Genomic DNA, 62,418 nt, shown 5'->3' with positions numbered 1-62,418 from the left:
ATTTTGAGACCATTCATTCTGGGTGGGGCTCTTCATTGTTTGCATTCCAAAGTCAGTTTTGTCAGTATCTGCCCTCCCAGGAGTCTGGGAGAGACCCATATTCTTCTTTTGGTTTTTCTGCATTTGTGTAGATTTTTCTTTCTTGCCCCTTAGTGGATCAAGTTCCTGAGATCTAATCTCCAGTCTCTCTCCTCTGTTTCTGTTGCAGGCAGTTAGCTTGTTGCCTAAGAGTTCTGTGACACTAGTCTCTATTCAGCGTAGGGGAGGGGCTTTGTCTCCTGTTAATGACGTCACCATGGGATCTGAGGTAGGGGCTCGGATAGGTGGGCGGGGTGATGCAAAGTAAATATGCCTTGAAAATAGTGGAGGTGGTGGTTTTACTTTCACTTTTGGGGGCGCTCCTGTGGGTCTCTAGGCGGGACCAGTTGCACAGCTGGGCACTGGATCTGGGGTGCCTCCAGCCGGCTAGGGTGGAGGAGAGGGTCAGGGGTTCCCTCCTCTGGAGCTGGAAGCCTGCGATCGGCATCTTACGCCAGCTTGGGGTTCTGCCCCCTTACACAGGGTTGTGGTCGCGCACGCTGAGTGCCTCAGCCAGGGTGGGCCTGGGGTTTCTGATCTCCAAAGCTCCAGTGGGTAGGTGGTGGCTCTGGGTCCCTCCCAGAGCACTTTAGCCAGAAATGGGACTGGTATCTCTAAGGGGCGGGCACTCAGAGCCTTCCTGCATGAACAGCAGCTTTGTGCTGGTCGCGACGATGTGGCCGGGGATGGAGCTGGGATCTGGGATTTGGAATTCCCCATCCAGCCAGAATCACATATAGTGGGGCAGCCACAGTCCGGCCACAATGTCTGGCCCTGCTTGGGACCAAAAGTCCCTGAGCCTCATATCAGTGTGGCTGGAGGTGGGCGGGGGGGGTGCAGGAAGAAAAGTAATAGTCTTTTTGGGAAACTCATGTTCAGAGAATCTCAGGGATCCACCTATGTGGTCGCCATCTTCAGGTCGCCTCCTCTTTTCAGAAATAACTTTTAACGCACCATATCAATACACTGTTCTCTATCATTTCAATGCTGTGTATTTTAATTATTAAATAATTGTTAATTAAGATATTCTTCATACATTTGCTCTATACCAAGCAGACATTTTTCCTCTCATTTCCCAATCATGTAACATCTGTGAGGGCAGAGCCCATGTCTGGCATCTAGCAAAGTGCTTAGCACAGAAGGCCCTTAATAAATATTTACTGACTGAATGAAGAGTGTTTACTAGCATTCTCAATATCTCTATTTCAATGAGTTTTGAACAGAGATCAAGATTAGGAAAATAAAAAAGTTTGACTAACCACATCAAATATCAGCAAAGATTTATCAGAGTTCTAATAACATTTTATTTTGTTCTTATGAGTGTATATCTTAAATTTGGATCTTAAAAAAAATTCTAAATGGTTTAAAGAACTTATTGAAACTTGACTAACCTAGAAGTTTTTAAAATGGAAAAAATCAAATGATATATTATAAAAATAAGTGTTTTTTATAGTTTTGCATAGTAATATAGAGCAAATCAACACTATTTACAAGGTGCAAAGGAAAGGGAAGCTGGTATTGATTTGCATCTGAAGTCATATCCAACTTTTCTGAACATAATAATCTCAGATCAGAATAAAATAAATTTCAGAACTCAGTTTGAGAGAAAAGGAAAAACTTTAGTTAAAATCTTTACAATAAAATAATTATGATTATAAATCTCTTTAGTTAAATATGTACACATTACATGGCATTTTTAAAAAGAATGGAAATAAGGTTTTCAGGCAAATCAAATGCAAGAGCTTAATGTCAGTTTAACATTCTTTAACAGCTGTGTCAGACAATGGCTCTGCTTTGCGCAAAACATGATAAACAAAATAAGGAAAAATTCTGCAAAATTATTTAATTTCCCAAGGAAGTTACTAAAAAAAGGAAATGGCAAAAGAAACAAAGGTTGTCCATTTCAGCTTGATTGTATGCATAGGCTAGAATGACCTAGAATGACCAGCACTGGTGTAGCCCCGCATCTGTTGAATCAGTCCTTGGGTGGCTTTAGTCAGAAGTAAAAGTGAAGTCCTAGCTACTGTGCTTCTATGCAGCCACATGGCCAATAAGGTAGATGTTGTCATAAAGGTGCCCTACGAAATCCTCACTAATGTTTTGAGCAGCGCGACGGGTATTTCGAATGAACTCTCTTTTTGACATTTTATTCTTCACATGAGGGCTAGTGAGGTCAATGGAAAGTAGAATCAAAGAGTAGCACAGTACATAGACAGCATCTGGAAGGAAAAGGAAACATGTCAAGTTATTGGCTGGCTTAAAAAATACAATTCTGAAGACACTATATAAGGCAAACATGTCTGCCCATAATCTCAAGAGACCAAGATTAGTTCATAATTGAACATGGTGGTCAACTCACCCAGCTTATCTGAGCCTTTCCCAGTTCAGCATTGAAAGTCCTGCTTTGTGGGAAATGCCCAAGACCTGGGCAAACCAGGATGCTTTCATTCTAACTGAATACCAATTCTTCAATTCAAAAGAACTTCAGAATAGTTAGGGAGTGTATGGTAAATATTCATTCTAGGTTTTAAAATTTCATAATTGGCTTTATCTTCATCTTTGTTTTCAAATGCATTATTTCTATCCAACTATCCATGTAATACATTTGTACTGCTAGCATTTATTTTCCCATTCTAAAAGAAAAGCAACCTATTTATTTATATTGAATGCTTTTACAAAAACCTAATTTAATTTGAAAGCACCCTTAATAACAAGAAAACACATTAACTTGGTATTAGAAAATAAAATGTAAACAATCCCAAAGATTATTAAATTAATATTCCCATTTGAGATCTGTATTTTAAAGGTTTATGGAATTTACATATTAATTTCAAAAGTGGATCTTTAGGGAAAAGATTTCTGTACCTAAGTACTATACAACAAGATTTTATATATGCCCAGGGTAATAGTTGATGTTTAGTATTAAAATAGTAACAAATATCATGATACTTATACTACTATAGTTCTTATATTTCAGAATCCTGAAATCTTAAGAAAGCTAAGTTAAATATGTCTTGTAAAGCATGTTCAACAAGTTTCACGAGATTGGTAAATGTCATGTAATGGCTACTTAATAAGATAAGCATGATTAAAATGAAGAGATGAAAAAGCATGAAGAGATGAGTACTATATTAATTGAAAAATATGTAAGCAATTTGGGTTATATCACACACATATTCATACACCTATACATACATATACACACATAAACAATGAAAACCAGTTGTATTAAAGACAATTTTTAGAAAAAAAAAAAAAAGATGTTACCTATTTAATACATGTATTAGCAAAAGCCTTAAAAACAATTTCTTAGCCGGGCTCAGTGGCTCAGCCTGTAATCCCAGCACTTTGGGAGGCTGAGGTGAGTGGATTGCCTGAGCTGGTGCGTTCGAGACCCGCCTGGGCAACTTGGCGAGATCTCATCTCTACAATAAATCAAAAAATCAGCCGGGCATGGTAGCGTGTGCCTGTAGTTTCGGCTACTTGGAAGGCTGAGGCAGAAGGATCGCTGGAGCCCAGCAGGTCAAGGTTGCGGTGGCCGGGCAATGCAGTGAGATTCCAACTCAAAGAAAAATAAATAAACAAATAAATAAAAATAATTTCTCAAGTTTTCACTTAGACTAGTAAAAATATGCAACACTCCAACAATAATAATTTTAAAGAATTTATGTAGCCAAGCCTAACTTTCTTCCTAAAATAGAACACACACACACACACACACACACACACACACACACACACACACACACACACAATAGCTGTGAAAAACTGAAGCATTCCTTCTAAGCTCACATAAATGATGAAATAGTCACTGCTACAAGCAGTACAAGTATTTGTAATATTGGGAACATTCTTCCACACAATGAGAAAAATATCTCATCTATTACTGTTTTTACCTAAAGGTGTAGGGAGAAGAGGAAGTGAAGTACCATATATATTCTTACCAGGGCTAAGGCCAAGTTCTCGCATTAAATCAGGATTACAAACACAGAACCTATGTGAAAACTTTGTTATAAGAGTTTCAAGATACTCCCCACGCTCCTCGGGGGCATGAATATGACGAAAAAATTCTCTCAGTGCATTTGGCAAGAATTGATTTCTAAAGTTATGCAATGTTACAAGGTCATCCAAGACATCTCTCCTACAGAAAGAAAAAAGGTACAGCTTTAGTCAACTTTTTGCTATTAAAAAAAGTGACAAGAAAAATAATAAATTCCCACTTTTTGGATTAAAATACTTTGTTATTGATTATCAGATCAACCAATCCTATATATGTATATATAATTCTTAAAATTAAAAAAAAGTGAGTATGATTCTTTAAGAAGTTAAACAATTTTGAAATCTTTCATGTATAGGTTAGGACTAAACAAAACAAGGTAAAGCCTAATAATTTGACATATAAAATGAAAAAAAGGGAATTTTGTAGTATTAAAATGGGCAGCTTCTTTTTTTGGCAGCTTCTTTTAAAGTGTCTTCTTGGCTAAATCCAAATAGCAATAGAATTGTTTTTTTAATTATGAAAGTAATGAGAATTTCCACCTATCATACCATTTTATCTCTCTATAGAAAGCAACTATTTATGTAGACTTTTAAAAAAAAATGCCTGTGTATACTGTGTATATATATTGTTTTAAAAGTTGCTTTTGCTTCCTTCTTCATTTTTAAAATGGCTACACAGTATCCTACCATATAGATGAAATAATTCTATTGATACACATTTAGATCATTTACTATTGAATAAATATTTGTGTATGTATGTGTGTATATATAAGTTTTTAAATCACTAGCATTCTAATATATAGGCACACTTTGTTACAATATCTTTCAGCTCTTACTGAACTCAGTCATAACTACATGATCATAATTTTCAATTTCTACCAATAACTTATGGCAGGAAGAGGTAACTACAGCAAGTGGGCCAAGTCTGGTCTGTTGACTGTTTTTGTAAATATGGTTTTATCAGAACATAGCCACACTAATTTGTTTACATATAGTCTATGTCTGCTTTCACAAAACAATGGCAGAGTTATAAGTAGCTGCGACAGAGATCATATGACCTACGAAGACTAAAGTATTTATAAAAATCCCTGGGGCCGGGCTCAGTGGCTCAGCCTGTAACCCCGCGCCTTTGGGAGGCTGAGGTGAGTGGATTGCCTGAGTCCGCGGGTTCGAGACTCGCCTGGGCAGCGAGACCTCATCTCTACAATAAATAAAAAAATCAGCCGGGCATGGTAGCGCATGCCTGTAAGTCCAGCTACTCGGAAGGCTGAGGCGGAAGGATCACTGGAGCCCAGCAGGTCGAGGCTGCGGTGGCCGGGAGCGGCCACTGCACTCCAGTCTGGGCGACAGAGTGAGACTCCAACTCAAAAAAAAAAAAAAAAATCCCTGGGTACTTGACACATAAAGACAAAAAGGGTCAATGATGTTATCTTTATATAAGAGATTTCTTTCAGTGACCATTATGCTGGACCGTAAACTCCTCAAAGACAGATAGTATATCTTAATCACTCATGGATTACTACTCTAGCAGTGTTTTTGGAATATAATGAATATCTGCAGATTGTTGTTGGAAAATCCTGGAGAAATATAAAAATTTGAGAATTACAGTGAAGATAAATATGTTTTGGAGTTATACATTAGATTAGTATAAGTTTATAATTTTGGAAATGGTAGCTCAGTGATGTCACATCAAAATATCCAATTATGTTTATGTCCACTAATAATCAAAATTAAAGAGTCCAAGTGAATGACTCTTCACTTGGAAGAGCATACTAGCCATCTCTTCTGTCTACGCAGAACATACTATTAAAAATCATGTATTCAGAATTTTCAAACTTGCACATGATATTTCTGCATAGTATCTATATGTAAATACATATTTTATATCACTAGTATTTGTGGGTTTATGACTACAATCTGTCTTTGTTTTCTATTTTTATATGGATAACTTCAGAATTCAGAACTTTTAGTTATCTAAACACTTAGATTGTGGGTAGATACTAAGAAAAATCAGGGCTGCAGTTTCTTAAAAAATATTTGGTTCTGGTTTGCTATTACAAAGATGTTTGGCTTCCATTTTGTGTGCATATGTGGACTTTTTTTACTTTTACAATGAAAACATCCTCATCAACAAGTTAAAGTTTACACACACACAAAAGATGTGTGAGATACAGGATAGTTTCCCTGTATTGTCTCTCAATTTTGCAACTAGATGATTACTATATAGTATTAGTTTTTAAAGTAAATTTAACGCATCAAAAGCATCACTTAACTCATTTTTGATGAAACAATTTATTTTTTTACCTTTCATCAAGATAGATTCTCAGTTTTTTCCAATTTAGTGTTCTTGTACAGAATATAAACTTTGCTATTTCCTTTGGAGAATCATCCAGGATACCCTTGGACATAAAGTAGTTCACTCCCTAAGACAGAAAAAGACAAGTCTACATAAATAAAATCACGCTTTATAAATTTTAACAATTAGGTAATAGCAGAACAATAGCTATACATTCTTTCCAGCATTAATAGACTTTTGTAGCTTTATCATGCAAAATACAAGCTAGGACTTGAACTGAAACTATAATTTGTGGTTGATAGTTTACATGCAATGAAAAGTAGGAAATTCAAAGTAAGACTCCTAAAGAAATCTTAATTTAATTTTCTGGCTCATGTCAGGTAAAACTAACTATACAGAAATATGGCCTAATTTGGGGGAGTGGGCTGTGGAAGAAACCACAGTACAGACTTTAAAATAAAGCCTTATAGCAAACACTTCCCCTGCCTAATAGAAAACATGATCTTTTAAAAGCTTAGATATATATGCAGTATACTTTTCAAGGAAATAGGTTCTTGAGAAAAAATAAAATCTTCCAAATGAAAGACTAACAATTTTATTCTGGAATAAAATAATTACAGTATTTAATTTGGAGTAAAGGAGGCTCTGCTCCTGGGGCTCCTGGCTAGTTTATAGATTGTACCACATTACTTTGGCTTTCAACATTGTTACATTCTACAAGAACTTAGCTATAACACACACAAAAGAAAAACATCGTTAAAACAATTTCATGTTTTTCAAAGGATTTATCTTTGAATTTCCTTTTCTCTGCATGCAAAGTTTTCCAGAGAAGCATTACTCATATGTTTGTACCTACTTTAGATTTAAATCACCAACGACTAAACATCAACAAAAAAAATCAAATGCTGAAACCAGTATTCGCTCAACGTATATGGAAGTCACATTCAAATAAATGTCTTAGTTGGATTTGAATGTGCAGTTATTGAAATCAAAGGCAGGTGTGTTTATTTCAACTTTGCAGTTATCCAGATACATGCATTCCCATGAATGCTTATGTCTGGATACTAGCACATTGTGTGCAGTTAATTGGTAGAGAAAATGACGTATTATAGACACACAACATACTGTTTTCACACATAAATTCCTTTGGCATTTCTTCACTTTACAAACACTTACATAGTACTCAGAAATATTGCACACATTAAGAATTTTAAAAGTTGGAAGAATTTCTATAAAAAACTCTTCAAGATAAAAATTTTCTCATAAAATTTTTCTATTAAAAATTTTTTAAAAGTAATCTGGTACCATGAGGTAATGCTTTTTAAAGGTTATAATTATCTGTAAATTGCAATTCAAAGATAAGACTTTTATGTAAAACTAACTTTACGAGCCATCAGGATAAGATCCTGATAGCAGTGTTATCAAGTGGATTTGAATAGTACAAAAACAATGCTACAGCACTGATTTTAAAAATGTACTTAAAGAAAAGCAGAGTGTGATAGCGTGAAAAGTTCTCGTCAACTCAGTTGTAACCCATATTTCAGACTGAATCCTGGCTACAGGGGCTAGACAATATACTATGATAAGATAGAAAGTCCAAAAATTTCTTTGGAATGAAGCTCTCAGCAAGTACCTGAGGGGGCAGGAACTAGAGAAATACCAATGCTTGTTCTATCCTTTCCTCCATTAGTTTGAATAATCGAGAGTTGACTGTATATTTAATTGACTTGCTCAGCAAAAGTTAAGTCAGGTCTAATTGTTTCCAAAATTCCTCAGTTTAAAAAAACAACATTTCAGAATTAGTGCTAGCATTCAATTTTAATCAAAGTGATTTAAAGACAAAGAAATATCAATTAATTATTATTTAATAGATTTTTAAATTCATACCTTAAATCAATATTTAAGAGATGTAAAACTAATACTAGTTTACTTTTTTAAGATTATGCAAATAAACCCAGTAATATACCCATTAAGTGATACATAATTCTCTATATGATATATGCCATTAAGTATCATTTGGTGCTAATTAGTTATAAATTAACACTGGTATTTGCCTCATGTAAGCATCATAAAAATACTATGTTGGTCATTTTCTCTTTTATGAAACACAATCTCATAGTAGTATGTGTGTACACAATTTTGTGTGTGTCCAATCCTGTAAATTGGGAAGATGGCTTGGAATAACCCAACTATGTTGGTTTTATGAGGAAAAGAGACCAGTTTCAAGCCTGGGAATCATCTGGAGAGGATATTACTTTAGAAGGGCTATCAAAGTGAATAGTAAGGGATGGCAAATAGAAAAAGAATAACTGTCTCTAATAAGCAAGTTGGGAATCATCTGAATCCTTATCTTTTTTATGTAACAAAGGAATACAAAGAAAAGAAAAACATAGCATGAGATCTGTTGAATAGCTACACATTTGTTCAATAAGTGGTATAGGCACTTTAAAAAATAAAGCTTTGGAAGAATGGTACGGAGAAATTCCTAGACCACATATTAGTGGTTAATCAGGACTTGTGTTCTCAGCAGTGTGGCTGTGCATGTGAGCACACGTCTGTGTGCCATCTCACAAGCAGAGAGTCATTAATAGATATAAATATAAACACGGTACTCTGAAAAGGAAGGCTGTTGTTCATAGACTCTACATAATTCACTATAAAAGTTTCCAATTTTGGATGTCATATTTTATGAGGCATATTGACAAATTAGAACTTATCTGGATAAATGAAATCAGGACCTAGGGAGATTGTAGAAAGGGGCAGAATTCATGTTATATAAGAAAGAGCTGAGCTAGGGGTATCAAGACAAAGAAGAAAACATTTAGAAAAGAAGAAAAGATGAAGAGTTTAAGACTTCTGAAAGGCTATATCACAAGGAAAAAAGAAAAATTCTCATGTATAGTTCTAGTGATGATCTTAAACTATTTTTTGGGTCACGGAACTCTTAAGTACAAGTAAAGCTACCAAACTTCTTCCAGATTAATGCACATGTACATTTTTAAAAACAGAAATTAAATGCCTAAAGCCTATGTACGGACTATAGGTTAGGAAGCCCTATTCTAGATGAGTGTAGGAGCTAGTCTATGGGTGTCAGTTACAGGAAGACAGCTCAGTGTCATATATGGAAGAGCCTACTTGCAGCTACAGCTGAGATGCCAGTAGTTTGTCATTCGCTTGTGCTTGATTCCATTTTTTAAAAAACATTTTCAAAATAAGCTTAGGCTTCAAACTTACTACTATTTTCTTTGACTGTTTATATAAATTTTAACTCCTTTATGCAAACTCTACTCTGTTCAACTTTCAGAATGATCTAAACAGTTGCAGTGACAATGCAGCTCCTATTTGAGTGTGGGGAGAAATCTAAGATGAATCACAGTGGCGTCCATCCTGTGATGGGCTGCCCCATGCACAAAGAGAAGCTCTTGTCAGGTGAAAGAAATGCTGGCTAAAGTATCTTTTTTTTTTTTGTTGGGACGAAGTCCCGCCAAGTTGCCTGGGCTGGTCTCAGACCCGCAGGTTCAGGCAATCCATTTGCCTTGGCCTCCCAAAGTGCTGGGATTACAGGCTGAGCCACCGAGCCCGGCCAATTAGGTTCAGTCCACTTTGTTTTCTATTATTTTATTCTGACTTTTTGTAGAGACGAGGTATCACCATGTTGTCCAGGTTGGTTTCAAACCCGTGGGCTCAGGCAATCCTCTTACCTCCGTCTCCCAAAATGCTGAGATTACAGGCATAAGCCACTGTGTCTGGCAAAATATCTTATTTAAAAAATAGTTTCGAAAGAAAGCTCCATTGGGGTAGATAAAATTCCTATCATGAAAATAAGCATTATACCTCATATTTCTTTGGAAAATGACAAATTGGTAAAGAATGCTCATGCTACAAATTATAAATTTCTTAGCAATATCTTTTAAAAAGTATTCATTTAACTTTATGTTTAGATATAAAGATGAATACCCGAAGACTGATTTATAAAATAGGTATATCTGTGCATGTTTATATATGTGTATATCTGCTTTAAAAGCTTTTTATAAACTTTAAATTAAAAATACATGGAAATTGTCTACACCTTCATTTAAAAATATATTAAACACAAGGTACTATATGCGAGGTATTCAGTAATAGACGCTGAGTAGTTTAAGACAAAGTTTTGCCCTAAGAAAATTTAAAGTTTATCTGTGGCAACAAGACACGTATATAAGTGACAAATCATGACAAATCAATGATATAAGGTAGTAGAAGAAGGCCTAAATGAATGGGTATGAAAAATAAGTATTTTGGTAGTTCAGTGAAATAAAAAGTCGTTATGGGACAGGATATTTAGATAAGGTTTCCTAGAAGAGATTAGAGTTTGAAGCAATGGAAGGGATTTAGATGCTCTGAATGAAGGGAACACGGGAGAAGAATGTTCTAGTTAGTATTGTATTGTATGAGCAAAAGTAAGATAAAACTTTTTTAAAAAGACTACTTTCAGGAAAGAGGGGCAACCATCTTGGGTTTGACAGTAAGTCTGAAAAACAGTGCTGAATTTTAGGGCAAGAAGTTTACTTTCCATCCTAGATGTGACTTGAGCCTCTGGAAGCTTCTTGACCTGATGAAGTAAAGGCCTGTAATGGGGGTTTAATAGTGACATGGAGAGAAATGATGGAAGAAAAGTGAGACAGTGGGCAACTGTAACTTTCCAGGGCTGAACACATGGAGAGGTTCTAGAAATGAAAAAGAATTCATATATTCTAAAAGCATTTAAAACATTCCACATGCTACATATGTGAAAATAACTTGATAATTATGCTGACCGTCAAGCCGAGGAACAATTAAAAGGAAAAGATAACTAAAGTTTCTGCCTTACATCAAGAAGGAAATGACTGACAAGAAATGATGGGAAAAAAAGGCTATAGATGGTGCTGACTTGAAAGGGACAGTTAGGAATTTGGTGTTAGAAATGGTGGATTTCAGCCGGGCTCGGTGGCTCAGCCTGTCATCCCGCGCCTTTGGGAGGCTGAGGTGAGTGGATGGCCCGAGCCTGTGGGTTCGAGACCCGCCTGGGCAGCGAGACCTCATCTCTACAATAAATCAAAAAAAAAAAAAAATCAGCCGGGCGTGGTAGCGCATACCTGTAATTCCAGCTACTTGGAAGGCTGAGGCAGAAGGATCACCAGAGCCCAGCAGATGGAGGCTGCGGTGGCTGGGAGCGGCCACTGCACTCCAGTCTGGGCAACAGAGTGAGACTCCAACTCAAAAAAAAAAAAAAAAAAAAAAAAAGAAAGAAAGAAATGTTGGATTTCAGGTGATAAGAAGTATAACAGAAAGGTGTAATGGGCAGTTGGCAATGTAACAGAATATATTTTAAAAGGATTGAAGACACAGATTAAGGATTAGTAAGGGAGCAGGTAATGAAAAGGTCAGAGTAATATCCCAGAGGCCATCGGTTTTTGAAATTTAAAGAAGGGAAGGGCGGAGAACGCAATTACACAGAAGAGTTGAAAGAGCATCATTTTCAGAAGAGGGAGAAAACCATTGCTCTGCTACTTAATGAATAAGTGAACATAAAACACTTAATCTCTCTGAATTTCCTAATCAATACAAATCTTAGACGGCTATTGTGAAGTTTTGCATTCTTTTGTCTAGCAAAAGGAACATGGCTAGTTTTCCTTTCTTTCAGATGGCTCAGGGAGGCTAAAGTGGGAAAGAAGGGCACTGGATTTTGTGACTGGGAGAAAAGAAAGAAAGGACTTTCAAGAGGGCTCTTTCCACAGACTAGTGGAGGCCTGAATCCAAGCAGAAAACTAAAGAATGAGCTCAAGTAAGGGAACTGAGTATAGCTCACTCACCTACAAGAGTTACTAGTACAAAGGAAGGGGAAAATGGTAAAATTAAAGGTGAGGAAAAAAGTTTTTAAAAAGGTGAAAAAGAGAAGATGAAGTTTTTCAAGATAATAATTTTGCGCAACACGTCAGAAGACAAAAAAAGAGAGTCAATGGTGTGAGGAAAAGACCAATGTGCAGGAACAACAAAGCAGATTACAAGGAGCTGGGAACAGGGCTGGAAGTCCAGCTGGAGTTCATCATGCCTTCTCAGCCTGGAGGACAAGGAGGGTAGTCCTGGATCAGACAGGCACACTGAGAAAGTGACAAACAGAAAACAGCACACACTGTTGTCTTCCTGGAAGATGAACCATCTGGGAGAGCTGGGAAAAAGAGGCTGATTTGGATCTTTGAGCAAAGTGGAGAAAATTCTATCAGCAATGGTGGGAGGTATGACTGGAATCCACTCAAAATAAACCCAAGGAGTGCCAAGCAGCAGTGAGAACCCAGGTGAAGTGGCTGCGAATTCATCTCATCTCATGTCAAGGTGAAGCAAAATCTACCATATAAATGTTCAGAACTAGTAAATATATATTCGAGAACAGGGAATTCTAGAAAACTAGGCATGCAAGGCCAAATGGAAAAGTACTGATGACTGGTACCGAAAGTACCAGCTCCTGGCACAGATACCTGGCAGACACATTGTGTGGCAGTTGGTATCAATAAAGGAAGTCACTAGTAAAACTTTCACATACTAGGGAGTAGCCTTAACTTGTTTTCCTAAACAACAGCTTAGTAAGAAATTTAGAAATTTGACTTAGCTAGTTTGGTTCAAATTTGTCCTTGTATACAACATATGACCCAGTATCATCGCTACTACTTCTCGGGTAATAAACATATCCTGAGACCTTGACATAATAGAAGGCAAAGTGAATATTGCATTTAATTTTCTTTTTAAAAGGAAACTTTGAAGACTTAAAAAAAATAATAAGCCTTAAACAATATCTGTCAATCTAGATTTGCCACTTTTCTTTCAATATGAGAGACTGAAAGAAAAGTGGTATTATAATTTTAAAGTACACATTTTAACCACAGTGAAATGAACAAGTGAAATTTAAATTGAAATGTAACATATTCACACTAAATGCAATATAAAAATTAAAAGATACAATATGTGTAACAAAAACTTTACTTTCTGAATAGCCAAAAAGATGAGCACACCCAAAGGTAGTCTTCTGTACTGGACAGGCACATCACCACTGTTCTGTCTGAAAACAGTAGCAGTAATGATGAAGACCACTGTTCTGAAACTATTTCTTCTTTCCTACAGTGCTTTTAGAATTGCTAAGGTAAATGTAAACTCTATTAATTTAGTGTAGTCCAGCAGTTCCCACTCTCCCTATTTAATCAGAGATTATGTTCTCTATAGTTAAGGGAAAAAAAAAAAAACTACAACATGAATTGTTGAGAAAAAAGTATCTGGGGACATTTATTCTGCAAATAAAAAAATCAACACATTGCTTTTTACTTGTAGTAAAATAAATGCAGACTTCTTTTTTTTGTTTGTTTGTTTTGTTTTTTGAGTTGGAGTCTCACTCTGTCGCCCAGACTGGAGTGCAGTGGCCGCTCCTGGCCACCGCAGCCTCGACCTGCTGGACTCCGGCGATCCTTCCGCCTCAGCCTTCCGAGTAGCCGGAATTACAGGCATGCGCTACCACGCCCGGCTGATTTTTTGATTTATTGTAGAGATGAGGTCTCGCTGCCCAGGCGGGTCTCGAACCCGCGGGCTCAGGCAATCCACTCACCTCAGCCTCCCAAAGGCGCGGGATTACAGGCTGAGCCACCGAGCCCAGCTAAATGCAGACTTCTTAATGAGCGGGTTTCAGACTAGGTGTCTATGTTTTTATGCTGCCATTTCATGTCATTGTACCCACTAAGTTTTGTGATGTATCCTCCCTTCTGTAATTTGCTGTGGCTCTCTCCTATGTTTAATGCTGACCCAGCACAGACTTCAAAAATGTCATGCACTGCTTTTATAGATGCTTATACATATTACAATAGTTATTCTTTATATAGTCATTAGATTCAAAGACTAAAGTAAAAACTATGCCCAGGTGTCTAAAGTTGTCATATGTAGAAAGACTCTTTTATGGGAGTAATACATTTTCCTCTCACTGAGTACCCATAATGAGGCTATTCACTGGAAGGCCCCATGTTACATAGAACTTAGGTGAAAGGGGGTCATGAAACTGGGGAAATAAACATGAAGACAGCTTTGAAGTCAGTTTGAAATGTGAGCTGCAGATTCAGCCTCCTCTCTTCTCTAGGAAGGACAGAGGGTACATACTGTCCACATGCATGTGGGAGAAGCAACAGTTGTACAGAGAACAGAGTTCCAGTGTCCTGTGTCCAGTGCCCTCTGAGAGTCATTGAAATGAATCGTAACTTCGCAGTATCACATTTATTTGGACAATAGTAAAGAGTCTCATTGTCCAATTTTGAGAATGGGTAAGAGATAAAAACAGTTTATGTATGGACGTTTTCTGAATTGGCAAGGATTTCAGCTTCCTAGAACAATTTATGGAGAACTTTTCAGTACATTAAAGAGCAGGATGCTGAGGAATAGACACTGTAAATTATTTGTAGCTAAAAGAATGTCAAAAGAAAATCTCACATAAAGAAAGGAGAGTTTAAGGAAAACTTAAATAAAAATAAAAAATCCCCTCCACTAGAATCCAGAAAAAAATGGAGGGATGGTATAGGACAGATCTTTCTGCTTATTTTTCAAGAGCGAGAAAGCAGTGACGTCAGACAGAATAACATAAATCTCACCATGGAAAGTTTTAATAATTAAAGGCCCTAGCTAATTAGTTCCAATAGCCTCAAACAGAAAAAAGTCACATTTGTGAATTTTAATAACCTAAAAAGCCACGCTTGTGACTGGGATGGATCAATAAGATGACAGATAAGAAGGTACTTCCTAAATGATAAACTATTAACAATTAAACATAATAATCATTATTGTAATTATTGTTGAAAAAGTTGCTGGTAGGTAAGTCAAACTTCTTAAAAAGTCCCTTCTATTTATAATCTAATTCTATAGTGGAAAAAGAAAGCATTCAGATCAAAACATGGAAATAAAACTCTATTAGATTATGGGTAGTAATTTAAACTGATGAGAAAGTGACACATTTAGACACTGATGTTAGCTTATTTAGAATTCTTGCTTTGTAAAAGTCACACACAAACACTGCTTTTGCCATGTGTATCTATACAACCATTTAAATGACTAACTCTGATAACTAAATAATTAGTTTTATTGTATTACTTAGATTCTAATATGTACATCTGTAAATATATTTTAACAGCACAGACACAATTTAGAAATAGACAACGTTCTTTTTGTAAAAAAGCCCTCAGAGTAGACAAGCATAGAAGTAAGCTGTGATTTAAGGACAGTTTCACGGCCAGCACACGTGTGTACTCGCTCAAGTAATCAAAGTACTTGCTCACCGTACTGCCATTTCAGCCAAGACATATGTTTTAATTTGAACATAATGTTGGATCCTAATTATTGTTTAAACTGTCATCAAAAAGATTAAACTAAGCAGCACCACTGAAACAAAATGTTCCTGGAAATGCAAAAGATTGTTCATCATCTGTCAAAAGGTGCAACTAAAGCAAAGGGTGTCACTAAAGCTGGGAGACAGGAGATGCTGGTGTGACCAACACATGCTTTGTGAAGGATCGTTACTCAGAAGTCATATAGCTATCAACTGGAATCCAAAGTTCCAGGAGAGGGAGAAATCCAAGGCCTAGAGCAGTGCCTGGCTCTTGGTATTTTCAGCTGCTGTAGTAGTACCTTTAGTATAAATATAGCAACATTTTGGTGAGTACTTATTAGTGCTAAGCATTTAATGGCTTATTTAACCTTCACAACACCATGTCTTAAGTCCTACCACTGTCCTCATTTTATATCAAGTATCACTATGCTGAAGCACAGAGGTTAAATAACTTGCTCAAAGTCACAGAACTAATAAGTAGTAGGGATATTTGTAAATTTTTGTTGAATGACTATCTGAATTCATGTATACAAAGCTTCAAGTTGACTTGCAAGAGAAGCTGCAATTTTTTTCTTTCGAGTCAGAATCTCACTGCCACCCAGACTAGAGTGCAGTGGCAGGCTCACGGCTATGTTAGAGGCGTTCCTTCTGTCTCAGCCTTCCAAGTAGCTGGGTCTACAGGCATGTACAACCACGCTTGGCTGAGAGAAGCCATCAACCTTTGAGGTTTATATAATTCTACTAGGGGAAAAAACACAAAACAACTCACCACTTACAAATCTATGGGACCAAATATGAGGGGAAGATAAAACCCCGGTATGTTTTGAAATGCCTCAAGTTATAAATTCTCAAAGGTCAGAGTCACCAGTCCAAATAGTCAAAAGGAGCATGTCACTATGACACTATCTTCTAATGGCCAAAAGGAGGTTATAGCAATCTTAAGACTTTTCATTATAAAGAAAGCAGCTCTAAGAACTTTATAACATAAAAGAAGAAAATACTACATAATTTTATGGATAAATGTACACTAGAGTTAGTTGTTAAAAAGCACATTTAATGTAGTGTTTTCTTCATACGCCTATATTTCAAAAGCTTCAGTTAAGTTAATGGATGCCTTACAGTTGATGACGTCCAAGAATTGAGGAAATATTGCCCTTTGAATTTCTGAGAATGTGTTCATATTTTGGAGTGGCATCTATTGTGGCACTGTTAACAGCAATTGCTAAATTCATGAATGACATGTAGGAGAGATAACTACTTTGGACATTAAAGTTGAGAACTTAAATCTAGAAAGTGATATAAAGTTTCACTAAAACTGTGGGCATATCAGACAAGAAAAAAACATTTTTGGAGTATTAGGGTGGCCAGGTAGAGAATAACAAGGAAACAAATGGCAAATAGATTTTTCTTTGAAATGTACTTAAAATACTTAGTGAACCATTGCAAAATCTCTTATCACATTTATCTAAATTGGTAGCAAAAGTAAAATTCAAACAAAAAAATCTTACTCAATTTTGCATGGTACATTTTCTAAATTCCCAATTTAAAAATATGCCCTAGTACCAATACACTGTTCACTATTTCAGCAAACTTTTACCCCAACTCACACTCAATGAGATAGCAAATTAGTATTTATCATAGTAAATTGAGGGTGATAGCAAAATATATCAGGTGATTTGATTGGTGAATAAACTACAGAATACTCTAGTGTCTGGATCTCTTTTTCAGTTAAATGAAGATTAGAACAGGGCTGGAAAATCTGTTTTTTTCTTTGAAGCTCTGAAAAAGTTTATTCTGAGTCCACAAACCTTGTTCGTGAGCTAATTCTAAACTACAGGTTAGAATGACTCGAAGACAGGATGGTTAGGGCAAGGTATAAACTCAAGCTGTTGGAAAAGATACAGTATAAAGTTGCTTTCTTAATCTTAAAATCATCTGATGGACCAGATTAAAAAGAGATAGATAGATACATACATACACTTGTACCACACTACTCTCAAAAAACCAAATGATCTCCAGTTTAGCATGACTTGACTAGCTATAATAACTTGTTTGAAGGTATTAACTTGTTGAGACAGAGGATGGGATTTAATGTGTGCGAGGCATAATTTTTCACTTTGACTCTAACGTTGATCAAGGAGAAGGAGCTTTGCTAATAAACATGAGCATTTTTAGCTCTTATGGGTAAACAATTCTTATAGAAGGGAAGCTAGTTAAGCTATAATTGATGATGGACTCCTCACATTGTCAATTAGCTCCTTTTGCTCCAATTAAATTCTCTTCAGTATATTTGATGATAAATTGATGACTTTGTTAATGAGAATGAGCAATGTTTACTTAAACAATTTGTACTTAGGATCATATATCATATATAGTATATTATAGTCTGGGGGTAATAATAATAGTAATAATAATATATCAGGATGTTTTTGGTTACAAACAATGGGAGATCCAGCTGAAAATAAAAGGATAAATGTACTTTAAAAACAAAATTACCTGTACGATGACCACTTATCTACCTAATCCTGAACTATACCCCACATCTTTTCACTCCTTCAAGCATCTTAGCCACAGTAGCTGAATTATAAGTCTGAGCCAATCATGTGATCTTTTCTATTCTGTCCTCTACTGATATAGGGGTACTCATGACTCAGTCATGTTCGGGAGGGAATGAGTAGGAGTACAAGGGCGGGACCCAAAATAATGGAACTTATAAAAAATTACACATTTTTAAACTTCAGTCACCTTTAAAGCACTTAGGTTTGATATGATATACCTATCAAGACACTTTTTCCACTGCTCAAAACAGTTTTTGAACTTGTCCATTTTGATGCCTTTTAGTGCTTCTGTAGGTTTTGTTTGTTTCACCTATTCCACATCGGCAGAACATTTGAGGACTTTTTTTGTTTAATCCAGGGAAACAAAAAGAAGTGGCCTGGAATGAGACGGGGCAAATAGGGAGGGTGGGGCATTGGGGTCAGGTTGTTTTTGGCCAAAAACTGCTGAACACTCAGCATGGTGCAGGCAGGTGCCCTGGTAAATCACCCATCATGAAATGGGCAAATGCGTTGAAAGAATCTCCCCGCCCCCCCCCAAAAAAAATCACTGAAGCCGAACGTAGCCTTTCACAATACTAGCTGGTACACTGATGCCAGTGGGTCTCCAGAACACTCACCTACGAGGGGAAATCTGTATAACAAGGGGCTCGCCCTCCAAAAGACAATTCTAATCTTTTGGGGGGGGGCATTGCATACTGAAGTTTTCTGAAAAATATTTTTTCTCTAAGTGTTAAGAAATGTGAGGAAAAGCTTCTCTTTCTGACCCCCTTTCTTTGTGCTGGGAGCACTATCATGTGAGAAGTGGTATTTTGAATGTAGGAGCCATGTTGTTATCATGAGAGGCCAAAAGTTAACACACTGGGTGCCCATGATGAAATCACCATGTCACTGAAATAACAGATAACCTCTTCGGGGCACATTTGAAGCAAACAAATGTAAAGGACTTAAGTCACTATTAGTTTAGGTTCTCTGTTCCTTGCAGCCAAAAACATTCTAGCTGATGTGTACAAAGAGACGTGGCCACCACAGGAAGCAGATCATAAGATGCAGAGCGTGCTGAGAGGCAGCACAGTGAAGGGCACTGAGGACTCGGTCATCCCTGAGGGGAGCTTAGTGCTTAGTGCATCACAACCCACAAATGGAAATACAAGTTTACCTTTCTTGCATGCTATCAGGTGCTGTCTGAAGTCATATGTCTTACTGTCAACGTCTCGTCTCCTATTCTACTATCCATATGTTTATTCCTGAGAGACTGATCCACTTTCAGTAGAAGAGTCACATTTCTATAGAGCTAAGGCTAAACTATAGAGCTAAGGCTAAAACCTCAAAAACTATAGAGCTAAGGCTAAACTATAGAGCTAAGGCTAAAACCTCAAAAGGCAGTACATTTCCCAAACTAAAAAGACTCTCTGTGGATTGTCAGCCTTTACTGGAAATACCTCTGAGTCACAGGAGGTGCTACAATTTAATCGTTAGTATAGAGAATAAGACACCAAGGACATCATGAAGAATGGTCTATTAGTTGCAAATTATTTGACATAAATGCTTATAACTGTGTTTTCAGGTGGTTAAATTCAATATTGCTTTCAGGTTTATTGTACTATCCAAACTAACTTTCCAAACTAACACTTCCCTTAACCAATTAGATGATAATGAAAATATAGCAAATGGAAAAATCTCTCAACACTCAATTATCAGAGGTTTTTTCATAGTCAGTACTATCAGACCAAAGGAAAAAAGAAAGGAATGTATATCACAGACTTTCATCAGAGAGAAGATTGCATCAGGTAGCTGTAGGTGAACAAGTGGGTATTTCGATCATTCTAAAATATTCATTTGCACACAGTAAGATTAATCTCTACTAGGTTATCTCAAAGAGTGCTCCCTGGAATGTTTTTACTCCCTACTCTCCAAAAAATAAAAAAAAGAACACTGTGTCAAACAAAATTGGATAATCTGCATAGATCCCTCTCTTAGATATCCACAATGTGCATCAGTGTATTAAAGACACTGAAAAGTTATACTGTAAATAGGCCAGCTAATCATAACCTATCACGTTCAAGTGGATTAGACTTGGGAACTCCTTTTTAACTATGTAGTCTCAAAGAATATGTTTGAGAAATGCCTATCTGTACATTCTAATAATACCTACCAGGATATTTTTTATACCTATGAATAAAAACTAAAGTTGTATTTCACTACTGTTACTGTGCTATGACGCAATCATAATGATCATTTTGTTGCTGTATATGGAAAAAAAGTCTGTAAGATATATCCTGAGATCCTTTCTACAATGGAGAACTCTTACAAGTTTCCTATTTACACTTTTGCTGTTCCAACAACAAAAATAATGTCACCTTAAAAATAACTTGCATATTCATTTTCATTTAAAACATGTATATAGGTTAAATTTTAAAATATTTTTTATAATAGATTCTATACAAAATCAATCTAGTAAAAATGCATAAAATTGTATGCATGTGAATCTTTCTTTATGAATACAGAAAAACAGCTTACATAGTTTTAAAAAAAGTCTTTTGTTAACTAATTCCAATAAGATTTAAAAAAACTGACACATTTACGCAAAATAAGCCTGTCATGTATTAAAATTAAATCATGTTCACTACCAATTTTTCAGGCTCTAAATTTAAAAAGTAACTATTTCAAGCAGATGTTTTAATAGAATATGAAGCACAAGTAATATAAAGTACTGGTTGGTAAGTAAAATCACTTTATTTTGATACTGCTAGTGGAATAAAATTGACACACACACTGCACATGCAGGGGAAACAACTTAATGTGAATAGATGGGTTTCAGCACATCCCTTTACTAGAATGTGCTCACCTGCCACAAAGTCCACAAGCTCATGCACAAGATCACAACGTGACACACAGCTGAGATCACAGTGTCATGCATATAACAACAGCGTGCTCAATACTCGTACCACAGACTGTGCAGGTGTTGGCCCCCACCCCATGAGCCACTGCCAGTAGTTGCTGTGGAGTTTGGTTACCCATATCCGTGACATGAACGGTGTCCTTTGGAGAATCTTGTTCCCTGTGGCTGTAAGTATTCTTATTTTTATAATATTTTAATGATGCTTGCTATCAAAATGTTAAGTACAAAACTAGAAATTACGGAAAATGAGACTTTTACAATACTGAGCAATTATATACATCTTATCTCAGGCACCTGCAATAAAAACCACTTACATTTAAGCATATCATCAAAACTAATTCATTGCTCAGAGTTAAATGAACCCAAACTATTATGTCTGATGACAGTGGTCTAGTGAGTAGGAAAATAAAAAATCTCCAGAAAATACTCCCTGATTTCTAGCACTCAAAAAATTTGGCAAGAGTCATTCTAAAATCTGGCTACAGAATGACTCATACGATTGAGTTCTATATAAGAACATCTTAGGATAACTCACTTGCATGATTTCAATTTTAAAGACTTGACTGGCAAACAACCAAATGAACATTAATTATTTAATGAAAGAAAGTATAGAGTATAGTTATTAAAGTACTTCCCCTCATTTCTCTGAAACTATTAAATGTACGTCAATATTTTTGCCTACACATATATTTTGCCTATGTATTTCTTAAGTGCACTCTGGTAAAGATAGAATCCTATTCTTCTATTAGGCAATACCTGCTAAATTACGATATTCATAAAAGCATAGAATCAGAACTCTGGAACCACAAGACATTTTGAGTGGTTCAGCTCTCTGCATCTTGGCAGGACAACATGGCCCTTTCAGAAAGGTAAATTCACTACTTCTGGAATGCTCCAGGGTATCTTTAAATCAGGCCAAGGAGTGAAGAAAAATAAAATACAGCCAACTCTCAACAACAATGGAAGGTAGGATGGATAAGCAAAATTTGGAGCCCTAAAAATCATATTTTAATAAATAAATTGATTCTCTCTTAGTATATATTTGACTTAAAATTAAAAAAAATTTTCAGATGTAAAAAGGACTTGAATGTTACCTTTTTTCTCTGCCCCCTCTCCAAACACTCTAGAGGAGGTACTACTAATAAGAACTGGTCTGATATATGAAGCTTCAAAGATGGAAACATATTTTTACATCTAGCTTTTCCAATGTAGATATTTAAACCTGTCCATATCATATTCCAGTATATTAGGACCTATATATATTTTCATCTTTGCTTTATAATTTAAAACTTGGTGCTCCTTTAGCAAGGAATGACTACTTACCATAATCATATCGGCAGTTACAGCCAACTTTTCTGACTTTGTAACAATCTACCCCTTAGTACTTACCAAGTGACATTTTCCTCAGAATTTAACATTTGCAAGTGATATGAATTGAAGTTAACAGTTTTACTCAACATCAGAACAACTCATGATGGGAGCCAGTATGCCTTAATAAAACAGGCATAATAAGATTGGGGCATGCAACTGCTGCTTCTGTGATTCTTACGTATTTATCTATTCTGCCTCAGTTCTCCAACAATCATCATTCAGTTACTTCAACAGATGGATGCAAAATATATGCCTTATTATAAAGTTCATCATGTGAATTGTTTTAATTAGGAAAAAGTAATGTCTAACTTTAATGAATTAAGAATACTGAAGTCTCTCAAACCATGCCATTTTTTGAATACATAAATGTAAAAAAAATTGCTTGTAAGAGCAGGTATGCCACAGAGCAAGATAAAAAAAGTGACATGCTTATGTTGCTATATGTTTATAAGAAAGAAATTGGGCTTTGGCCAAAAACAAAGTAAAAACAGGTAATTTTATAATAAAATGCATTAGAAAAAATGCACAATAAAGGGACAAGTAATACAATTTAAATTTATGACAAACAGTGTATCCATTTGTCTTTTTAAAGAATAATCATTAGATTCTAAGACATGATATTACATTGGTCTCAAATGTATAATTTGAACTTCTGATAAATTATTCTACTTTTATTAAGGTATCAGTTTTCTATTCATTGAAAGTAAAATCTTTTTCAACAGTGGTGAAAGGAAAGAGAGCAAACACCTAAATTCAAATCCTATACCAGGCTTTCTTATACATTTTGATACATTTGTGGGGATAGGACTTAACCAATAAGAAATATGTGTATCAGCAAACATCTACAATAGCATTTTTAAAATAATTTATTTAATTACAAGTAAAAATTGACACAGAAAGAATCATATATAAGTACAAATCAATTTATTTAAAAATATGTCATTGTTATTATTATACACATACTTATTAAATTAGTATTTCTCTTTAAGATTCAAATATTTTACACGGGAGAAACATTTTCCTAATTATAACAAAAGTTAAGATAGATTTAGAAAATATTTGGCTGCATAATTTAATCAGTCCTTAATGTTGCTACAACAAATGAAAAACTTGGTTTTTGAAAATTAAGTAAATTAAAATAATTCTACAAATGAAAATTTTCCTCAGAAAAGTAGTGTTCTGAGTGTTGTATAATTTCACTTAGATTTACACTTAAATTTCTCAAAGTTTAGTAAATACTTAAACATTCAGAAAATTGGAGTTTTTCCAGGATATATTAAAATAAGAATATGAAAAAAAAAACCCACAGTGAAACAACTGTTTTCATATTTTGATCATTCTTATATATTTCATTAAGAAAGAATAATGAACACAAAATTATTCATTTGTATAACAGAATCTGTAAACAGTTTCTGTATCAACATAGAATTATATTGTTAAAGGCATTATTTAAAGACAACATTTTGATGTGTTGGAAAGTAGAACAATGTCTTCTATGATTATCTTTGATAAAAAAGTAACATCTCTACCAAATAAAAACAAAAAAACAGAAAAAAATGCTGCAGATAAGATTTGGGGAACATCCCCTGTGTTCTACATTTAAAATTTGCTAATATCGTATTCAGGTCAGGAGGGGCCTGTGCATATATATCATGGATGACGCCACACAAAGTAAGCAGGTAAAAAGGTTAGAACTTGACAGGTGACATAAAGAGAAATGATAAAGCCATGTAAAAATAAATCTTAAGACTGTGTTTGTCAGTGTTTGAATAGGCACGTTCAATGACTTGTAATTTTCCCTACTAGTTTGGTATACATATTTGAAAACTGCAGAAAGATAGTAATAAAGTTCATCACATACAAATAATCAGGCTGTTCACTTACCTCCTCTGGGTTGGCATTAAAAGTGAGGCTGCCTTCATCTAGCTGCATGTACAGTTTTCGAAAAGAAAATCCTAAAGGTGGGTTCTTATTGTATATGGAACAGTGACCCCAAGTGGACTTACACAACCTGTAAAAACAGGAGAAAATGAGGCAAAAAATTTACTAAATAATTTCCTAAGTTAAACATGTATACACATAATAAAATAGCAACATAAAATATATAAAATCGAATTTTATAGCTCTAAAGTTCAAAATTTGTAATTTTGTATGTGTTTTTTATTTGTTCACTAGTGTATGATAGATGACTTAGATGTGACAATTCTGAAATAACTTAATAAATGTGAGCTACAAAAGTAAATAATACTCATGAGTGCTATCTGAAGTTAAACATAAACTATTAATAGTAATAATAATAATAATAATATCTAATATTTACTGATTGCTTACTTGATGCCAGTTACTATTTTAAGTATTTTAATTGTATTAGCTTGCTAATCATCACAACAATCCTATGATGTTGGTACTACAGATAAGAAAAACAGAGACAAAACTGTTGCCCGGTAATACAGCTAATGTGTATGGAGGCAAGATTTGAACCCAATGAGTCTCAATCCAAAGCCTACATCTTACCGAAGAAGCTAAACAGGATTTATGACATAAGCTACGTGCTCTATGTGAAATACAACTAAATTGAGGGGTTGCTAAGCAGGATGACAACCTTTTGCTTTTCAAAACAATACATATATTACAACAGAAAAATTAAACATAGAAATTGCTTGTCATGATACAACTTCAATACCTACATCAAAAGCTGTGATGTTAAGCATAACTGTTTTTAAGACACAGCTTCACCATGATACAGGTTTGTTTAAACATTCTATGAACCTAAACTATTAACAGTTCATATCTAAAAACACACTGAAGACTGGGAGAGTTGTTTCCAACTCTGTACAGAGGCAATGGCTACTGGTTATTATTTGAAAGCTAAAGTTTCATCTTATTATAGTACTTAGAAATTCTGGATATATACCACAGACCCTTAAATATAAGTGCATTACTCTAGAAACACAGAAAATACTGAAATTATATTTTGCTACAATTTTAATGAGTTTTTGCTTCAAGAGTTCTGATGTGTTGTGTGTTCAAAAACACCTGCTACTTGTTGAGGAACATAAAATAGTTATACTTTCTGATATTCATTATTGATTTTTGCCTCAAACTTCCTACAAAGTACAGGGAAACAAGAAAAAGTTATTGTGTCAGCCTATAACACCAAAAATTGTAAGGATAAGTGGGCAAACATTTAATTTAATATGAGACTAATCCTTTACTTATTTTATACCATTGCATTATTTTAACCAACCTAATAAAATTGTTGATTCTACAACTCAAAGTATAATAAGTGGTTTAGAAAATTATGAATATTTTAGCAGTCTCTTTAATCTAGTCCCAGTCTTTCAGTTTCATTACTAAGCTGTGTGAAAAGCAACAGAACCTTCTAACATCAATAAGCATCCAATACATCCAAAGTTAAAATAAAAACTGAGCCAGTCTTTAATTTCAAATAGAAGCAATTTATCATTAAGAAAAAAAATCCAAGTATCATAAAAACAGGCATAATTAATTATATGGAAAACAGAGAAGGAAGTATTTCTTTCAGAGATGAACACTTCAGATTTAAATCCTAAATGATGCCGGGCTCAGTGGCTCAGCCTGTAATCCCGCGCCTTGGAGGCTGAGGTGAGTGGATTGCCTGAGTCCGCGGGTTCGAGACCCGCTTGGACAACTTGGTAAGACCTCATCTCTACAATAAGTCAAAAAATTAGTCGGGTATGGTAGCGCGCGCCTGTAGTTCCAGCTACTTGGAAGGCTGAGGCAGAAGGATTTCGGAGCCCAGCAGGTTGAGGTTGCGGTGGCCGGGAGCAACCATTGCACGCCAGTCTGGGCGACAGAGTGAGATTCCAACTCAAAAAAAAAAAAAAAAAAAAAAAATCCTAAATGATGAATACATTCTGATTTCAGATAAGCTTAGAAATAAACTTTTCTTTTATTGTTCAAGTAAATAAACACAAATTAAGTTTTGGGGAATACTAAAATGTAAAACAGAAATGATAAAGAATGAACCAGTTTAAAAATATTTTCATTTCTACTTATACTCACATAATGATTAAAAATTTAATAACTGTTATTTATTTTACACATTATTAATTAATAGAATTTTCTCTCACACAGTACTTTCACAAGTCAATCAAAGAATAACAAGATGATATGGATGATTTTTGTCTATGTAGAGGTTGAGAGATGACCTATATAATATACTGTAGTTCTATAACATGAGGAAGCCCAACTTAGGAATGTCATTACTGGAAATATACTTTTATTAAAGTTTGGCAATTTAGATTAATTTATTAACTTTCTCAATTAAATTTCCAGTTAGAAATTATTTAACGTCTTAAAAGGACTTTTGTCTTTATATTTTATATCTTTATAAAGTTCCATATAAAAATAATGAAACAATAAGTTTTAGTAAAAGATGCTTGAAGATCTGAGATCTAACTATTCTTCTATGTTTGGTAATATTTTCAAAACTTAAAGAAAAATGTACTAATTTTTTAAAGTATATTATGCTATTTAAGGAGTAATTTAGGTTCAGTAAAGCAGAACCTAGTCCACCAAAAGTTCATACATTTGTAGTTTAAATTTAAACTGGCATAATAGATGCTAAAGTTTCTATAATCTACTTTAAGTTTAACAAGTAGATTGTTTATCCCCTTGTTTTCTAATATTTTCTGATTTTGTTCACCATTGAAGTAATAGTTTAAAAAATAAATAGTAGATAAGATTTTCACCAGTTAAAGTTTACTCTAACAAGCACCTTTGATAAAAATGAATAAATAAGTAAAAAATGTACATACACATACCTGACTTGTAACCAATGAAAACAATAACATTTGAGGACTGTTTATTGATTTTTAAGTGTGCCTATTCTTCAATTGGGATACCTATGGGAAGCACAAATACACCAGTAGGTGTGGACACGCCAAGTTTTAAATCAAGAATTCTCACTTCATAAGTTTGTTGCATTTTTAGAATAAACTGATGATTTCTAATTTATAAGAAACGGACACATCTCAGTTGATAACCTCTCTCTTCTAATTATGACTATAAAGTCATTATCTGATTTTCTTTTCTATTGTCTTTATTTTCCCAATATCAAATTTGACTGTGATGATAACTGTATCTTTATTTTTCCAGGTTTAATAAAGAGCAACTCAAAGTACAAGCCCAAGCTAAAAGAAAGTATTTCATAATATGCATGTGTGTGTGTATAAAACAAAAAGAACATTTAAGCAGCATTATGTTTAGAGATACCTGAATTAAACACTGGTGGGTTTAACTTACCCTTGCCAGAGAAGTTCATCATTGGCGAGGTCCTGCCAAACACATGAAGCCAAGCAGAGGTCAGTTGCATTCAGGTAGGACAAGATGGTAAAGCTTAGCTCTGGAGGCAGCATTTCCAAATTAATGAATCCTTCTTGTTCTTTAGATTTCCTTGCCTTCAAAAGATGATATATGTCAATGCCTCCTTGGACCTGTTTACGATGACTGGTACTAGAAATGCTGCCCGCAGCCATCCTCCTGCTCTGTTCTCTGGTGAGGTAGCCTTGTTCACTACAGCCTTCCTGTTGTAGCTGCTGGTTTCTGGCCACTCTCCACAGCCCCTGACCCATCTGCAAGCCTGGGAGAAAGCCAGAATGTAATAAGGGTGACATTAAAAAACTAACCCATCTTTCCCAGTGGTATAACAAATCCGACACGAAGCACTAATTTATCAGAATTAAAATTCCTCATTAAAGCCTATGAAAACCAGTAGTATATTACAAAGAATAGTTGGAACATTATAAGCGCAAATTTGGACAGAGAAAGTTTTAGAAATGTTTGGTTTGATCATTACCTTTATCCCAGTTTGCTAACAACTTTCAAAGTCCACAGGTGACATAATCATTTTTCACGTGGTAAGATTTAAAAGTTACTGATGTCTTAAATACTCTTACAAATTATAATTATGTGGACTTACGGGCCAGTATTAAATACAGCTCTGATCAGAGCACAGAACTTTAGTTAAAAGGCCTCCAGACCCTGCTTTTTATCACAGTTCAGGCTAAGCTAAGCTAGTCCCTTTTAACCAAACTCCCAGATGCATAACAGCTGTGAAACAGGCTTTTAGTTTAATTCTTGCCAGTCTACACTCATGTTGTAGACTGTAATAAAATGTAACATAGGCCCTGAAGTCTAATTCAGAAACCTTATAAATTAGACACCTAGAATTCCATGATAAATAGCTCAGTAATAGCCAACTATTTAGTTTTGTTGTTGCTTTAAATTAAAAATAATTTAGACTAATTTTCCACTTCTTCTCCACATAGTGCTATGGATTCTGCAGAGGCACCTGGGAAAATGCCCAGCAGAAGGTGTGCTCCAGGCTCCCCCACCTCATTTGACCTCCAACCAGAGAGGCTCTACATTTATCTGTTACATGTATTGATTTCCCCATACACAAATGTCTTTAGAAAATGTCTAACCTGAACTTTTTATTTAGTCTTGCCTTAAAATAAGTAGCTTTCCCTCTGCAAGTAAATTCATTGAGAAAAGCTAAATCAGCAAGAATTTTTAACTAAGACAATTATTTTCATGACCTCTTTTTCAAACAGAATTTTCTTATTAGTAGGAAATACCTGTTTGTTTCAAAAATCTGAAACAAAATGTGGCTTTCCAGTAAAATTACTGAAATAGTCAAATAATTTTTATGACATGAGCGGAACTTAAAATATGGTGTTGTTTTAATCAACTATTTATAATAAAAACTAAAAAGCAAAAAAAAAAAAAAGACCAAAAAATGGTGATAGATATTTTTAAATTAGGAATAATATGAAAGAAAGTCAGATTTTTTTGGAGTATTTAAAGAGGACGGATCCATTCATATATTTACTAAATTATTGGCTATTGTTTGGATAATGGTCACTATATTATGTCATTGTTGATCAAAATAAACAAACAAAAAATATTCCAGGATAATTTTTTTTTCACTTGGGGTTTTGATCAGGAATTGATTGCCAGGTCCAATTCCAGGATAATTTTTAACTCCTTCTCCTCATCCTCCATTGCACTGCTTCAAACCCCAACAGCTTTAAACTACTAAGGAATGTGGGGGAGATACCAAGAGGAAGGACATATTAATAATTTTTAAATATGGGAATATTTGTTTTTGCAAAGAAGGCACAAAAGATAAACTTTCTCTACTACAAATTCTACACTACACATAATGTTATCAGATCCTAAATTAGTGGTTCAGGTAAAAATCAAATTCTTAAAAAACTGAATATCAAGAAAATGAAAACAAAACCACAAAGAAAATCTCTGCAAGACACAAATCTGATAAAACACTAGTATTCAAAATATACAAAGAACTCCTTAAGTTCAACAATAAGAAAACTACCCACATTAAAAAAATGGGCAAATGATCATGATAAATATTCTACTAAAAAATGTGTCAAGTAAGCATATGAAAAGATGCTTAACAACATATGTCATTAGGGAATGGCAAGTAAAATAACAATGAAATGCTACTACACACCATTAGAATAGTATATCTAAAACAGTGACAAAATCAAGTGCTGGCAAAGGTGTAGGAATAAAAATAATATAACCACTTTGGAAGACAGTTTAGCAGTTTCTTACAAAATTAAACCTACTTTTACCATATGATCTAGCACGAGTTCTCCTTGGTATTTACCTAAACAAACTGAAAACTTATGTATACATAGAAATATGCATGTGAATGTTAATAGCAGCAATAATCATAATTTTCAAAACTTGTGAGCAATCAAGATGTACTTCAGTAGGTGAATATACAAACAAACTGTGGTACAATACACCCGTGTAATGGAATATTACTTAGTACTAAAAAGAAATAAGCTATCAAGTCATGGAAAGACATGGCGGAATCCCAAGAGCATATTACTAAGTAAAAGAGGTCAATCTAAAGAGATTTCTACATTATGTATGATTTGAATTGAATTTGGAAAGAGTAAAACTATGGAGACAGTAAAAATGATTAACATAGAAAAAAATACAGATTTTCAACAAAAATTTTTAAGCAAACATTTAAAATGTTTAATGTATAAAGGTGCCATGTTACATTACAACATAAGTACAATTTAATTTTGATACAAAATTAATATTTAAGACTACCAAATCATAAAGAAAAATATTTTATTTTCACCATAGCTATTCCTCTGTTTAACTTACCAACAAGTTATCTAGAAATTGCATTAATTGCTGAGCTCATCTAGCCTGTCTCATCATTTCAAATAATTAAATTTATTCTTCTCTTTTGCTTTTGTACCACTAAAAGCAAATAAATATGGTAACTATGGTGTCCAAAGTCTCCAGATTTAAGGCAATTATTAACAATTTCTGTGTATTTTTCCTCCAGAATCTTTCTCGTGGCATATGGTTAAGCAGCTGTTGTTACTCTCAGGGCTGTTGCTAGGGAACAAAGAATCATGGTGATTTCCCTGGGCTCTGGACTTTAATGGGGATCGCTTAAATTGAGCACTGGATAATGTGATTCAGAAAGCATCCAGCAGGTAGAAAAAGGTAAAGCCAGCAGCTGGTTCTTAAAAAAGAAAAATGGTGGGGAGGGTGGAAAGTTGAGGCTCATGTGTACAAAGTTCAGACAAAGAACATTGCAAAATTATACCTCATTCTCTGTTTTTCTACTGCTAAACAATACTGCAAATTGCCCCTTTGGGACTTTCTTTTCCCTCTAAAGCAGTTCTTGATATTAAGTAAAAACACAGTATGATAAACCATCTGAGAAAGATTAATATCATAAGTCTTGCATTTGGAGAAAGGCAAGGGTGTTTGCAGTATTCTGTCCCTACTCCCTGTCTTCCTTGGGCTAGTAAGATGTGGAATAGGGTGTGACTACCAGAAAAGTGATAAAACTCGAAAAGACATGACATCCATTGTAGAAGTTCTGAAGCAAATCATAGAGAGAGCACAGTGTTGTGGGCTTTAAGTTAGAAAGAACCTGAGTTTAAATGATGACTTTATTAGTTATTACTTATTGGACCTTAGGGAAGCTACTTGACTCTGCTAAGATTTAGCTTCTTCATACATAATGTAGAAAAATACTACTATTACTAATATGTATAGCTCAAAAGACTGTTGAATTAAATGAGATAATGCATATAAAGTTAATTTCATGGCTAAGAGTCTACACATTAGATACTACTTTGTTTTGAAAAACCATATTTTCATCAGGTGAAATGATAAGCACTTTCACAAAACTTATTTAATGATACTTCTGCTGTTCTGAGTCCTGCCTACTGAATAAGCTTATTTGTTCATATTGCTACTTGGATAGCTTTGGAGGGCTAGGATACACAATTCATCTCCTTGGGTTATTTCATATTTTGATCAGTTTTTTTTTCACTGTAAATGCAATTCTTTAATATCTATGACTAACCAAACAAAAAAGTCTTTGAAAACAAAAGAGCTTGTGTTGTCTTTCACAAAAAGATTTCAAAACTCAACATGCTTGAGGATGTGCCAAAAATAGTGTCATGAAATAGGTCCTTGTGTTATTTTTAATAACTGGTCATATCTGGTTCTAAACGAGCAGTTTCATGCTGGGTTCCTCTATGATTTCAAATTCTTGAAATCAATGTTTGGTCTGAACCAATTAATACTTAACTTCAAAGTACAAAGTCTTCAGGTTTGTCTTAAAGTTTTAATAATATCTTGGTATAAAGATTTTAAACACTAAAACATATTATAAAAGATATAATACTGTCCTGTCACTTGTGGCAATTATTTGGTCAAGAAAACTCAGATACATAATGGAATCACTTAACATGCATAGAATTTCAAACTTAAAAAGTTAAACACAAAATAAGTTTTTATATTTGAAATCACTCGTTTTGGTGTAAACATGGATTTTGTGTTGTAACTACTGCTCATAATTTATTTGTTCACTCAAAATAGTTTTAAGAAAATAGATATTTCTTCAAAAAATATTTACTCTTATAAGAGCATAATTGGTCTGTCATATGCAAATAAAAGAAGTAAAGTTGATTCTAGGCATTTATGGCAATAACCTTCTATAAAGTTTTTGCAAACACTGAATTAGAGAATACTGAACCCTTGTTCCTAGGAAAGTTACAGGGTTAGGATCATGCGAGCCTCTGGTCACAATATTTTCATCAACTGATCAATACATAACCTTGTTTTATGGGTGTTGTGCTTGGAGCCACCTTATTTAATATATAATGTTAAATTTATTAACACATGAACTTGAAGCCAATGGTACTGTAACACATACATAACTACTCTTATCTGACACGTGCATTGCCTCTGTAAGGCACATTACTCATGGAAACTAGACAACACCACAGCACTAGACTCAGGGCCATGTTCAACACCAAAATCATCGATAATCACAAAAATGTAAAAAATGTGGCCACAAAAAGGACACCTTTTTACAACTTCCACTGGGAATGTGCACCTTGAACAACACATTTTTTTGCAGCTCTTGTGCTTATTCGCTAGTGACCGCAAAAACACCAGGAGTACTGATTTGGGTGATACAAATGAATTTTAGCGAGTAGGCAAATGCATAAATACAAAATCTACAAATGATGAGGATCAACTATAAATCAGTACTGTTCAAGATGTGACTTTTTCTCCAAACTTTGAGTTTATTTTGTTTAAAGCTTCTTTATCATGTTGAGAGAATCTATAAATTTTTCTCTTAGGAGTTTCAAAATGAAACCAAAGATACTTTTTCTAGGTCTCTCAAAAGAGAAATATAACTTCATTATATATCATCTGAAAGAAATAAACAAAAAATTTCATAAACTTAGGTCACAGAAGGGAAATTATATTGCCAAAAAAATTATCTAGAAGATTTCAAAGTTGAAATTCTTACTTTTAAAGGAAAAAAAAAATTATGAGAAAAAAACCCCAACGCAATTACAACACAATATTTTCTCCTTATTTGGCAGAATGGCAATAAAAATTAGTACTTATAACTAAAGATTTAGATACTATTTCATAAATTTAAATTTATAGAAATTGATTAGCACAAAATCAAATGCATCTCAGAGCTTATTTTTATTTTTAAACAATTTTTTATTTTAAAGATGTGGCATACAATCAGGGTTAGGTATACAAATGTTCATTATGGAGGTACCCTTGTTGAGGAGGTATGCCCCCACTCCCCTGGCAGATTTCCACTACCGCTAATGCCACTGCCTCCTCCCCCTGCAATTTCCTACTATTGCCAATCCTTTTCTTATAGTGTTACGATAATTGTCCAAGGTCTACTTATGCATGAGAATATATGATACTCAGTTCTTTGTTCCTGTGATACATCGCTCAGTATTATAGACTCTAAGTCCATCTAAGTTTGTAATTTTGTCCTTCTTGATAAGTAATATTCCATCATGTATATGTACCAGATTTTTTTTTATCCAGTCCTTTAGACTCATTTTTAAATTGGATACAGTATCAAATGAAGCAATGCTCGAACAGGCAAATGACTATAATCCAAGAATTTCCATTTCCTAAATTTATGTAAATATGGCTATTGGTTAATCTTAGCCATTTTAATACAGTAGCCAAATACAGCTCTTTGTGTCTCAAAGATTTTATATATTGTCTTGGGTGAAGGGCAAAATACTCCTATCCCATTCTGCCCTGCCCACAAATACACTTGTGGAGGACGGCAGTGAGCAGGAGGCTCAAGAGCCTCACACTGTTGATTACCAGATGCAGATTGGAAACCAAGTCGAGCGACCTTGACCACTCAGTGGTACTGTGGATACATGTGTCTCATCAGCTGAGGGAAATACACTGTATTTAGCTCATGCATAAGGATTTTATTTGGGTTTGTTATCATGTCTTATGTTTCAAAGTTAATTTTTTGTTCCTAAAGTCCTCTGCTGCTGGGGCACAGTTGCTGGACACCAAAATAAGAAAGCAACATGATTTGGGGAAGATTCCAGCATCATTCAAAAATAAACAATGCCTTTGGAAGATAGTTACCTAGAAGACTGCATAAAGTTTCCTACTTAGTTAAAGGTCCTTTCACAGAGCAAATAGCTACTCTGCCCTCTAAATGATGACTCTCTTCATCTGTTGTATTTCTATGTGACCACATTTTAGCAAAGTTACATCTAGAGTCACCATGCATATATGGTGTTTTTCCTTTTTCTTGAAACACACACTGAAGTGTTTAGGTGTGATGTACACAAACTGCTCTAAAATGGTTCAAAAACACTGTCACGTCTAGGTCTATAGAGAGAGAATGATGAAACAATATAGCAAAATGTTAAAAATTTATAAATCTGGGTAAAATTTTAACTCACCATAAAAACTTTTTGTAACCATAAATCTCCTAGTTGTGACATCCAGGCATGCAAATCTGAAAAGGCTCTGCATCTGAGTTTGTGTACTTGGTTTAGGAATTACTATCCTATGGCTCAGTGTAAAAGAGACCGTTAATCATTACTAAGGAGATAAATACTCAGTACTATAATATCAGAGTACTAGGAGACTCTATCAAGGAAAACATCAAAACAATCAGTAAAAAGTATTTTTGAAATTTTTGCTAAGAATTTTTTTTATTTTAAAGGGCAGATTAATTCTTTTTAAACAAATTTAAAAAAAAAAATCCCTTTTATTCTCTCTTGTGAGTAGAGACTTAAAGCCTTGAAATTTCTGGCTCTGTTCCCTCTTATACATATAGCATGCATATAAAATTTATTTATTTTATACTTACTCTATGCCAAGCACTCTGTTAAGTTTGTTATATATTATCTCATTTTAATCCTCAGAACAACCCTAATAGGTAGATATTACTATTCTAACTTTATAGCTGAGGAAACAGTGGCCCAGAGTGGCTAAGCCTGAGATCTCATAGCTGGCAGAATGGAAGATTACAGATTCAGTTCAGATCTACCTGAGTCCAAAGCTTTTATCCTTAACCCACAAGCCATATGCCCAGAGCTAGTGAGCCTACAGTGGCAAAGGCAATTTGCCATCTGTTTCTCCACCACTGGTTCTCTCATCTTCTTTTACCGCTGTCACTGCTTATTACCTCCAAGGCTGCACTGCTTATTACCTCCAAGGTTGCACCCATCTGCTGCTGATCTCTCGGACTACTGTTCTTGTGAATATCACACAAGCTTTGATAGGAAAAAAGAACTGAATCAAACCCCAGTGCAGAATCTGATTAGTCTAACATCTCTGCTCCTCATTTTTTCTCATTAGCAAAATAATTAATAATTCTTATCCTGTGGGACTTAGATGGGTAACAGTTACAGAATCCAACTCTTAGTAGGTAGTTTATAAAAAAACGTAGTTTTTACTCATTCCTCTCACCCTCCCATTCCAAATGACAACTCTTACTTTGCTTCTTTCATTTCACAGCAAACCTGATTATTTTGGATTTAATTACCTGAGTAGTCATAATCCTGGTCCTAAATTTCATTAAGTTAAGATCTCTGAAATTTGGAGAGGTGACATTTACCTTTGGTAGGGGAAAAAACAACTAGTAAATATGTATATAAATAAGCAGAAGTTAACTTTGCTTGGATTTATATCCTATATATAAAAACAGAGTTTGGCAAATAAGGTCAAATATTTAGTCATTAGTCTATTTGATAGTTAAGCACGATCATCGTATGTATTTACTCTTGAGATGTTTCAAGAAATGATAACACCAAGAGTTCCTGGAAGATTCAAAAAGTCAAAGATCCTTCTGAAAGTACCACAAAATATATCTGTCAATTAATAGGAATAAATTTAGACTGTACATCTTTAAAGCATCCTCACATCCCTAGTAATTTGAATTACAATGTTTTGTGGGTAGCATGATAACTTAAGTCAATGTATCAATTGTTGAGATTAATATTTTAAGTATATTTCTTGATTATAGTATCATATTCACCCAAACATATACCATTAGGATAATAATTCTGGAATGAATTATCATATTGTGCTTTTATTCAATTTTATTATAAGATTTACACACACATACTATATATGTGCTCTGACAATTAATTTTATGAACTTGCCACCATGCACTTACGTTGGCAGCACTTTACAACTAGGTAAGGTTTCATAAACTTGTTATATCAGTTTTCACAGCTGTGTCTGTATTGACACGTGGTGGTGTCTTGCTGAGTGGTGTTCATTATTATTGTCGCATGTTTTTGTGTCATCATGAGAATTTTGGAACATGAATTAGAGCGATGAACTAATATCAAATTTCTTGTTAAACTTGGCAAGAGTGAAAGTGAAACCAGGGACAAATTCGTCCAAGTTTATGAGGATAATGGCAGTATACAAACAGATTAAATGTTTTTGAGAGAAAGTATCACTAATGAAGAGAGGTCAGGATGGCCAGTAATAACCAGAACTGATGAACACACTGCAAAAACTCATCAAATTGTAGGACAAAATCAGCAGCCGACTGTGAGAAGTATAGCAGACCAAATAAACATCCATAGAGAAGCAGTTAGGAAAATCTTAACTAAAAGTCTTAACATGAGAAAGGTGTGTGCAAAAATGGTCCTGAAGGAGCTCTTGCATCACAACAATGCACCAGCTCACACAGCACTGTCTGTGAGGAAGTTTTTAGCCAGCAAGCAAATAACTGTATTGGAACACCCTCCCTATTCACCTGATCTGGCCCCCAGTGACATTTTTTTTTACCTGAAGATAAAGGAAATATTGGAAGGAAGACATTTTGATAACACTCAGGACATCAAGGGTAATTCAGTGAGAGGTCTGATGGCCATTCCAGAAAAAGAGCTCCAAAACTGCTTTGACAGGTGGACTAGGCACTGGTGTCAGTGCACAGCTTCTAAGGGGAGTATTTCAAAGGTGACCATAGTGATAGTCAGCAAGGAGGTATGCAGCACTTTTTGTTGGATGAATTCGCAAACTTAACTGTCAGACTGTGTGCGTGTGTGTGCGTGTGGGTGTGTGTAGTCCTTGTTTTGCCTATTTCTGTGTTAACTGCTGGTTAATAGTTAAGCAAGGTTACAGTTCCAGTATGTACCAGTTTCCGTTAACATAGTACCATGCAAAAGAGGATGGCCTATAGTACTAAAATGAGGAACTGATTTCACACAGTAGGCTACATGGATAAATCTAGTATCAAACACACTGCCTTGAACATATAAAGTGCTCAGTAAATATTTGTTGACTGAATGCATAAATAAATGTTTAAAAACTGAATTAGGTGAACCCCAATCTAAGCCTTATACTTTTCACAAAAAAATAACTCAAAGTGGATCACAGACATAAGTATAAAACATAAAACTATAATTTTTTAAGAAAAATATACAGAAGGAAATTTTTGGGGCAAAAAAGGTATTTCGGCTATCACTGGCTAAGGTTAGGCAAAAAGTTCTTATATTTAACATTAACAGCAAGATCATAAAAGTAAAAATTGATAAAGTGGACCTCATCAAAATTAAAAACTTTCTGGCTAGGCGCAGTGGCTCACGCTTATAGTCCCAGCACTTTGGGAGGCAGAGATGATAGGATTTCCTGAGATAGGGGTTCGAGACCAGCCTGGGCAACTTGGTGAGACCTTGTCTTTACAATAAACCAAAATATTAGCCAGATGTGGTGGCGCAAGACTGTAGTCCCAGCTACTTGAAAGGCTGAGGTGGAAGCATCACCTGAGCTTGGCAAGTTGAGGCTGCAATGGCCATGAGCGTGCCACTGTACTCCAGCCTGGGCAACAGTGTGAGACTTCATTGCAAAAAGAAAATAAAAACCTTTGCTTTTTGAAAGTCCATATTTGAAGATGAAAGGACAACTTAAGACTGGGAAAACATGTGTGTAAACTACATATCTGAAACACTAGCATCTAGAATATATAAACAATCCTCAAAACTCAACAATAAAAGACCAAACAATCAAATTTTAAAATGAGCAAAAGACATGAATAGACATTTCATCATAGAGGTATAAAAATGGCAAATAAGTACATGATAAGATGTTCAACATCAGTAGCTAGAAGAGCATGGGGATAGTTATGAACGGGCAGCCTGAGGGATCCCTGTGGGGTTGGAACCGTTCAGGATCCGGAGTTCAGGGCTGGATATGTGAACTTGCACAGGACTTCATATACACATATATGCATACTAAGGAGAAATAAAACTAAGGAAATATAAATAGATAAATGGGTTTTATCAGTGTCAACATCCTGATCCTGACAGTACAACATAGTTACAAAACTCTTACCAACAAAGAAAACTAGGTGACGTGAACAAAATGATCTCTCTCTTTCTCTCTCTCTATTTTTTGAGACTCCATATATACATCTACAAACATCTAAAAAAGAAAAAGAAGACAGGAAACTGGACATTTTAAATTAGTGAATTTTATGGTATGTAAATGATATTTCAATAAAGTCACTCTTAGAAAAAAGAATTACAGAGAAACTCTAACGAATGCTCTAAAGAGGGTGATCAAGCAAATCTAGTGTCATTTGGCAAACAGTAACTATTTTAGGTTTTGGGAAATTAAATTAATTGTTAAAAATCTACAACCTATTGGTATAATTACTCATTAAAACAAAGCAATAAGTTAATATGAATTAATTTGGATTGCTTCAAATATTCTATTACTAGTATATGGAAAATTATTCTATTTATTAAAATATACTTAAAATCATAATAAATGCGGTTTAAATATTCTAAATTCTTAATATCCTTGTTTTTATTAAAATAACAACAGCAATATTGACAATAATACTTTTACTACACATGGCCAGATATTCATTTGAAAGAGCCAATTTGAAAAAAAAGTATTTAGGTCTTTTTCACGTTTTAACATTAATTTCTATAATTTTAGTTTTATGTTGAAATTAGAGGATGTGGGCTATATACTGTAGTGTCTGCCTTAAAGAAATATACAGAGGTTTTCTTGACACTGCTACTGTGGAAGGTAAATTTAAAGGTGAAACTCCAATTATGCCACAACTTGCTGTGTGTCCCAAGGTATTTCAGAAGGTTCTGACCTTTTGTTTCCTAGGAAATGGGGAAAATCACTACTATCTGTTTTTCAAGGAGGGTAAGATCCTGAACAAAGATAACGTATATAAAAGCTTATTTTAATTTGTAAAGCAGCATGTTGTTTCTGGTTCAACTTTTTTTTAATGCAAAAATTCCAGAAGTAGCTATATTGTTCTGACATTAGTTTGCAGGTAGTTTTCTCCTTTAAAATAAAAGAAGTACAGTTTCAGTTTAAACAAATCTGTTACAACATAGCATAAAAGAGCATTCACTTAGAAAGCAGTAAAAGCTACAGATTAATTAGCAACAACTACACAGGTTGCACATTTATAATAGCTATTGGTATATATAATATAAAGTCTATCTTTGAAATATTAAGCAACTTTAATCACAACATACCTACGGAACAAGTTAGACACCAAATAAAGTAGTATTATTTTAAGAAAAAAAGTAACTAATACTTTTAGTAATTTCATGGCACTGAGCATTCAAATGGTACATGCTGTGGAGACAACTAATTGTAATTTTATTTGGCACATGAAATCCACACAGTAGAAGACGGGAACATTAGACAGGAGTCTGGAGATCTCAAAAAAGCATTCTGCTTTAAATACTTTTGTTTGAAGCAAACCGATTCCATAAAGCTCTTCCTGAGCACAGTGTTAAATCACTGGTATGTGATGACTGACATATGAACAACCTCATTTAAATACTCATTATAATTGACTACCTTTCTTCAATATTTCATAGGCATCTAAATAGTGGAATTTATACATAAATGTCCTAGTTCAGATAAAGGTCTAAAATAGATAATAAAATAATTACCTCTAAAATACACATTTTTCTAAGACTTAAAGGAAATTAACTTATTTACATCTTTTTAGAAATGGTCAGTGCCTTTTAAGTAAAAGTACAATTCTATTTTTGGTTATTTTAGGTTTTTACAATCTTTAAGTGACATCATATGCTATTATTCAATGGCATAAGAACGTGGGAGTCTGTGAGAAAATGTTTTCTATGAGACATTTAGAATCCAATCAGCAGCCCAGCATTTATTTCTCTGCTTCCAAAATAACAGACCACCAAAGAAGTTTAGAACAGACTGGGTAGAGAAATTTAAAGAAAGGGAAAAGAAAACCTGATAACCAATCACATCCCTAAAATTTAAAGGCAGCAACTGTAGAGAAATGAAGGAAGGGTAAGTCCACAAGGAGGTCTTTCTAGGGAGAAAAGGGAAATAGCTAAGTACTAAGAGGTCACAAGGTACATTAAACACATAAAAAGCCTCCACTCATTAAATTTAAAGATCTGGTCCTGCAAGAGCAGTTTTTGTTACTAAAAGGCATACCATTTGTGGGTCTTGTTTTTTCAAATTCAAAAAGATTTACAATATTACTTTGCTTTTTGAAGGTTTTTTTTTTCCGTTCTTTAATTTCATTCTAAAATAAGTGTTACCAACATGGCATCTAAACAAATGTAAATATCAATACATGTTATTTAAATTTAACAAAAATTTTGAGAATCTTAGGCTTATTTAATTTCTCTGGTTTGTTTTACAAGAAATGTTCCCTTACCTACTTAAACTTTTAAGTGAAATAAATGTATCATACTTCTCACCAGCATTATTAATTATATGGTTTTTGCTTAACTGTACTATTTACTTAGCACAACTGTAATCAGCAGCGCTCATGGCAACATGTCCCAACCCACCTCCTCGGTGCACACCACACTCCATACCCACTAACCACAATGGCCATTCCTATAAGTGCTATGGAATTAAAAAATAAAACAAAACAATAATCATAATTCTCATTGAATTACTTTTCTGCAAATAAAACAAGATATTCAGTAATGTTGAGGGTAGCCTGAAATAAGGGAAAGGTCAGAAATGAGATTAGAAAATATTTAATAGTGAAAACAGGCCAACAGAAAACATGGATTTGGTTCAGCCTCCTTCTTTAGTTAATAGTGAGCACTGAGTCAGTCAATTAAATTTTGAAGTCTCAGTTTTCTCACCTGTAAAATAAGGGTTTTGAAATTGATGATCCCCAAGGTCTCTTGTAGTTATAAAATTCTATAGTTCCCAGAAAAATTAGGCAATAAAAAGGAAACAAAAGACATTTAACTTGGAAAGAAAGAAGTAGAATTACTTTTGTTCACAGTTATAATCTTTTTTTTTTTTTTTTTGACGTGGAGTCTCTGTTGCCCAGGCTGGAGTGCAGTGGCACGCACATGGCCACCCTAGTGTCAACCCGCTGGGTTTGGGCGACCCTTCTGCCTCAGCCTTCCAAGTAGACAGAACTACAGGATTGTTACCATGCCTGGCTATTTTTATTTTTTTATTTATTGTAGAGACGAGGGCTTGCCAAGTTGCCAGGGTTGGTCTCAAACCCATAGGCTCAGGCTATCTAGTCACCCTGGTCTCCCAAAGTACTGGGATTACAGGCTTGAGCCACCGCACCTGGCCTATAAACTTATATGTAGGAGACCCTAAAGATTTCTACATAAAACTTAGAATAAATGAAATCAGAAAAACAGCATGACAGTCAACACACAGAAATCAGTTGCATATCTATACACTAACAATGAACAATGTAAAAAAGAAATAAAGAAAACAATTCCATTTACAATGGCATCAAAATAATAAAATACTTAGAAATTAAATAAGGAAGTAAAAGGCTTCTACAATAAAAGCTATAAAACATTTCTGAAAGAAATGGGAGAAGACATAAATAAAAAGAAGCACATTCCGAGTTCATGGATTGCAAGATTTACTATTGTGAAGATGTCAATACTACCCAATGTAATCTATGGATTCAATGTAATCCCCACCAAAATCCCAGTGACATTTAAAAGAAATAGAAAAACTCATCCAAAGATTCATATGAAATCTTGAAGTACCATTAATAGACAAAACAATCTTGAAAAAGAACAAAGCTGGAAGATTAACACTTCCTGTTAGCAAAACTTATTACAAAGCTACAGTAACCGAAACACTATGGTACTGACATATAGATGGACTTATAGACCAAAGGAATAGAGAACCCAGAAATAAACTCTCATATATATAGTCAAAAGATTTTTGACAGGGGTGTCAAGACCATTCTGTGGGAGAAAGGACAGTCTTTTTACTAAATGTGCTGAGAAAACTGGATCTCCACATGTAAATGAGTGAGGCTGGATCCTTACCCAACACTATGTATATATGTTAACTCAAACTAGATCAAAGACTTAAATCAAAGATCTAAAACAATAAAACTTTTAAAAGAAAAAATAGGGTAAAAGTCCTACATCATTAGATTTGGCAGTGATTTATTGGCTGTGGCACTAAAAGCATAGGCAACAACAACAAAAAAAACCAGATCAGTTGAATGTCAAGAAGATTTTTAAAATATGTCCATCAAAAGACAGTATCAACAGAGTAAAAAGGCAACCCGCAGAATGGAAGAAAACCTTTGCAAATCATATATCTGATCAGAGATTAATATCCAGAATACACAGAAAACTCTTAAAAACAACAACAAAAAACCTGATTCAAAAAATGGGCAAAGGACTTGAATAAACATTTCTCCAAAGAAAATGTACAAATGCACAATAAACACAAGAAAATACACTCAACATCACTAATCTTAGAGAAATGCAAATTAAAACTACAATGATATACCCATTAAGACAGCTACTATCAAAATTCAGAAACTCATAATGTTGGTAAGGATGTGGAGGCTGAAACTCTCGAGCAGTGTTGATGGGAATACAGTATGGTACAACTGCTGTGACAACTGGTTGGAGCTTCTTCAAAACATTAAAAATAGAAGGCCAGGCATGGTGGCTCACACCTGTAATCCCAACATGCTGGGAGGCTGAGGTGGGAGGATCACTTGAGCCCAGAAATTCGAGACCAGCTTGGGCAACACAGCTAGACCTCCGTTCTATAAGAAAAAACCAAAAAAATTAACTGAGCATGGTGGAGCATGCCTGTAGTCACAGCTACTTGGGAAGTTGAGGTGGGATGATCATCGGAGCCTGGAAGGTCGAGCTGTGGTGAGCCCTGATTATGCCACTGCACTCCACCCTGGGTGACAGAGACCCTGACTCAAAAAAATAAATAAACAAATAATTAAATTAAAAATAGAACTACCATGTGATCCACTAACTCTGCCTCTGGGTATATACCCCAAAGAATTGGAAGTAGGGTCTGGAAGAGAGGTTGTATACCCATGTCCACAGCAGCATTGTTCACAACGGCTAAAATGTGGAAGCAACAGGAGTGTCATCAGGAAATGAGTGGATAAGCAAAATGTAGTATATATATACAATGGAATGTTATGCAGCCTTAAATGAAAGAAAACTCTGACATATGTCACAACACGGGGGAACCCTGAGGATATTGTGAAAAGTAAAATACGCCAGTCGCCAAATGACAAATCCTGGATGATCTCACTTATACAAGGTACTTAGAGTATTCAAAATCAGATACACAAAGTACAACAGTAATTGCCAGGGAACCAAGGTGAGAAGGAATTATTTAACGGGTATAGAGTTTCAGTTTTGCAAGATAAAAAGGGCCATGGAAATGGATAGCAGTGATGGTGGCATATTATGAATGCAGTTAACACCACTGAACTGTGTGCTTAAAATGGTTAGGAAGGTAAATTGTATGCTATGTGTATTTTACCGCAATTAAAACATTGAAAAAACAATTATATGATTCCATAAAAATAAAATGGGGAGGACACTAAAAATAAATACAAAAAATGAAGAGGTGATGGAGATTGTGTATGATTATGTGTGTGTGTGTGTGTGTGTGTGTGTGTGTGTGTGTGTGGCATCTGTCCTTGCCATCTTTTCCCCCCCATGTTCATGACTTCTGCAAATCACTACTCCATGTGAGCAAATCTCACAGGGTCTCTCTAAGCTTGGCTTACTTGCTAAATCTGGTTCTTTCATTCAAATAACTTATGGAATCCTATGCAATCTATTCTTTTAGAATACACAAACTGTTCATCACAGAATCTGATGCCCTAAAGTCTAAACTTGAAACCACAGATATCTTTTTTAAAATCACTATAAAGTAATTGCTCCAAATATGATATGGACTTTCTCAAGTCAGCCAAAATATTTTAGCTTATTGTAGAATCTATGTCAAGAAACTTGTCAAAAACAACAACAATCAGCTGGGCGGTGGCTCAGCCTGTAATCCCGCACCTTTGGGAGGTTGAGGTGAGTGGATTGCCTGAGCCCGTGGGTTCGAGACCCACCTGGGCAGCGAGACCTCATCTCTTCAATAAATCAAAAAAATCAGCCGTGGGTGGTAGCACATGCCTGTAATTCCAGCTACTTGGAAGGCTGAGGCGGAAGGATCGCCAGAGCCCAGCAGGTCGAGGCTGCGGTGGCCGGGAGTGGCCACTGCACTCTGGTCTGGGCGACAGAGTGAGACTCCAACTCAAAAAAAAAAAAAAAAAACCAAAAAAAACCAACCACAATCACAACCACAACAGCAACACAAAACAATGAGAAAAACACACAGAAAATATAAATGTTCAGAAATACATGCATTTCATTAAAATTGTTTAAAATATTACTTAAGTAAAACAACTCAATGAAAAAGTAACATGAGTTAGATGTATATTTCTTAAACTTCAGCATTAATAATTTTGATGATTATCATGGGTCAGCAATGACATAATCTCAGTTTCCAAATTTGAATGTAGTAGGAAAAAATTTAGATAGTTACATTAGCTGTGTGTTAAACAATGAACTACAAAATTATAAATATGAATGACTAACTCAATGCATTGTGATCAAGGAAAAGATAAATGTCTTTGTAATTCAATATTTTTCTATTACGAAATGAAGAAAATATCTTTTAACCTAGCAAAAGCACAGTATACACCCAAAACGTTCCCCATCAAACTGGTATCTATATGATGAATTCTGATGAACATTTTGGTTTATCTAGAAGTTATTCCATAAGATATTTTGTGGATGGAAATATTTCAACTGTATTATTTTCTCAAGCATCTGTTTAAAACTATGCAAACATTGAAGGGTCCAAAATTCTATTAATTAATTGGCTATAACCTACTATAAATAAAGTATGTTAACCTGATAGAAAGCCATGATTTAAAAGACAAATTTATAAGTAGATGATGACCATATTCAAGCTGGTGTTAAGTATCTGAGGTATAAGAGATAAACTTGAATGGTATTTATTCAATAATACAAAGATTTGTAACATCTTTCAATCCTGGAAGAAACATAGGCAATTTTACATTGGGTCGTAGTCAAAACAGTATCACAACAGACTTTGAAGTCTGCACCCTTTATTTCCAATAAACTTACATGGTTTACTGACCAAAGCTGTGCTGGTGACATACTTCCAGGTAATGTAGAAAGAAGGTGGCCTGCCACTTAATAGTGCTTAAAAGAGACACATTCTATTCTAAGACAAATCCTCTCCTAGAATTATGTAGTCACACCAGCATGAAGGCTGCCACTGACCTGCACTCTATCTAAACTTATCTCTAGCCCCTTCATAACTTCTTTCTTCCTTAAAAGTCATCTTTGCTTCAATTTCAACCACATAAAATGGCACTAAGTATGGGTCCTACGTGTTTGTCCCCAAATCACTATAGGAGTATCATGACTTGATCCCTGCAAAGTGAGACAAATTATGTTTTCTACACAGTAGTATGGTGGCCAGTTGTGATATGCTTTGCTCAGATAGACTCTGAAAACATACATTATCCCTCAGGCAAAGTCCCTTCCCCACCCCCAAAAGAAATAAGCCTTTCTTCATATAGTAGAAAAACAAACACACAGTAAACTTTTTCCAAGAGAGACAATGCTAGGATAAGTTTGTTTCTTTGCAACCTGTTATTTTTCCTTCTCTGACTCTATTTCTCTTGGACATGTTTTTGCCCAGTTATGCATATCTATTACCTCCTAAAAGTTTTCATCTTAGGCAGCTTCTAAGACAGCCCCTAGGGATCACTGCCTTTTGATTCATGCCCTGTGTAATCCCCTCTTGATTTTAGGTTGCCTTAATGACTCACTTCTAACAGATACAATATGGCAGAAGTGATGGGATGTCACTTTTGAGATTAGATTCTTGTAAAAGACTGTAGCTTCTGATCTGGATGCTCTCTCTTGAATCATTCATCCTAGGGGAAGCCAGCTGCCTAATGTTGAGGGAGTCCTATGAAGAAACAATGAGGCGGAGAACCTAGGCCTGCCAACATAGATCCTCCTAAATCTTCATGGAGCCTTCAGATGAGATCACAGCCCCCAACTACAGCCTGACTGCAACCTCATGAAAAAACCAGAACCAGTGGTACTTGGTTAAGCTGCACCCTAATTCTTTACCAACAGAACCCGAGATGTTTGTGGTTGTTTTAAACTGAGGTAAATTTTGGAGTAATTTGTTACTTAGCAACAGATTACTAATGAAATACCTCATCAGACAAATTCTCAGGTTAATTGGATAAAAATCAAAGTTTGTGATTCAACCTGAAAAACATAATATTTTTTCACTCTTCATTCTGAGACTTGTTCTATTTTGTAAACTATTTTTGTGGGTGGTGCAGTTGGAGGTGGGGAGAGCTCTTATCTCAGAGATATAATTACCAAACACCAAACCTTAAAAGAAGGGAGAGGAAAACAAACGAAAAACATAAATTATCTTAATTTTGCAGCGATAAAAGTCGTAATATACCGATCTGGGAAGCAACAGTTAGGATCCCTGAGAATAAAAATTTTACTTGTAAAAACAAGGAGGATACATTATTAAAATAGTAAATACAGACAGAACCTAAAAATAAACCTGGGCCCGGTAGCTCACTCCTGAGATGGGAGGTTCACTTGAGGCCAGGAGTTAGAAACTAACCTGGGCAACACAGTGAGATCCTGTCTCTACAAACGATGCAAATCAAATCAAATATCAGAGGAGAAGGATCCCGGAGCAACCACGAGGTAAGAGACTACATCCTCGTCACCGAGAAACGAATAAGAGAAAACAAATCGGGTCTGCCAAATGTATCAAACTGTAATAATCCACGTGTGACTGCGGTTACTAATCCATGGCGACGCTAAAGGAGGCAAAGAACCCCAAACCGGGCCTGGGAACCAGAATAACACGCAACCGGGAAAGCAACCCCTGGGTCGGCAGGAAGGAGCCCTGGCCAATTCTCGGCTTTATTGCGGAAGGAGTCTGGGGTCCCGAACCGACTTACACCCCCAGGGCCTAGAAACAGAAGCCACACACCCATTCCCGCCTCTTCGCACCGATTCCTCACGCCAATAAGCCACCACCGCTGTCGCTCAAGGTGCTTTCCACTGCCATTGGTCCCAAACTCGTGCTGGTCGGCCCGTGGAGCCCAACTGGCAAGCACCGATCGTCTTTCTTTCCGAGAAGCAAAGCGAAGGTGCGCGGGGAGAAGAGACGAGAGACCCGAAACAGCTAGGCTGACGCCTGTACCTGGGCGACCGCCGCCGCGACGAATCGGCCTCCGGGCGGGGGCTCTCCGCCAAAAAGAAAAGGGCTCAGCCGGGAACCGGGGCCCCGGCCATGAAGACGCCGGCTCAAAACTTGACTTCTTCGCGCCGGGGGAGGTGACGGCGGTGACAGTGCCAGACGCAGCGCCAGACTCCGAGCGCAGAGCGCCTCGAGCCGCGAGAGCCAGAACCGCCGACTGTCCGAGTTTTTGACGTTTCCTATTGTTGCCGGAAGTGGCGTCAGGGCCCTGCCGCTCAACGAGGAATTATTCTTATCCCCGCTCTTCACGATTCGCCATAGAGTCCTACCTTCTCACTTCGTAGCCCGAGACACTCTGACCCTCAAAATGACCGCATATTCCAATATGCACGCGAGGCGTGGACTGGCCCTGGAGGAGCCTCTGTGGCGGTCTCTCTCCTCAGGGGTGTTGCTGAGCGCCGTGTGGAATCTGCGGCGAGGAAACCCGGACCGCGGAGAAGTCCGCCGCCTGGAAGGTCCCGCCGCGGTGCGTGGCGGGCCGGAGCCCGCCGTTCCGAACACAAACGGTCGGCGCGAGAGGCGCGCCCCAGCGCGGGAGCCGGGCTGTGGGGACTCGGCGCTCCAGGGGCCGCCCCTGGTCGCATGTGCTCCTCCTCCTCTCGTCCCTGCCGTGCTGGGCCGGAGCTCTCCGGAACCGGCTTCTCTGCGAGCCGCTGCTGGGTGAGCCCTAGAGACGGGGCAGAGGTCGCCTGGCCCCGCCGCCCTCGCCGAGACCCGGGCGGGGACCCAGGGCGGGTCCGCCCTGTCATCCTTGGACGTCAGGTGGCGGGAGGGAGCCCCTCGCTGGGCCTGGCTCGTGGGCCCCGGCCCCTGCGGGCTTTCGGGGTCGGCGAAGCGGGGAGGATCGTGGCCTCTCGCCCTGTCGGAACTGGCTTGTGACTTCGGCGGAGAAGGGACGAACACGGGCGGGTTCCTGCTGAACCTCCTCGGCGAGGATCCCTGCCGGCTCCTCGGAGAGACCGACCCCAAGGACGAGATGCCAGCGGTTCGTGCTTTCCTCGCACTGCCCAGGTCTTTCAAATACGTCTCCGCCTTCTTGAGGGCTCCAGAGGGCCTCTTCGCTCTAGGACATCCGCCTTGAGATTTTCATTCTTTTTCTTTTTCTTTTTTCTTTTTAACTCTGGAATTATGGCTGTCCAGATTGTGTTTGCAGGACGGCCCATTCACCTTCTCAGGCTTGTATGTTTGAACGCAGCAGCTCCCCTGAGCTGGGTACTTGTCCCCTCCTCTCCCCCCAGCCTTTCTTCTTATCTCTTAGAGGAATGTTTCCCTCCTCGCTGGGGTGAGAAGTTTCCTAGACTTGACTTTGCCCCATCTTGACTCGGTATTTTCGGTGCACGGCTTTTAGATGGTCTTGAGCGTGTGGCGTGTTACACACTCTTAGCCACCTCATATGCGGAGTCTGCAGTTGCTTCATTCTGAACAGACATCACTTTGAGTCCAGCGGCGTATTGGCCGGCATCGTTTCCATGGCCTCTAGCAGCGAGGAGATTGGAGCGATGTTAAAAATGTTCGACTGAGCCTGGCATGGTGGCTCACGCCCGGAATCCCAGCACTTTGGGAGGCGGAGGCGAGAGGGTTGCCTGAGCACCATGGGTTCGAGACCAGCCTGGGCAACAGGGCGAGACCGCGTCTCTACAATAATAATAATAAAAACAATTAGTCGAGTGTGGTGGTGCACGCCTGCAGTCCCAGCTACTCGGGAGGCTAAGGAGGAAGGTTCGCCTGAGCCCAGCAGGTTGAGGCTGGGGTGGCCGTGAGCGAGTCACTGCATTTCAGCCTAGTCGACTGAGTGAGACTCCAACTTAAAAAAAAAAGATGTTAAACTGCTAGAGTGGACCTTTTTCAGGGCCTCTGCCACAAGTTCAGTTGGGCGCATCTGAATTGTAGACAGAATTGAGGAAGAGGTGAGGAAGCCATATTGAGACTGTCTTAATGATTGCACTACAAGCTGAGTGGTAGCTCCTTTTAATTTTTTTGAAAAGGAATGTGAAAATTCCGTATCAATTAAATTAAAATGTTCTATTTTTTAAAGTAAGTTTTTTTTTTTTTATTTCTGAAAGTATTGTGTTAAAACATGCATAAGTAGTAGGTTGGCTTCTTTTAATATCTTAATGTTAGTGCTTCTCAAGTTCATCATAGACTTAGTATACCATTCGTGAAAATGTAGAGCAGTATCTGTAATTTTTTCTATATTACTCACTTATTCCTTTATTTTGTGTGTCCTGTCTTACCACTTATCTCCTTAACCTATAGATCCAAGCTGTACTTACATCTTACTCTTCTTCAAAATATTTATTCTTCTGGTACTGAAGAGGAGGTTTTCCAGGACACACTTTGTTGTCAAAAATTCCTTAACCAAAGGTAGAAATAATGTAAGAGACATTGAGATGTGTTCCAGAACGTCAGAAAAGGGAAAGGTGGAAAGCCACCATCAAGTAACATAAAGCAAAATGAGATGTACTGGGAAGATGGAGTATACATTTGGAAGGAATAAGGGAGTCTGTGGGAAGAGATGCCGTCTACATTAAAGTTAGAGAATGCCTTATGGGAAGAAGGCATCCCTAGAATTGTGTTTAGATAGGTGGTTCTAGAACCTTAAGCAATCTCAGATCTCAGATACCGGCCAATGGCAAAACCCAAAACTAGATTTTTTTTGTAGTTATAAGCCAGATTAGTTCCCACTTCATCTTATCCAAGGGAGAAAAGGGTTGTCTTGGGAATTATCTCTTACAGCTTTCATGTGTGCTTCTACCCCTAGCCATCCTAAAAGATGTTAAACAGTGTTTACCTTCTTGGCCAGCGCTTGGGATAATATGATTTGAAGACCACGTTCTCTTTTTCTCATTATCTCCCATTTGTCAATACCTGAAATTCTCTCTGCCTAAAAATGTGTTTAGCTGAAGTAATTGCTTGACTGAAAACCAATGACTGAAATGCCCATGTACAAGGATATAAAGGTATATTCAATAACTTGTTATTTACCATGTTGATAAAGGAGAGCAGACCCAAAACAGCAAGGACGGTATTCCCAAAGAGAGAGCAGTTGCTCTACCCTGAGGAAATGGCTACAGAAATGGGTGACTAGGGGCTTAAGTAGAAAGCTCACTAAATTTAGGATTTTGCAAATTACAAGCCTTATTACCTCTAGTGGATAGATACAGCGAAGGTGTGTGAAAAGATTATTTGTAACCTGGGCAGCTGCTGGAATGTGAACTGGGGAAGGATCACACTACATCCACTTGATTTGATTTGTGAATTGTTCTATTTTGTTTTTAATGTCAATGATTTGATTGTTAAAGGAGTTTCATTCAGAGCATTCATTATTCAAGGCATTATATACTATTTTTCTTCTATGAAGTGTCTATGGACAATTGCAATAGACATTTTCTTTTATTTTTTCAATGTGTTTTTAGTCGGGGTCTCACTCTGTCACCCAGACTGGAATGCTATGGCACGTTCATTGCCACCGCAGCATTGACCTGCTGGGCTTAGGAGGTCCTTCTGCCTCATCCTTCAAGTAACTGGGACTACAGACATGCGCCACTGTGACCAGCTTATTTTTGGATTTTTGTAGAAACGAGGTCTTGCTATGTTACCCAGGCTGGTGTCGAACTACTGCGTTCAAGCAGGCCTCCAGCCTTGGCCTCCCAAAGTGCTGGGATTACAGCTCTCAGCCACTTTGCCTGGCCTATATTTTAAGTAAGTTACTGAGTTTTGCCTTATTGGTTGATTTTCAGTTTGGAAGCCTTTTATCTCCTTCTAGCAGAGATTCTTTACCATTTATCTATCCATTTATTCATTTATTATATGACCCTTCTTTGGAAAAAAACTCTCCTTGGAGAATCTAATGAAAGCTCTATTTCATGCAATAAAATTTAAATTCTTTTGTGGTCTGAAAGCAGACATTGTGTGGTTTCTACTCTTTTAAATCTGTTATTATCTGTTTTATGACCAAATAATGTTCCATGTGAGATTGAGTAGAATGTATATTATGCTGTTGTTTGATGAAGTAGTTTATAGATATTCATTCTCTTCACCTCATTGATGATGTTGTATGTCTTTACTAATTTTTCTGCCTGCTGGATCTATCCATTTCTAATAGAGGGGGGTTGAAGTCTCCAAATAAAATAGTGGATTTGTATATTTCTTTCAGTTTTTGTTTTAAGTACTTTGATGCTCTTTGCTTAGGTACATACACATTAGGAATTGGTATGTTTTCTTGGAGAATTAACTTCTTTTTTCACTTTGTAATGTCCCTCTTTATTCCTTTATACCTTTCCTTATTATGAAGTCTGCTGTCTGAAATTGATAAAACTACTCTCTCTTTTTTAGTGTTAGCACGGTATATATTGTTTCTATCCATTCACATCAATCATATAGACAAAGTGGGTTTCTTCTAGACAACATATAGTTAGGTCTAATTTTTTTTGGTCCACTCTGGCTCATTTTAAATTCACACAAGCCTTTTCTTTACTTTTTATAGCTTCTTATTTTTATTTTGGGTTTTAAGATTTTTCTAATCTCATTGAGAATGAAAATTATTTTTTTTTTTTGAAAGTTTATCTTATTTCTTGCATTGTCTCTATTTCCACCATTTTTTCTTTGTTTGTTTTGTATCAAGGAGCTTGGCTTGTCTGTTTGGTTATCACTCAGCCATCTACTTTCCATTTTCCAACATTTGGTGATGCCTCTTTTGTCATGTAGAACTCTCTCTAGTTTTCTGTGTCCTGGTGTGTTTGTATTTTTAATTCTTTACTTTTATTTTAGTGGTCTTTAGAAAGTGGAAATGAAAGTAACCGGTACTTAATCTGTCGTTTTTAATCAGGTAAATCCTGCATTTTAAAAAACCCAGCCTAAGCTATTTTGTTTGTTGTTGTTTGGAAAAAATATTCGACGCTGGAGGAGAAGCTCACCTTATATTTAGGAATGTATTGCAGATACAAGGTAGCACTTGGCCAGTAGGGAAAATAAGTTAGGGCAAAAGCTAGGTTAGGATTAATATGGTAAGTGCCAATAGTAGACATCAACACAGTATAATAAAGGAGCTTTGACAGATACACAGACTTAACCAGTGTTTCATGGATTTCTATTTTTAGGTGAGAAATTAGATGATTTCAAGAGTTGGAGCAGAATCTAGGGTCAAAAATGGCAACGGGTGACTTAAAAAGAAGCTTGCGGAACCTAGAACAAGTGCTTCGCTTGCTAAATTACCCTAAAGAGGTGGATTGTGCAGGGTAAGCTATATCATTCCACTTGTTACATTCTTTCTGCTAGTGCTTTGAGATAATGTTTGACATGGGGAGAATACCTAAAGTTACATCAAATTTATCTGAATCCTACTTAAATTTGCCCTGAAGTGATCAAAATGTTTAAGGAAGCAGGGAATTACAGGAGTTTTTTTCTAATTATGAACTAATGAAAAATTTCATCTTGAGATTTAAAATCCCATTTAAACGTGGGAGAATCAGTGAAGGTACTTCACATTGAGAAAATAAGAAGACACTGCAAGACAAAGTGTGAGCGATATAGATTGAGAACCTTGGGCTCATTCTTGGAGAGATCAGTACGGATCAAAGTTTAGCATGTCTTCATGGAAGACTTGAGATTTGACAGATGATTCACAAAGAATAAATAACAGGTAGTTAGGCAGAGATGAGTTGGATCCCTTTCTAAATCAGAGGAATTAGCATAAGCTACCAGAGTACAGGTTTAGAATGAACAGTAAGTGGAAAATAGAAAACTGCTCAGAGTAGTGGCAGTACGTGTCTTTTTAGCCTTGTGTTCTTCATCTGTAACTTAGTATTCATAATGTTTACCTTTGCAGGTTTGTGGTAGATTGCAAATGAGGTTATGTAACAAGTGTTTGTAAACCATAAAGTATATTCAGTACTACAATGTGGTGCATTTGTTTTATTAGTAGGAGAAAATGGAGTAGATGGAGTAAGACTAAGCTTTGGAAAGTCAGTAAATACTAGGATAAGGAGACCGTTGACACTAGAGAGCTGGAGTCAGTTTTCAAGCAGATGAATGGGGGATTTCATGGTGGTCTGGCTAGACTAGTTCAGAAGGTGGGATGGAATCTGGAGGGTCTCATGCATCATAATTATTGTAGCTGTAGTATTAAGTTATAAATTATTGCCAGCATTTCTCATATTTTCTTGATTATCCAACTTTGTGGGATTATGCTTATTAAGAGACTTTTTCTTTTTTTCCTAACAGTTTGATAAAGGGAGACACAGCAGCATCTTTACCCATCATCAGCTATTCTTTTACCTCATATTCACCGTATGTAACAGAACTTGTAATGGAATCCAATGTAGAACTCATAGCAAAGAATGACTTGCGCTTTATAGATGCTGTCTATAAGGTATTTTGGGTTTATAAAACAATAATTATTTTAGAAGTTATTGGATAATTATTTTATAATCAATGTCTTAGGCCAGGCAGGTTGGCTCACACCTATATTTTCAGCACTTTGGGAGGCCAAGACGGGAGGATTGCTTGTGCCAGGAGTTTGAGACCAGCCTGGGCAACATAGCGGCACCTCATCTCTAGAAAAAAGCAAAAAATTAGCCAGGTGTGGCGGTACATATCTGTAGTCCCAGTTAAGGATCACCTGAGCCCAGAAGGTCATGACCATGGTAAGCTGTGATCATGCCTTTGCCCTTTAGTTTGGGTGACAGAGTGAGACCCCTACTCAAAAAATAGATAAACAAATAGCAAAATAAAATGATTTTAGTAGTAACTTCTTAAATGTATACAGTACTATATAGTTGACAGAATATTTTCATTTCCATTAAACACATTTAAATGTAGTCTCTATTGAAGTCAAGATGAAATTCAAGTTTTCTTTGTGAATGTTTCCTACTCTAATAAATACAGCAGTTGGTAAACATTTGTCATTGGCTACCATTTGCCCTTTTTATATAAAAATTTAGTGACATTTGGAGCACTGGCAGAAGCTAGAAATATATTCAGTAAAAATCGTAGTTTATAAAATTATGAGTTTATGTAGTTGTAAGAAGGATCTAAAGCTTTGGGATGATATGTTCTTTGAGATATGAGACCGTGTCTTACATTGTATCTACACTAGTGTCTACACTTGTACTATATGTGTACTGGATTTAATCTCTTATTTAATTTTTTGTCTTTATGAACCAGGGTCTCACACTGTCGCCCAGGATGGAGTGCAGTGGCACAATCACAGCTCACTGCATCCTCAGTGCCATCCTGGACTCAGGCATTCTTTTGTCTCAGTTTTCTAAGTAGCTGAGATTATAGGTGTTCACCACCACACTTGGCGAATTTTTTAATTTTTTTGTAGAGACAAGATCTTACTATGTTGCCCAGACTGGTTCCGAATTCCTAGACTCAAGCAATTCTCCTTTGACCTCTCAAAGTACTGGAATTACAGGTGTGAGCTACCATGCTCGGTCATATTTAACTTTTTTAAAAACCCTAGCTTTTAATTTTTTTATTTTGCAGTTGTGGGGTATAATTCAGGATTAGGTATATAAATGTTGATTATGCAGGTACTCTTGTTGATGAGGTGTGCCCCTCCCTCCCCTAGCAGTTTCCCTCAACTGCCAATCCCCACCCTCCACTCCCACAGTTTCCCATACCACCAATTCTTTTCTTATAGTATTATGATAAATGTTCAAGGTCCACTTATGAGTAGGAACAAAGAACATATCTGTTCTTTGTTTCTGTGATAGATCACTAAGTATAATTGCCTCTAAATCCATCCAAGTTGCTGCAAAATCCATATGTTTGTCCTTCTTTATGGCTGCATAATATTCTGTCGTGTATATATACCACATTTTTTAAATCCAGTCCAGCTTCAACTGGCAGCATAGTTGGTTCCATGTTTTTGCTATTGTAAATAGAGATACTACAAACATACGTGTGCAGGTATCTTTTTTGTAGAATGATTTGAGTTCCTCCAGGTATATTCCCTATAGGGGAATTGCTGGGTGGTATAGAATGTCAATTTCTAGTTCTTTCAGAAATCACCACACTGTCTTCCAAAAGGTTGCACTAGTTTGCATTCCCACCAGCAGTGTAGAAGTGTTCCTTTTTCTCTGCATCCTTGCCAGCATCTGTTGTTGTTTGTTTTATTACATTATATATTACATTTATTTATTTATTTTTAAAATTTATTTATTTATTATAAAGATGTGGGGTACAATTAAGGATTGGGTATATAAACACTGATCATGCAGGTACCCTTGTTGATGAGGTATGCACCTCCCTCCCCTAGCAGTTTCCCTCAACTGCCAGTCCCAACCCCTCCTCCCCTGACAGTTTTCTACTACTGCCAATTGCTTTCTTATAGCATTATAATTGTTCAAGGTCACCTTATGAGTGAGAACATATGGAACTCAGTTCTTTGTTTCTGTGATAAATCACTGAGTATGATTGGCTCCAAATCCATCCAGGTTGTTGCAAAGTCCATATACTTGTCCTTCTTTATGGCTGCATAATATTCCATTGTGTATATGTACCATATTTTTTTTTTATACAGTCCAACTTCAATGGGCAACAGGGTTGGTTCCATGTTTTTGCCATTGTGAATAGAGCTGCAACAAACATACTTGTGCAGGTATCTTTCTTGTAGAAATATTTGAGTTTCTCCAGGTATATTCTCAATAGGGGAATTGCTGGGTCATATGGAAGGTCAATTTCTAGTTCTTTCAGAAATCTCCAGACTGTTTTCCAGAGAGGTTGTACAAGTTTGTATTCCCACCAGCAGTGTAGAAGTGTTCCTTTTTCTCCACATCCTAGCCAGCATCTGTTGTTGTTTGCTTTATTAATGAGGGCTTTGCTTTCTTACAGGGGTTACATTTATAACCCCATTCTTACCAGGTTTAGGTGGTATCTCAGTGTGGCTTTGATTTGTATTTCTCTGATGGTGAGTGAGGCTGAGCACTTTTTAATGTGTCTGTTGGCTGCCTGTATATCTTCTTTTGAGAAGTGTCTATTCGTGTCTTTAGCCCACTTTTTAATGGGACTGATTGTTTTTTTTCCTTCCAGCGTGTTTGAGTTCCTTGTAGATCCTAGATGTTAGGCCTTTGTCAGATAAACAGTTGGCAAATATTTTTTCCCATTCTGTGGGCTGTCTCCCTGCTCTTTTGACAGCTTCTTTGCTTTGCAGAAGCTCATCAGTTTGATGAGTTCCCACTTGTCTATCTTATTTCTTATGGTGTGGACACTTAGGGTTCTGATAAGGAATTGGTTGCCAGTTCCAGTTTCTATAGGGTGTCTCCTGCGTTTTCTAAGATTCTTATAGTTTGAGGTTTTATGTTTAGGTCTTTAATCCATTTAGAGTTAATTTTTGTGTATGGTGATAGGTAGGGGTCCTGGTTCAATCTTCTGCATGTGATCAGCCAGTTTTCCCAGCACCATTTACTGAATAGGTTCTCCTCTCCGCAGTGGTTGTTGTTGGAGGCTTTGTCAGAGATGTGTTGGTAGAGAAATTGATACTTTGCTTCCGGATATCTCTATCTTGTTCTGTTGGTCTGTATGCCTGTTCTTGTACCAATACCAGGCTGTTTTGATTAATTTGGTAATTTAATGAATATTATGTTGAATCTGTAGATGGCCTTTGGTAGGATGAACATTTTAACAATGTTGACTCTTCCTATCCATGAGCATGGAATATTTTTCCATTTGTTTGTGTCTTCTTGGATTTCTTTGAGCAGTGTTTTGTACTTCTCATTGTAAAGATCTTTCACTTCTCTGGTTAGGAAGATACCAAGGTATTTCATTTTTATGTGGCTATTGTGAATGGGATTGTGCTTTTAATTTGGGTCTCTGCTTGTTATTGGTGTTTAAGAATGCAATTGTCTTTTGCACATTTATTTTGTATCCTGAGACTTTGCCAAAGTCCTTTATCAGTACAAGGAGGTTTTTGACAGATTCTCTTGGGTTTTCAAGGTAGTTTTCATATGACAGAGTCAATTTCCTGGGTTGTTATTAGTCTATTTAGTGTCTCAATGTCATCTTGTTTCAACCTCGGGAGGTTGTGTGATGTCAGAAAGTCCTCTGTTTCATTTAGGTCATCAAGTTTGCTTCCATATAGTTGTACATAGTAATCTCTGATAATCTTTTGTATTTTTTCGGGGTCAGTTGTGATTTGATCTTTTGTATTTCTGATTGTGTTTATTTGGACTTTTTCTTAAAACTCTGGTTTTATAATTAATTTTTATCTTGATTACTGTGGCTTTTTTTTTAAGCTTTGTTTTTAATTTAAATCCAATTCATTCATTTTTTTTTTTTTAGACTGGAAATCATAGTTTATTTAGAAAGTAAATTAGGGGGAGAGAGAAAGAAAGAATGGAGAGTTGCCTCCCCAAGATAGGCGAGTGGGCCAAAGCTCAAGTTTTTTTCAAAGTGGCATTGCATTTGATTAAATGGGAGCTTTTATATATAGAGTCTCTGTTTAATGTTCCTCTTCCTTGTTTCTAATCCCTGAAAACCTCCATGGAAACCTAAGAGGCAGTTTTAAGAAATTCTACAGTTCCATAGAGTAGCCTTTGGAAACTACTAGTCTAGTCTATTTCTTTCATTTACAAATGAGAAATTGAAACTAGAAGGCCTGCTGACTTGTCTAAAAATCACATAGTGGAAGAATTACAAACAAATAGAAGACTTCAGCTTTCTGACATCCATTGTGGTATTCCAGTGTGCTGAGGAGTTTTCCTAGTAGCTATGGGGATATATAAACTTTTTGATGATTGACTATATTTTTGCATCTCTTTGGACAACCGTCTCTTCTCTGTCACAGCCCCATCTATCTCTTTTCTACCTGGATACTGCTTTTACCTAGTCACCACTCATGCCAGCCCAAAAAATTATGTTAGTACTCTTTGGTTAATGACTTGATTCTACTTGTCCCCTTAAAAGTGTCTATTACTCCCCTTGTCCTTAAAATGGTGACTATTTGTCACTTTGGATTTTAGGAAGGAATTGTTTCTAATTGTTATATCAATCTTTTTCCTCTTTGCAGCTTCTTCGTGATCAATTTAATTACAAACCAATTTTGACGAAAAAGCAATTTATCCAATGTGGGTTTGCAGAATGGAAAATCCAAATCGTTTGTGATATTTTGAACTGTGTGATGAAAAAGCACAAAGAATTAAGTAATCTTGTGAAGGTAATGTTATAAATAGATTTTAATGCCAGGTTATGCTAAGTGGCTTAGTATTTTAATATATAAAATCAATACCCTAGACAGCAAATTATTTCATCGTACAATTACTACATTATTCACAGATTTGCGTAGCCTTATTAAGCTTGATATTTGCATAAATACTAGTCACTTGTTTTACAGACTTGGAACTGCTAGCCCTAAGCTAACAGTTCAAACATATGTGTTTTCATCACTTCTTAGTCTTTAAAAGACATATAGTCTCATTAAAGTCTCATTGTTTGTCAGTTACACTTCATATATGAAAATTTAAACGACAATGGAATTTTATTATATAATATGCTGTCACACAAAATTTGTTACTTTGGCTAATACTTTTTTTGTTTGTTTTCCTTTTTTTTAGACTCCTTCACAACAAAGAAAGAAAATCAGTTCTGGTAAGTCAGAACCATCTTTGTGCAATGAGAAAATATCTGGAGAAGCTGTTGGCATTGACATCACTGGCAGGTTTATGACTTCAGGAAAGGTATGAAATGACAAAGAAAACATGCCACATAATGCAAGAGTCATCTACCTAATTCATCCAATATACAAGGTTTACTTATCTGACTGCTCCTTGGTGAAACATTTTAGCTAGAAATTAGAGTGTAGAGATTTTTAACAGTGCATGCCATATGTTATTTGGTGACTATTCCTAAAGCTATAAGAGGATAGAAATGTAAGATTAAACAAACTTTATCTTTATATTTCTAATTTCTAATTCTTCCTGATTTCCCAAATAGAACAGTGGTGATTTAGGAAGGTTATACTTTGTAGTCATCACATTTACTCTGAATTATATGTCTGCTTCCTAAGCCACAGGAACATGTGAGGAGCCTGCATTAGGAGGAATGACAGATGACAAGGCTTCATTTATATGCATTCGTGTTTCTGTAACCAGTCCAGTGATTGATAGCCCTTAACCTGGAATCTGGTTTTTGGTTCATGTTTTGAATTTTTTTGTCTTTGTTATTAGATATTTTGTCTGCCTTTGTCTGCTTTGAGCAACTGTGGCAAAATGAATTGAATCCAATGCATTTAGAGAAGAGTTTTTCTATCTCCAAGGGAAATTTTAACCAAAGTATTGTCTTATAATAATAAATATACTTTCAGTTGTCTTCCATCTGGGGAAAACCTCTTTCTGATTAAAGGATTGAATACCAGATGAATTAACAGTGAATAATTAGATAAGGATGAGAGGAGTCTCTGGCCAAAGTAAAACATAGAGAATTATTTCTCCCTAATCCAAAATACATTAGTTGGCCCAGCACAAGTGGCTCACGCCTATAATCCCAGCACTTTGGAAGACTGAGGTAGGAGGATTGCTCGAACCCAGGAGTTTGAGACCAGCCTGGGCAATACAGTGAGACCTTATCTCTACCAAAAACAAAAAAAAAAAAAAAAAAAAAAATATCTGGGCATGATCACATGTACCTGTAGAGGCTGAGACTAAAGGATCACTTAAGTCTAGGAGTTTGAGCCTAAGGTGAACCATGACTGTGCCACTGCACTCCAGTTTGGGTGACAGAGTGAGACCCTGACTCAAAAAAAAACACTTGAGTTATATAAATAAAATCTGTTAAAAAGATATTTGTATTTTTGTACCTTTTAAAAATTTTTATTATATGTTTTATTGTATATGTGCAGACTTTTTGTAGGATAGGAAGTAGGCAGAGGATTCCTGTATAAATGCTTAGTTTGACCTAATGCTTTTTTTGGTCAGGACATTCCTTTGATATTGTTAAGTTTGAATTGTTAGCTGAAGGTCTAATATATTATGGTTTGTTTAGTAGAAAAAAATTATGAAGTTCTACTCACAGAGCCAATTTTTGATGATTTATATGTAAACTATATGGCAACATTTTTTAAAAATAACTTTTTATTATGGAACATTTTAAACATTTAGAAAAGTACCCATCATCTAGTTTCAACAATTTTATCAACTCTTTGCTAATCTTGTTTTGTCACTATTCCCCATCTCCTCCTGATAAAACTGAAACATTTTGAAACAAATCCCATTCATCATTTAATAAATATTTCAGTATTCTTCCTAAAATAGAAGAATTCTTTCAAAAAGCATAATCCAAATTTAACATCACACAAATGATTCGTAATGCTAATAATTATAACATTTTGATGTATACATTATATGTGATAACTTAAGCATTTTAAAATCTTTTTTTTTTGAGTTGGAGTCTCACTCGGTTGCCCAGACTGGAGTGCAGTGGCCGCTCCCGGCCACCGCAGCCTTGACCTGCTGGGCGCCGGCAATCCTTCCGCCTCAGCCTTCCGAGTAGCCAGAATTACAGGCATGCGCTACCACGCCTGGCTGATTTTTTGATTTATTGTAGAGATGAGGTCTCGCTGCCCAGGCGGGTCTCGAACCTGTGGACTCACGCAGTCCACTCACCTCAGCCTCCCAAAGGCATGGGATTACAGGCTGAGCCACTGAGCCCAGCGCATTTTAAAATCTTTAAAGGAATATTGGGTATTCCTTTTATAAAATTACTGTGTGTATGTTTAAAATAATTGTGGGAGGAAAACACTGAAGTATTTCATATTTTTCTCTATGTAGAAGAAAGCCGTGGTGATCCGTCATTTGTATAATGAAGATGGTACTGACACTCTGAAAGATGCTTTAAGTATAGTAACAGATGTCAATGAAGCGGTAGCTGTGTCTGACTTGAAGGCTACTGAAGTAAAGATTCCTGAGGTCAGGGTCCCTGAAATCATGGCTGAGCAACAAGTAAGAGCCTTGGACTTCTTTAACACATGCCCGTGTTTCTGACTTTGATGTACATTATTATTTCAGCATAAAAATTCTGAAATATTTCTAGCATTTTGAATGATTAATCATGACATATTACCTACGTTACAATCACTTAGCAATCAGTAATTCTTTACTGAAAACAATTCACAGATATTATTTGCTGCTTATGTTTAGGGTGCTGGGCTAAGTGTTAGGGGTAATGAAGACATGGTACTTAAAGACACGGTACTTGGCTTCAAGGAATGTACAGACTAGTAAGAGAGAGAGATATACTACTCTGTACAGTGAGTTTCTCACCCATTGGTTCTTGTATTGAATGGAAAAGGTGGCACGTCATTGCCTTTTGTTATTCTTTCTGATCCTTACTG

The 62,418-nt window shown here is 36.1% G+C and overlaps 2 protein-coding genes across 4 annotated transcripts in view; one reads left to right on the top strand and one right to left on the bottom strand.

Moving 5' to 3' along the window:
- Positions 1 to 1,676: 1,676 nt before the first annotated feature.
- On the bottom strand, positions 1,677 to 48,279 carry FBXO8 (F-box protein 8). 2 transcript variants are annotated; one of them, XM_008070411.2, is made up of 6 exons: positions 48,033 to 48,279; positions 27,855 to 28,191; positions 24,453 to 24,579; positions 6,382 to 6,500; positions 4,023 to 4,219; positions 1,677 to 2,297 (listed from the first exon to the last, which is right to left on the bottom strand). In XM_008070411.2, exons 2-6 carry the CDS (start codon positions 28,181 to 28,183, stop codon positions 2,110 to 2,112), a joined length of 960 nt encoding a protein of 319 aa, XP_008068602.1. In that variant the 5' UTR covers positions 28,184 to 28,191; positions 48,033 to 48,279; the 3' UTR covers positions 1,677 to 2,109. The 2 variants fall into 2 exon arrangements, with proteins under 2 accessions (XP_008068602.1, XP_008068601.1); XM_008070410.1 differs by lacking the exon at positions 48,033 to 48,279 and adding an exon at positions 47,820 to 47,933.
- Positions 48,280 to 53,185: 4,906 nt separating this feature from the next.
- Positions 53,186 to 62,418, top strand: part of CEP44 (centrosomal protein 44) — a 14,606-nt gene continuing 5,373 nt past the window's right edge. For both annotated transcript variants that reach the window (XM_008070409.2, XM_008070408.2), the window contains exons 1-5: positions 53,186 to 53,326; positions 54,312 to 54,459; positions 59,101 to 59,247; positions 59,645 to 59,767; positions 61,856 to 62,026. In XM_008070409.2, the coding sequence (XP_008068600.1) occupies positions 53,238 to 53,326; positions 54,312 to 54,459; positions 59,101 to 59,247; positions 59,645 to 59,767; positions 61,856 to 62,026 (678 nt within the window). In that variant the 5' untranslated portion in view covers positions 53,186 to 53,237. The remainder of the gene's footprint in view (positions 53,327 to 54,311; positions 54,460 to 59,100; positions 59,248 to 59,644; positions 59,768 to 61,855; positions 62,027 to 62,418) is intronic.

This window comes from Carlito syrichta, unplaced genomic scaffold, assembly GCF_000164805.1.
Source record: "Carlito syrichta isolate Samal-C Ts95f unplaced genomic scaffold, Tarsius_syrichta-2.0.1 Scaffold313389, whole genome shotgun sequence".
Lineage (NCBI taxonomy): Eukaryota > Metazoa > Chordata > Mammalia > Primates > Tarsiidae > Carlito > Carlito syrichta.
The sequence above is the reverse complement of the archived record's forward strand: the minus strand, read 5'-3'. Positions and strand labels throughout refer to the sequence as shown.

What these genes read in the sequence shown, in the direction of transcription:
- FBXO8 (XM_008070410.1), bottom strand. An exon ending in GATGAACTTCTCTGGCAAGG is followed by an intron (nt 24,580 to 27,854) that starts GTAAGTTAAACC and finishes CTGTTTTTACAG; the next exon opens with GTTGTGTAAGTCCACTTGGG. An exon ending in AGAACTTGGCCTTAGCCCTG is followed by an intron (nt 2,298 to 4,022) that starts GTAAGAATATAT and finishes TTTTCCTTCCAG; the next exon opens with ATGCTGTCTATGTACTGTGC.